Raw genomic sequence first — 70,471 nt, forward strand, 5'->3', positions numbered from 1 at the left:
GAACATGGGGGTACATATATTCTTTCTGATTGGTGTTTCAGGCTTCTTAGGGTATATTTCTAGAAGTGAGATCACTGGGTCAAATGGCAATTCAATTTTTAATTTTTTGAAGTAACACCATATTGTTTTCCACAGTGGCTGCACCAGACTGCATTCCCACCAGCAATTGTACTAGAGTCTCCTTTTCTCCACACCCTCGCCAACACTTGTTGTTTGATGATTTGTTGATGGCAGCCATTCTGACAGGTGTGAAGTGATACCTCATTGTTGTTTTAATTTGCATCTCTCTGATGATTAGTGATGTTGAGCATTTCTTTATATGTCTCTTGGCCATTTGTATGTCCTGTTTGGAAAGGTATCTATTTAGCTCCTCTGCCCATTTTTTAATTGGGTTATTTGTTTTCCTTTTATTGAGTTGTATAAACACTCTATATATTTTGGAGATTAACCCTTTATCTGATGTATCATTGGCAATTATGCTTTCCCATACAGTGGGTTGTCTTTCCATTTTGATGGTTGTTTCTTTTGCTGTGCAGAAGCTTTTGAGTTTGATGTAGTCCCACGTGTTCATTTTTTTCTTTGTTTCTGTTGCCTTAGGTGATGTAGCAGTGAAAATTCTGCTGCGTATGATGTCTGGAATTTTGTTACCTACATTTTCTTCTAGAATTGTTATGGATTCACAAGTCATATTTAAGTCTTTTATCCATTTTGAGTTTATTCTCATGTATGGTGTAAGTTGATGGTCTAGTTTCATTTTTTTGCATGTAGCTGTCCAATTTTCCCAACACCATTTAAAAAAATTTTTTTTCTTTATTGATTTTAGAGAGAGAAGAAGTGAGAGGGAAAGAGAGAGATAGAACATCGATGAGAGAGAACATCAATTGGCCGCCTCCTGCATGCTCTGCACTGGGGATTGGGCCTACTACCTGAGCATGTGTCCTGACTGGGAATCAAACCAGCAACCTCTTGGTGCACGGGTCAATACTCAACCACTTAGCTACACTGGCCAGACCAACACCATTTATTAAAGAGGCTGTCCTTACTCCATTGTATGCTCTTACCACCTTTGTCGAATATTAATTGAGCATAAAGTTTGGGGTCAATTTCTGGGTTCCCTATTCTATTCCATTGATCTACATGCCTGTCCTTGTGCCAGTACCAGGCTGTTTTGATTACAGCAGCTTTACAGTATAACCTGATATCCAGTATTGTGATCTCACCTACTTTGTCCTTCTTTTTCAAGATTGCTGTGGCTATTTGGGATCTTTTTTGGTTCCATTTGTACTTTTGAAGTATTTGTTCTAGTTCTGGGAAATATGTCATTGGTATTTTGAGGAGGATTGCATTGAATCTATAGATTGCTTTGGGTAATATAGACATTTTAATGATGTTAATGCTTCTAATTCATGAACAAAGTATGTGCTTCCACTTTTTATATCTACCTCTATTTCTTTTTTCGATGTCCTGTAGTTTTCTGCAAATAGGTTCTTTACTTCTTTGTTTAAGTTTATTCCTAGGTATCTTAATTTTTTGCTGCAATGGTAAATGGGATTGTTTTTTTAGTTTCTCTTTCTGTGAGTTCATCATTGGTGTATAAGAATACTGTCGATTTCCTGATGTTAATTTTGTATCCTGCTACTTTGCCAAATTCATTTATTAAGTCTAGTAGATTTTTGATGGAGTCTTTAGGGTTTTCTATGTGTAATATCATGTTGGCTGCGAATAATGACAGTTTCACTTTCTCCTTTCCAATTTGGATCCCTTTTATTTTTTCTTCATGTCTGATTGCTGTGGCTAAGACTTCTAGTACTATTATAAATAAGACTGGTTAAAGTAGGGATCCCTGTCTTGTTCTTGTTCTTAAGGAAAATGCTTTTAGTTTTTGCCCATTGAGTATGATGTTGGCTATAGGTCTTTCATATATGGCCTTTATTATGTCATATAATAGATATGATATGATCCCTCTATTCCCACATTGCTGAGTGTTTTATCAGAAATGGGTGCTGGATTTTGTCAAATGCTTTTTCAGTGTTTATTGATATGATCATATGTTTTTTATTTTTCATTTTGTTTATGTGGTGTATCACATTTCTCGATTTGCGAATATTGTACCAGCCTTGCATCCCTGGGATAGATCCCACTTGGTCATGGTGAATAATTTTTTTAATGTATTGCTGGATCCGGTTTGCTAGTATTTTGTTAAGGATTTTGGCATCTGTGTTCATCAGGGATATTGGCCTGTAGTTTTCTTTCTTTGTAGTGTCTTTATCTGGTTTTGACATTAGAATTATGCTGGCCTTGTAAAACGAGTTGGGAAGTCTTCCTTCTTCTTGAATTTTTTGGAATAGTTTGAGGAAAATGGGTGTTAATTCTTCTTTGAATGGTCGGTAAAACTCCCCCATGAAGCCTTCCGGGCCTGGGCTGACTTTCTTTCTTTCTTTCTTTCTTTCTTTCTTTCTTTCTTTCTTTCTTTCTTTCTTTCTTCCTTCCTTCCTTCCTTCCTTCCTTCCTTCCTTCCTTCCTTCCTTCCTTCCTTCCTTCCTTCCTTCCTTCCTTCCTCACCTGAGGACATGTTTCCATTTTTGTTCAGATAGAGTGGGAGGGAGAGCGAGGAAGTGAGAGAGAAAGAGAAACATCAACATGAAAGGGACACATCGAATGGCTGCCTCCTGCACAACAAATTGCCACCGAGGTATGTGCCCTTAGCAGGAACTGAACCTGGAACTCTCTGGACTGCGGGCTGACGCTCTAACCGCTGAACCAAACCGGCCAGGGCGGGCCTGGGCTTTTGTTTACTGGGAGAGTCTTGATTACATTTTCAATTTCCTTTGCTGTTATTGGTCTGTTCAAGTTCTCTATCTCTTCCCGGTTCAGTTTTGGGAGACTATGTATTTCTAGAAATTTGTCCCTTTTGCTTAGATTGTCTAATTTGTTGCTGTATAATTGTTCATGATATTTGTTCACAATCCTTTGTATTTCTGTGGTGTCAGTTATTATTTCTCCTCTTTCATTTCTGATTTTGTGTATTTGGGTTCTCTCTCTTTGTTTCTTGGTGAGTCTAGTCAAGGGTCCATCAATCGTGTTTATCTTTTCAAAAAACCAGCTCTTTGCCCTGGCTGGTTTTGCTCAGTGGTTAGAGCATTGGCCTGTGGTCTGGAGAGACCTGGGTTCGGTTCCCACTAAGGGCATGTACCTCGGTTGCAGTTTGTCCCCAGCCCTGGTTGGGTCGTGTGGGTGGCAGCCACGTGATGTGTCCCTTTCACGTCAATGTTTTTCTGTCTGTCTCTCTCTCTCCCTCCCACTCTATCTGAACAAAAAAAAAAAAAGGAAAAATGTCCTCGGGTGAGGATAAAAATATATATATATATTAAAAAACAAATAAACAAACAAAAAAAAACAGCTCTTTGTTTCATTGATCCTTTGCATTGTTTTTTTTGTTTTTTGTTTTTTTTGGTCTCCATGTTGTTTATTTCTGCTCTGATCTTTACTATTTCCTTCCTTCTACTTGCTCTGGGGTTTTCTTTTTGTTTGCTTTCTAGTTCTTTAAGTTGTGAGGTTAGATAGTCAATTAGAAAATTTTTTGTTTCTAGAGGTGGGCCTAGAGTGCTGTGAACTTCCCTCTCAGAACTGCTTTTGCTGCATCCCATAGATTTTGTGTTGTTGTGTGTTCATTTTCATTGGTTTCCAGGAAGTTTTAAATTTCTTCCTTGATCTCCATGATAACCCATTCATTGTTTGATAACATGCTATTTAGCCTCCATGTCTTCAAATGTCTTTGTATGTTCTTGTTGCAACTGATTTCTAGTTTCATGCCATTGTGATCTGAGAAGATGCTCGATATGATTTCAATCTTCTTGAACTTGTAGAGACAGTTTGTGCCCTAACATGTGGTCTATGAGAATGTTTCATGTGCACTTGAGAAGAATGTGAATTCTGCAGTTTTGGTGTGTAATTCTCTGTAGATATCTATTAAATCCATTTGATGAGTGCTTCATTTAGAGTCTCTGTTTCCTTGTTAATTTTTTGTCTAGATCTATTGCTACCCCAGCGCTGTCAGCGGGGTGTTGAAATCCCCTGCTGTGATTGTATTGTTGTCAATTTCTCCTTTGAAGTCCTCCAGAAGATTTTTAATATATTTTGGTGCTGCTGTATTGGGTACATATATGTTCACCAAGGTTATATCTTCCTGTTGGATAGATCCTTTCAATATTATGTGGTGGCCTTCTTTGTCTTTAGTTGTGGCCTTCGTTTTAAAATCTATTTGATCAGATATGAATATTGCTACCCCAGTTTTTTTTTTCTTTCTTTCTTTCCTTTTGCTTGGTAGATTTTATTCCATCCCTTCACTTTCAACCTATGTGAGTTTTTGTTGTGAGGTGGGTCTCTTGTAGACAACATATATATGGATCGTGGTTTCTTATCCAATCAGCTACTCTGTGTCTTTTTATCAGAGTATTCAATCCATTTACATTTAAGGTGATTATTGATATGTACTTGTTTATTGCCATTTTTGTTTAGTGTGGTTATATTTTCCTTCCTATTTCTTCTATTAATTACAGCTGTCCTAACATTTCTTGTAGTGCTGGTTTGGTGCTAATACATTCCCTTAGCCTTTTTTTTTTTTTTTTTTTTTTTTGTCTGGGAAGCTTTTTATTTCACCTTGTAATTTAAATGATAGCCTTGCTGGGTAGAGTAGTCTTGGAGTCAGATCCTTGTTTTTCATGACATTCATTACTTCATGCCATTCCCTTCTGGCCTGTAGTGTTTCTGTTGAGAAGTCAGCTGATAACCTATCCTCATAAGGTTCCTATGTAGGTACCTGTTGCTTATCTCTTGCTACCTTTAGGATTCTTTTTTTGTCTTTAATTTTTGGCATTGTAATTACTATGTGTCTTTGTGTGTGCCTGTTGGGTTCTTCTTACTTGGGGCTCTCTGTGCTTCTTGAACTTGAATGCCTTCTTTCTTCACCAAGTTAGGGAAGTTTTCTGTTACTATTTCTTCAAATATATTCTCTAACCCTTGCTCATTCTTCTTCAGGGACTGCTATGATGCGAATGTTATTATGTTTCCAGTTGTCCCACAGTTCTCTTAAGCTGTCTTCCTGTTTTTCAATTGTTTTTTTCTTTTGGTTTTCTGATTGATTGATTTTCTTCTGCCCTGTCTTCTAATTCACTGCTCCAGTCCTCAGCTTCCTCTACTCTGCTGGTTAGTCCTTCCAATGTGTTCTTTATTTCTGCTATGTCATTCTTCATTCCCACTTGTTTGGTTTTCTGCTGCAGTCCAGCTGCTGCAGGATCCATGGAGTCCCAAAGGTGGTAAGGTGTCGGTGCTGGGAGACAGATGACTACATGACTCAGAGGAAGTGTGACACTGTTCCAATTTATTGCAAATTTCTATATGCTTATATACTTTCTTTTTTGGCATACATTTAATATTTGAAGTTAAAGAAGTAGGGAGTTACATTCCAAAGTACCAGGATGTTAGTTTTATTTTATCAGAATTAATTTATACCTTTTTGTGTTTATAGATACAAAGAAGGGAGTAGAGTAACCTGTAAGGTGAGACAGAGTTTTCTATCGGCCCTTTGTCTGAGATTAATAGTTGACCTTTATTTAAAATCTAGTTCTGGGTTTTTAGTTCAGCTAGTTTTTGATTTACCTCCCTAACTAACTCAGGACAACATTTCTCATAATACCTATTCAATTGCAATGATTGAGATTTCTTCTGTTCCTATGTGAGTAAACATCAAGGGGGACCTTGGCATGCCAATCGTTCCATGAAGGCAAGCTTGCATAAGGCACATGTAGTCCATCTTTGCTAACTATTCTTATTCTATCTTCATTATATGCTCCTGTAAAGGGCAAGGGAGGGTCAGAAATCCTTTGTATACTTCTAGCCCCTCTAGGTGCGTACCATAGTTTCCCTTTTATCCAATAAGCTATATAAGAAAATCCTTGAACAGTGGGTTGATACAATTTTCTTTTATTCTCTTGAAATACTCTTTCTATCTGAGGAGGGGGCACAGGAGTATAAGGTGCCTCCATTAGTTCTACCTGTCATAATTCATCTATGAATTGTTTATTAGGGACTTTCGGGGGAAAATTTTTTACCTAATTGAAATAGTAAATTATTAAGACAGTCTGGACATGCAGTGGTGACTGTTTCAGGGGAAGCTGGAGTTTCTTCAGAATTTAATTGAAGAGGCATAATTTTAGATATCTTATTTGTTATTCCCAGGTTAGTCATACAGTAGAATAATAATTCCCAATATTATAATTCCTGTAATACCGATTAATCCCACCCCCATGCTACATCCTCTTCCTAGAAGATGCATTCCTTGAAGCTTTCTTCTCCATATCCGGACTTTGTCAGACAATATGGTTGGAAGAGGACACAGCAGTTTTCAATGTTTTGATATCATTACTCATAGTGTTGATGTCCTTACTCATGTTGCTGAGCTTCCTCAAGATCAAGGCTCTGAACTCTACCTCTGATAACTTGCTTAGCTGCATTTCATTTCTTTCATCTTTGGTAGAGTTCTCTTGTTCTTTCATTTGGGATTTGTTTCTTTGTTTCACCATTTTGGCTATCTCACTGGCTTTGAGGGCCTGTCAAATTTTCCCTGTGGGTGTTGGTGTTCTGCTATTTGTGGCTCCCTCTGCTGGGTTTGGGTCAGTGTGGGAGGACCCACGTTAAACTGTTGTGGCATGTCAGCGAGATAACCAGAGATGCACAGCTGAATTTTAAGGGAACTCTTTATTCACCGGCAGGCTGAAGAGGAGCTCTCCCCAGATCGACAGCCTCGAGCCTTCTTTGTTGCCTGCTTATATAGACACAAACTACAGAGGGAAAAAACTGAGTTTCCTAAGGCATCATTAACCCCTTATCTTTATAGTTTTCTTTAGGTTTCTCAAGGCCCTTATGTTTACAAAAAAGAAACTGCCAGGGTGTGTACGTGCAGTAACTGAAGGTTAGGATGGAGTTATTACATCCCCACTGGTTTTATGTACAAATCAAATCATTGACCTGTTGTTGTTGTTTTAATTATTATTAAGGATATTAACTCTGTCCCTGTATTATTCTCAAATTATTGGCATAGAAACAGCAAATTTCGCCTAGTGCCACACAGAGTCCTCCCTGCTTGAGGAAAAGGAAATCTAAACCTCATCTGTTTTGTATTGCTGGAGGTTATACGTAGGTGGAAGTATGCAAGTCCCTTGCCCCTAGATATCCCCCAAAGTTAACTTGGGCTAGTCCCATGTACAGTTGTCAGAATTTGGGGCCTGGGAAATTGGCTCAGAGAGTCCTAGCCCTATATAATAATGTGGCCTTGAATTTAGACATAGCTAGTAGTCAGCCCCTATGTCCTTCCTGTGGCCTAATAAAGGTCTGGCTGACTAATGACATTAATCTGAATGGGGTCATATTTTCCTATAGGGAAACCCTTGGGTTTAGTTAACCTTCTAAAACCTATATGAGGGTCCCTGCTTCTCAGATAGCCCTTAGTAGGTTTCACAACCCCAAGATGGACAAAAGTATTCATTTGTATTCAAGCAACTTGTGGTGACTGTACCACTCCCTGGGCATATATAGATTCCTACCTCTTATAGTCCCTATTCCCCCATAGATGTCCCATAACCTCAGGGTAGGGGTCCTTGTATATGACATCAATCTCTAGTAATACTATCTATGCCTATGGTACTTCTCATGAGGCCACATAGGTCAAGATTTAAAACAGGTTTTTCACCCTGGCCGGTTTGGCTCAGCAGTTGGAGTGTTGGCCTGCGGTCCGGAGAGACCCAGGTTTGGTTTCCACTAAGGGCGTGTATCTCAGTTACAGTTTGTCCCCAGCCCTGGTTGGGTTGTGCAGGTGGCAGCCACTCGATATGTCTCTTTCACGTTGATGTCTCTCTCTCTCTCTCTCTCTCTCTCTCTCTCTCTCTTCCTCTCTCTCCCTCCCACTCTATCTGAACAACAAATGAAAAGGCGTCCTTGGGTGAGGATTAAAAAAAAGAAAACAGGTTTTTCTATCCCCTTTGTGGTAACATTTCTTAAGACTTCCCCCAATATCTTATTTCTAAGTTCCCAGTTCCACTGGGGCCCAGATCTATAAAAATTCCCCTGTACAGTCATAATCAAAAAAAATTAGAGTCCTGATAAACATCAGTCTCATTTTTAAGGGATCTGGAGAGGCCTGGACTGTCCATTCTGCTTTTCCCACCTTCAGCCGGGAATGGTGCAGCCAGGTCAGAATGCCACTGACCTTGACTGCCGTTAGTGTAGGCAGGATGATAGTGTATGGTCCCTTCCAGGCTGGAGTTAGTCCCTGGGTGGTGAATTTCTTTACCCTCACTGAGTCCCCAGGCTGGAAAGGGTGCACAGGGTTCAAGGTGGGCACAGGTAGGGCATCGCAGATGTGTTTATGGACAACCTTCTGGGCGGACTGCAGGGCCTGCAAGAACTGTAAGAAGGCAAGGGGGAGCAGAGTGGTCCAGTTTTCACAGGTTTCTAAAGTAAATTTGGTTAAGGTTTCCTTTAAGGTCTTGTTCATTCACTCTACCTGCCTGGAACTCTGTGGGAGGTAAGTACAATGGAGCTTCTAATTTATATTTAACCCCTTAGAGAGATCCTATGATATCTTTGCTATAAAGGCAGGGCCGTTGTATGGTCTAAGGGTCAGGAGTAGCCTAAATCTGTTACTCCTTTTACTACATTCTAGACTGTGATTTCATTACCAAGGGCAAACTCTCCCTCTCTCATTCAGTGTCTTATTTTCTTCCTTTCTTGAGGATTTTTTTAATGTCCTGTCTTCCTGTAATATGTATGTCCCTTTAAAAAAATTTTTTATAATTACTTTTTTCCTTTACACAATTCTTCTTTAACTTGTATAGACCCTCTGCAACTTTCCTAGTCCCTTCCCTGACATGAACCTGAGAACTTGCTCAGTCTATCTGCTGTCTGCACATCTCCCAGCTTTCCTTCTCCTCCTCTCTACTCAGACCCACACATACCTGCTTCCCTCTGCCTTCTCCCTTTCCCTGCGGCCTTACTGGACATTACCTGCCTTTCAGGAGTTCAGTAAGCTTGGTGTAACCTAAGTGGGTAGTCTGGTGCAGCTGGTTGACTAAAGTCCAGCCTAGAGCCTCTGGGACTAACAACCTCCCATCAGGCAGTGTCCACTATCCATTACTTTCTTTTATGGTTTGTTATGCTTGGCTAAGTCATTTTCTGATCTAGTGTATCTGGAGAGTCCCCACTGGTTTTAGGGCTGCCTCCTAAGCTTTTTGATCTGCATCAGATTACCCTTGACCCATCAGAGAGCCTGAATTAGGGCTATGAGTTCAACCCATTGGACTGAAGTTCCCCTACTTAATGACAGTGACCAGATGACACAGTCCAGAGTTACTACTGCTGCCCCAGCATACCTGATTTCTTCCTGGACATAGCTGCTCCCGCCCGTGAACAATATCTGATTATGGCAGTGGGACATCCTTGAGATCAGGGTGAGCCATCTACACTATGTCGATTACCTCCAGGCAGTCCTGCAAAGGTTTCTCTGGGTCATTGTCTGGAAGCAGGCTGGCAGGATTGATGGCCAATGTCTTGTGGAACTTGATGTGGAGCTGGCCTGGAATGGCAGTGGCCAGCAATTGAACAATCGCTGGAGAAGATCACATGCAAGTAGGGGGTATGGGCACTCCAGCATGACCAGAAATAAATGAGTCACAGTATTTTCCCCAAGGTTTATAGTCCTCTTTGCAGTCCTAGGGTAGGTTAGGGCCCCAATGACTCGGTCAGGACTGAGCCTGCTGCACCAGTATCTACCAGGAAACTAACTAGTTTGTCCCCTATTGTCTTGTTATTCTTGGCTCCTGAGGGCTCAGTTAGAAGGAGTCCTAGCCCTGTTATTTTTCTAAGTTAAAGACAGCTTTTTACTTTGTTTCTCTATACCTGACTTTGCCCTTGTCTTTTCTATTCCTAATTGGGACCCAGGTCTGCCATCCTGGCTCTTCCTCATGTTTCCCTTTCTAGGGTGATCCTTTTCTATGGGCCCTGTTTCCTTTAAGGCTGTTATTTTTACCTTTGCTATTCTATTATCTTGTTTTTCCCTAGGGGCGTCCCTATTATTAGAGCTCTTTTGAGCTATTTCGACCAATTGGGCCTTTAGGCCTAATAGGAGAACATGATGAAAAGTGTCCAAGGAAGCCACCCCCTCCCAGCAGTATTTGGGTCCCACTGTGAGCAGAAGGATGAAAAAATTTCCTCTGACCCTAGGTTTTCAAAAGGATGCAGGAAAGGGAAGCGTCATCCTAGCAGGAGTGTTTACATGGGGCAGAGTATTTTCCAACTCTCTCCAAGAGCCTTTCACACCCGCACCTAACTCCCCAAAGTTAACAGCTCCATAGGAAACCCATGTTGTTGCACTCACTGCTGCCAAACCCGCAGTCTTCCCGGGCTGGCACCAAAGAAACATGCCCCTTCCACAACCTGACTGTCCTCCCTGGGGAACCCTGCAGGCTCCTGCAGCCTCCGGGTAAGTGCCTGTGCACCTGCCCACTATCCGCAGCTCCCATTTCCTAGAATGAGGGGCTCACCACATTGGACCTTGGTCCCGATGCGTGGCGGGGAACTCCGCATCATGTGGGACATGCACAGAGGTTCACCGGCAGGGACGGCCCCTTTCCGGCCACTCCCCTTTCTTGGTGCATCTGTTGCAGCTGTCCGCAGGGCACGTGGGGGAGTTTTCTCCTCTGAGGGGGTGGAAGGACGGGGTCCATCCCTATATATTAACAGGCAAATGATCTAAAATACAGGATTTTTAAAAAGCTAGTGTTGCCCTCAGAATCTTTCTATTTGATAAAATGTGCACTGTGTTGGGACCTAGAAACCTGTCTTATGCCTTGTAAATCGTCTTTAGAAACATCTGCTCCTATATCTAAAATACCTTTAAATTCTTCTCTATTCAAATTGAGCTCTATTCCAGGGCAACCTCGGGTAATTAACTGCACCTAATAGGCTCTGTCTGTGGAGCTGAATCCTCCCTCTCCCCGAGGTTCCTTTGATAGCACTTCAGCACTTTCCCAGCTGCCCGATGTGGTAAAATTACAATGTGCTATCCTAGTTTCAGGTAAAACTTGTATAATGGTTTAATGGTTTGGGATATAACTCTTATTTTGCTCAAATAATCAGAATGAATAACTCTAGGCAACACTTGGAACACATTCATAGTGAGACTACTCCTTCCTAAGATTAAACCTACTGTTCCATTAGGTAGTGGCCCATAGATCCCTGTTGGAATAGCTTGTGGCCCCATCTCTGGTGTTAATACCTATTGGGCAGTGGGGCAGAGGCCCAGTCCTGCCTTCCCTGGCATGGTAGAGATCCCAAATTGTAGTTCTGGATTCCACCCTGGTTGGAACACCTAAGCAGGGGTGACAGATATTTCCCCTACTGTATGACAGGGCCAGGGCTGGCTCCATTTGCCTTCTCTCTGACTGGTTGTGGGTGCTGGCATGCTGCTTAGACTCCCTAGTAAAATGACCTGGCTTTCCACAAGTATCACCCTTTACCACTTCCTCCTGCCTTACCGGTGAAGAGGACTTCTTTATGGTAAGGGCTCAGCGCCTCTCTGCAGGGCTTATTAGCATTCTTATAGGCAAGCTGTTTAACTATTGATGTGCTGGCCCCTGAATCACCTATTGCTTTGTTAACTGCCTGTAGCAACTGAGCTACAAAATCTTGATATGGCTCTTCAGGTCCTTGTCTGATGGATGTAAGATCTAGTGAATTCTCTCCTTTTGTTGGGAGCTCTTTCCAGGTCTTCAAAGCACAAATATTAATCACAGCTATAGGGAAGGCAGTGAGGGAGTCTTTAAGGACTCATAGCCTTTCTCAGCTTTTGTCAAGTCTTTTATTACATCCTATTTCCCTACCGTATTAGCCTCCTGCACTGGATCAAGGCAATCTCTAATTAGGGACTAAAGAGTAAATGTTTGTGCCAGAAACTTGTTCAGGCCTTTCGCTGTATCTCTGCCTCACAGGCACTTCTCTACCTTTTCACAGGTTTCTCTTGGGGCCCATTACCAGTATTTGTGCCCTGGTCTGGAGTGCCTGGCTCTTTAACTATGGGGGTAGATATCTCATTAAATCAAGCTATAGATCAATATAGAGGAATGGCCCAGGTGTCCTGACTCCTCTGTGACTTGATTCCAAATTGCCTGCACTAACTCAGGATTAAAGGATCCCGTGTCAGGCCAGCCCACCCCAAATGTGGGTCAATTTAATTCACAGAAAGTTCTTAACTTTCCTTTAGCTATTTTTGTGCCCTAATCAGAACCTTCCTCAAATCCTTCTCTAAGAATGTTTACTATGCAACCCAATGAGGTTTTTTGGGCACTAGGGCTACTATCCATGATTAGACTAACCGTAACAAAGTTGAGGAAGACACAGTAGGGAGGCAGATGAGGACAAAAACAAGGGAAGACACACAGGACAGAAACTTTTTGCTTCGTCCATCTGGCCATTTCTCTCACGAAGATGTAGATGACTCTAGGCATTGGCAGGCCGGTATAACCCCCGACACAGATCTGTTTCGCAGGTGGAGACCAGAATGTCCCCAAGAATCTGATACCGCCCTTAGCTTTATGAGGTCATCACGGGACCACAGGTAAGGGACTTATACAGGCTCCATAACAAGTGTCGTGGAGCACAGTCACTCACACACAATTATATTTACACAGTCACATTCACACACCAGAAGTCCCCGGGAGGTGATCAGACTCCCCTTCCGCCCCAGTGGCAGGCCAAGGAAAATTCCTTATCCAGTGGGAACAGAATGAACCCCACCTAATGTCTTAGGGGGATCCTGGAGAGGGGAGGTATACCACATCTGGCCCTCTCACTCTCACCCAGAAAGACCAGTCACCCAGAACCTACCTCTGGAGACTTTTTTATCAGGTCTCCTTAAACCTTTTGGGGATGTCTTGGCATCTGCTGGCCACTCATCAGAAACCTAAGTAGAATCTCTGGGGCCCTGGAGTGTCTCAGGAGGTACTCCCCTCTAAAGAACTAGAGGTATCCAGTGGCTGGACTGGGAGAGGCCGTTCATTTTAGGCGTCTATCCCCTGGTGTCATAAAGCACCAGGGATCTCGCTGGGGTCTCCAAATGTTGTAACGTGTCAGCAAGATAACTAGAAATGCACAGCCAAATTGTAAAGGAGCCCTTTATTCACCGGCAGGCTGAAGGGGAGCTCTCCCCAAATCGACAGCCCCAAGCCTTCTTTGTTGTTTGCTTATATAGATACAAACTACAGAGAAAAAAAACTATATTCTTGGTGCCACTTTTGGCACCATCAAGGGTGAGGGACTGACAGAAGGGGGAACAAGAGCAGCTGTTAGAGGTCAAGGCAACCATTATCTCTTTCTTCTCATAGTTCCTCTGAGTTTCCCAAGGCTATCATTACGCGCTTATCTTTAGAGTTTTTTTTTTTTGGTTTCTCAAGGCCCTTATGTTTACAGAAAAGAAACTGCCAGGGTGTGTACATTACTGTAACTGAGGGTCAGAATGGAGTTATTACAAAACACCCCGTCAAGTCTTATTTTCCTAGGTAGATTCGCAAGCCCAGGAAAGGTTCAGTTATCCTCTAGCTTTTTGCCTGGAGGCTATTAGTCGTGGTTACTCAGGGCCTTGAGTTTTAGGTCTCAGCTGCATGCAAAACTCTCTCAGGTGTACAGTGTAAGAGGATTTCCAGAGGGTGGGGCAGATGCTGGTTGTTAATAAACCTCAATTTGTATTTTTTTGGCTCACCTGGGTGGGGTTGAATCTCCAAAGGAGGGGCTGCTGCTTTTCCCCACAGCTCCGGGAAGGAGCAAGCTGGCCACCGTCCTGTGTGGCCATGACTCAGCACAAACTCTGAGTGCCCTCCAAATCTCGGTGTCCCCACAGAGTTCCAGTCCAGTCTGCCCTCCCTCTGCCGAAGCCCAAAGTGAGTGGCTGTAGCCAATTCAGTGCTCTATCCCGGCCCTCTGAGCTGTGGAGCCAGCTTGGGATTTTAACCCCGAGGGTGCTGCTCACAGCTAAGACTGCTGCTGTCCGTGGGCTCCCAGCCCCCCTCTCACACCACCGCGGATCCTACCATGCTCGTTCAGTGTCCCAGGTTATATGGTCCTCTCAAGTTGCTTTTCTGTTGCTTTTTCCTGATGATTTTTCTATTTTAGTTGTAATTCCAGTTTGATCCTGGGAGATTGTCTGTGTAGCTTCTATTCAGTCTGTCACCATTTTATCCTTCTTTGGTTTATTTCTTCCCACAGGTTTGTCAGTGTAACAACCAGTGTATACTTCTCAATCCCTTCACCATTTTTTACCCATTCCCCTAACCCCCCTTCCATCTGGCAAACAATAAAATGTTCTCTGTATCTATGGAAAAAATTTTATTGGGGTAACATTGGTTGATAACATTATGTAAGTTTTAGGTCTAGAACTTTATAATACATCATCCACATGTTCCATTGGGTGCTCACCACCTGAAGTCTAGTCTCCTTTTGTCACCATAATTTGACTGTCTTTACCCTCTTCCTCCTCCCTTCTCCTCTGGTAACCACCTTCCTGTTGTCTGTGTCTAAGAGTTTATTTGTTTGCTCATTTGTTGCTTTTTTTTTTTTTATCCTCACCCCAGGATATTTTTCCATTTTTTGTACAGATAGAGTGGGAGGGAGAGAGAGGAAGGGAGAGAGAGAGAGAAACATCGACGTGAAGGGACACATCGAGTGGCTGCCACCGCACGACCAACCAGGGCCGGGGACAAACTGCAACCGAAGTACGTGCCCTAAGCGGGAACCGAACCCGGGTCTCTCCGGACCGCAGGCCGACGCTCCAACCGCTGAGCCAAACTGGCCAGGGCTCATTTGTTGCTTTTTGTTTAATATCCCACATATGAGTAAAGTCATATGTTCCTTGTTATTTTCCATCTGACTTATTTCACTTAATATGATACTCTCAAGATCTATCCAGCCATGGCCAGTTTTTCTCAGTGGTTAGAGCGTGGGCTTGAGGACCAAAGAGTTGTGGGTTCAATTCCAGTCAACGGCATGTACCTCAGTTGTGGTTCGTCTCCAGCCCTGGTCAGGGCCATGTGGGAAGCAGCCAGTCGATGTGTCACTCTCACATTGATGTTTCTCTCTCTTCCTCTCTCTCCCTCCCCGCACTCTATCTGAGATAAATGGAAAAATATCCTCAGGTGAGGATTAAAAAAATAAATAAAATAAAATAAAGATCCATCTGTGTTGCAAATGGCAATATTTCATCACTGTTTATGGCTGTGGACTCACATTCTTTATACCACTCGCCTTCTCTTCCTTTGATTCAGTGGCAGTTATTACCTCCGAGGAGAAATATCACTACAGAAGAGCAGACAAGAGCTTTAGAGTTTCAAATGTTTAGGTTTTCAGTGGGCAACATTTTAAGTTTGGAAACTTTCATATCAGTCTGTGGCCTGTGATTTGCATTGGATACAAGGAAAATATGGAACTGAAGAGAAGGGCCCGGGGCCTCTCAGGTGTGCTACATGAGAAGAAATGAAACTCCCTAAGAACAGCATATAAAGTGAGGAAAGAGAAGGGCCTTGGGAGACTCCTTGTGTAGCAGCAGAAGATAATCTTGAGAAGTAACCAGCAGTGATAGAGGGGGAGAATTAAAAGAGTGTGGCCTCCGGAAGCCACTTCAAGAGAAAGCTCTCAGGAAGGAGCAGCTGGATGCCCAGGTTAAGTAACAGTTGGAAACTTTGGTTTTATCAACAAGGAAGATGTTAGAGACCTCAGTGAGGGCAGCTGCCAGCCAGGGTAGGTTCAAAGACAAAAAGTGCTCAACTGAAGAGTGAATGGGAGATGAGGAAGGGAAGAGCAGACTCCTCCCTCAAGATGTTTGACTGTTAATAGGAAGAACCAGAGCAAAGAAAGACCTATTTGGGAAGCAAGACTTTGAAGAGAAAAAAAACTAGACTAATAGTTTTCAAACTGTGAGTCATGAAACATTGTTATAAAATTATTGTGTCAAGAGCAACATTTTTTTAAGGGAAAAAAAATAGAAAAATATATAGTGTGGTGAAACTTATTCTCAATGCATTTTTTTTTTTTTTATCTTTACCCAAGGACATTTTTCGATATTTTGTTCAGATAGAGTGAAAGAGAGAGAGAGAGAGAGAGAGAGAGAGAGAGAAAAACATCGACGTGAAAGAGACACATCGAGTGGTTGCAACCCACACGACCCAACCAGGGCCGGGGACAAACTGCAACCAAGGTACATGCCCTTAGCAGGGACCGAACCCGGGTCTCTCTGGACCGCAGGCCGATGCTCTAACTGCTGAGCCAAACCGGCCAGGGCTCAATGCATTTTTATACATGTGTACTGGGTTGTCATATAAAAGTCATTACTTTGCCTTGGATTTTGGTAAAAAGAGAAAGAGAAAGAGAGAGACAGAGAAGGAAAAAAAATTACCAGGCTTGAAGATGTTTAAATGCTGGGGAGAATTAGAATCAAGTTGTCATGAAAGGGCCCAGCCATCTACAAAAATGACACCACCTCAGACTTGGCTGTGATTGAAGAGTTTTAGCAAAACTCAAAATCCAATTCTAATCAAGGGGATCTGATGTTAACCTCAAGAAGACAAGGCTGGGATTTTCCTGTAATTAAGAAAGCTTATACCACATTGATTTTATTGTATGCTGCTTGTTGGGAGAAGGGAGATAGTTTTCAGGACATTTATAAGAAGGTCATCTCAAAAGCAAGGATGTGGCCACATTCATTTCATATTATTCCCAGAGAGAATCAGATTGTGGCAGGCACCCATATCCTGGGCCCCAGGGAGTGCCCACTGTTGTAGCAGGGAAATTCTGCAGGGGCCACCTGTGGTGGGTGGAAGAGGGAGTTCCATTATCTGGGTTGCAAAGAACAGAGACTAATCAACTATCTCAGGCAAAGGAGAGTTCATTGTGAGGTTGCACACAGAAGTAAGGGGGACAAGAGTTGCAGCTGCTGGGATGGAGTGGGAGTTGCTTTATGGGGACCTAGAAACACCTGTGTGACCTGGCCTCCTAGGAAGAATGGGCTCTGCAGCCCGTCAGGCCTCACAGAGGCTCCGAGAGGACAGGCAGCGCCCTCAGCAGCAGGAGCACACTGCTCCCAGGCCCAGGGTCCTGCTGCTTCTACTGTCAAAATGAGCAAATGAGCTCACGCCTCTACCCTGGTTTTTTCTTACTCATAGTTTCTTCTTACTCATGGCTTCTTGTCCTTTGGCTTCCATACCTGATAGCAACTGAACACCAATTTATAGGGCTTTCTTTGGTTCTGCTTTCACTTCCTATCACAAAGATGGCCACTTTACTAGCCTTGCCAGGTTGACACTCTCCACCCCTTCTGAGACAGAACAACAGATGTCCAAACACTGAGCTTTTGTTGGGACTGATAGGCTGCTTCATCCCCTGTGTACCTCTACTACTGCCAGTTAACAAATGTTAAATGCATAACTATTATTGGCTATATTTGTTCCTAAACTTGTTTTTGACACGTTATAAAATCTCATAGTTCAAGAAAATATTTTTAAACTACTGAAGCATGTGAAAAGTACAATTTTTATTTAATGCATGGCATAGTGGTTAAAATCTGCATTTAAATCTTGGGGTCTGCTACTTACTAGATGACCTTGGGAAAGGTACTTCACCTCTCTTTGCCCCAGTCTCCTCATCTGCAAAATAAATACAACAATAGCAGCTACTTCATAGGATTGTTGTGAAGATTAAATGAGATGATTCATGCAGAGTTGAATGGATTTGGCTATTTTGTAGGCAGGAGAATGGGGTGTTATGGCCTCTACACTGCTCCCCTCAGCAGGGTAACAAGGGACCTTATAAGTTGTTAACTAAGGATCACGATTCCAGTTATTCTTTTTTTTTGGTAATTTTTTAAAAAATCATTTTTAGCCCTGGCCGGTTTGGCTCAGCGGTTAGAGCGTCGGCCTGCGGTCCAGAGAGACCCGGGTTCGGTTCCCGCTAAGGGCGCATACCTCGGTTGCAGTTTGTCTCCGGCCCTGGTTGGTTGTGCGGGTGGCAGCCACTCGATGTATTCCTTTCACATCGATGTTTCTCTCTCTCTCTCTGTTCCTCTCTCTCCCTCCCACTCTACCTGAACAAAAAATGGAAAAATGTCCTCCGGTGAGGATAAAAATAATAATAATAAAAATAAATAAAAATCATTTTTATTAATATGTTTTTGTTACAGATGTTTCTTTTTCCCTCATTGACACCCTCCTCCCCATCCCCTCTGCCCCATCCCCAGCTTTGTTGTCTATGTCCATTGGTTATGCATACATGCATATAAGTTCTGTGGTTTATCTCTTTCCCCCCAATACCCCCTCTTTTGAGGTTTGTCAGTCTGTACCCTACCTGTGTATCTCTGGGTCAATTTTGTTCATCAGTTTGTTTAGTTCATAATATTCTACAAATAACTGAGATCATGTGATATTCGTCTTTCTCTGTATGGCTTGTTTTGCTTAGCATAATACTCTCCGGGTCCCTCAATGTCATCTCAAGGATAAGATCTTTCTTCCTTAAAGCTGCATAGTATTCCATTGTGTATATGTACCACAGTTTTTTATTATCCTTTCATCTACTGATGGACACTTGGGTAGTTTCCAGATCTTAGCTATTGTAAATAGTGCTGCTATGAACATAGGGGTTCATATATTCTTTCTGATTGGTGTTTCGGGCTTCTTAGGGTATATTCCTAGAAGTGGGATCCTTGGGTCAAATGGCAGTTAAATTTTTAACTTTTTGAGGTAACACCATAGTGTTTTCCATAGTGGCTGCACCAGTCTGCATTCCCACCAGCAGTGTACTAGAGTCCCCTTTTCTCCACACCCTTGCCAACACTTGTTGTTTGATGATTTGTTGATGGCGGCCATTCTGACAGGTGTGGAGTGATACCACATAGTTGTTTTAATCCAGTTATTCTTTACCAGTGTAAACATCAAAGAATTTTTTTCTGTTTTAAGGGGAAAGCTTGAGCATGAGCTGAAGCCTTTTTTCATACTGTATAAATTTCCTATTGCTGTTGTAACAAATTATCAAAACGTAGTGGCTTAAAACAACAAACTTGTTACAGTGCTGGAGGTTAGAAGTCTAAGATGGGATGACAGCCTCCTGCTGGAGGCTCTAGAGGAGCCTTTTCCAGCTCTAGAGTCTTCCCACATCACTTGGCCTGTGGCCCTTTCCATCTTCCAAGCCAGCAATCATATCACTCTGATCTCTGCTTCAGTTATCATAGTTTCTATGACTCTGATCCTCCTGCCTTTCCTTATAAAGATCCTTGTCATCACGTTGGATACACCAGATAATCCAGGATAATCACCCCATCTCAAAATCCTTAACTTCATCACGTCAATTACAAAATGGGTAAAGGACTTAATAGATGTTTTTCCAAACAAGATATACAAATGACCAACAAGCATATGTAAAGATGCCCAACCTCATTAGTTATTAAATAAATGCAAATAAAAACCTTGAGGTATCATTTCACACCTACTAGAATGCTATTAAAAAGAAGAAAATAACAAATGTTGGAGAGAATGCAGAGAAGTTGGTACTCCCATACATTGCTGGTAGAAATGTAAAATCATTCAGTTGCTGTGGAAAATAGTTTGGCAGCTGCACTCATGGATATATACCCAAAAGAATTAAAAATAGGTACTCAAACAAATGCATGTACATGCATGGAAATAACCCAAATGTCCATCAAAGGATGAATGAAGCCTTGGCTGGTGTGGCTCAGTTGGTTGGGCATCATTCCATGCACCAACAGGTTGTGCTTTCACTCCAGGTCAGGGCACATGCCCAGGTTGCAGGCTTGATCCCCAGTGGGGGACATGCAGGAGGCAGCCAGCTGATGTTTCTCTCTCCTCTCTCCCTCTCCCTTCTCTCTCTCTCTCTCTCTCTCTCTCTCTCTCAAGTTAATAAAAACATTAAAAATTTTTTAAATTTAAAAATGGATGGTCCTGGCCAGTTTGGCTCAGAAGTTAGAGTGTTGGCCTACAGACCAAAGAGTCTTGCATTCAATTCTGGATCAAAGGGCTTGTGCCTGGGTTACAGTTCCATCCCGGTCCTGGTTGGGGTCATGTGGGAGGCAACCAATTGATGTGTCTCTCTTACATCAGTGTTTCTCTCTCTCTCTCTCTCTCTCTCTCTCTCTCTCTCTCTCCCCATCCTTCCTTTCTTTCCTTCCACTCTATCTGAAAATCAATGGGAAAATATCCTCGAGTGAGGATTAAAAATAAATAAATAAATAAATAAATAAATAAAATGAATGGATAAACAAGATATGATATATACGTACAATGAAAGACTGTTCAGCTATAAAAAGGAATATAGTACTTATACGTGTTACAACATGGATGATCCTTGAAAACGTTATGCTAGGTAGAAGATGCCAGACACTGGAGGCTATGTATATTTGATTCCATTTATACAAAATATTTGGACTAGGGAGACAAAAATCAGATTGGTGGTGGCCAGGGGTTGTGGGGAGTGGAGAATGAGGACTGATTTATGGGTATGAGGTTTCCTTCTATGGTGATGAAAATGTTTTGGAACTAGATAGAGGTGGTGATTATACAACACTGTGAGTGTAGGAAATGTCACTGATGCTCACTTTAAAAGGTGTGATTTTTTATTATGTGAATTAAAACATAAATAAAAAGAGCTTACTTATAGCTAAGACCAAGTAGAACCAACATGGCAAATGAATATAACTAACGCTGTTAGAGAGATAAAGAATAATCTAATTGTCATAAAAAATAGATAGTTACCAAAAAAAGAACAATTAGACACCTTGGAAATAAAAATTGTAATTGTTGTAATGTAAAATTCAGCTTTTGTGTTCCTTATGGTCAGTCAGGTTCAGCTCCAAGAGAAGACACAGGAAAGGCATCGGAAAGCAAAGTTTGTTATATTCACAGGTCCTAGAGAGGGGGTCACCAAATGCCACACAGGGTCATGGGGAGGGAAGCTGTGGGTTTTGGTCCAGTGGCAGAAGACAGGAGGGAGAGGAGCTTAGGTCACCAGGTTTACTGGAGTATCCAAAGGGCAAGGCAGAGCAGGGTGAACAGTTTGGGACTGGCTAGAATGAATAACTTTGGCAGGCTCTAAACTTTAGGGGTGGTTCCCAGTTGCCTGATATCTGGTCCTGGGTTAATTAAGACAGAGGAATATTGCCTCCGGGGGTGTACAGACCAAATAGAGCAGGTATGGATCTGGATTTGGTTAATTTGCATATCAAAGAAATACTCCAGGCTGAGTCCTTTGCTATCTTTAAGAATTAGTAAGCCCTGGAGAGACAGTCTCTCCAGTTTGAAAGTTTTTTTTTTTAATATGCAAAAAAATTATATATATATATATATCACTACAGAGCTAATTTGAAGAATTCCAGAATGCTCCTATTAAAAACTAAGTTAGGGCTGAATTCTTCCAGAATTTACAAAAGGATAAAGAGAAAGTATAAAAGTTTAAAACATGAATAATAGATGAAGAAAATCCTAAATCTGTACAACAGGAGAGAATAGAGTCCACTAGTACTTTCCAAACTTTAACAAGTATACGAATCATGTGAGGATCTTATTAAAATGCAGGTTCTGATCCAGAGGATCCATGAACCAGACTTTAATAAAAATACTCCAAAGCAGAAGATGGGTGTAGGTCCTGAGATTGAAAGGTTCTTCAAGCCCTGGCCGGTTTGGCTCAGTGGTTAGAGCGTCGGCCTGCGGTCCTGAGAGACCCAGGTTCGGTTCCCGCTAAGGGCACGTACCTCAGTTGCAGTTTGTCCCCGGCCCTGGTCGGTTGTACGGGTGGCAGCCACTCGATGTGTCCCTTTCACATCGATGTTTCTCTCTCTCTCTGTTCCTCTCTCTCCCTCCCACTCTACCTGAACAAAAAATGGAAAAATGTCCTCCGGTGAGGATAAAAAAGAAAGGCTCTTCAAGTGCTCCTTTGGATAAATTAGAACATACACCAGGATACAGTAAGAGGAGAGAGGGGTCTAAGATGAGGTTGGAGAGGAGGCAGGGGAGATCATATAGCACCTTATAAGCCATAATACGCTGGAAAAACATTGGTTGATTCTGACTGCAATGGCAAAGAACTCTTCAGAATAAATTATGTTACAGTATTTCCTTTTCTGGAGAAGAACTGGAATTGATAAATTATCATTATTGTTACTGGCTTAAGGTCTGTCTGGTTCAAGAGATAATTTATACATTTTACAACATACAACACAATTTTTATAACTCTTTGTCCAGACTAGTATGCTTGCTACTTTTGTTGTTGTTGTTCAGATAGAGTGGGAGGGAGAGAGAGGAAGAGAGAGAGAGAGAAACATCGACGTGAAAGGGACACATCGAGTGGCTGCCACCCACACGACCAACCAGGGCCGGGGACAAACTGCAACAGAGATACGTGCCCTTAGTGGGAACTGAACCCGGCTCTCTCTGGACCGCAAGCTGATGCTCTAACCGCTGAGCCAGACTGGCCAGGGCTTAAAGATTTCTGTTACAGAATGGAAAATGCTGGATTCTTAATACCTCTGCACTAGTAAAGATTACAAAAGGGGAATACTGACACCTTTATTTTAGGAAACAGGCAACATCCACAGAACTTGACCATGAATGAACCTCTCTTTGCCACCTCTTTTAACACAAAGGAGCCTCAAATATTTTAAATGAAAAAATAAACCTCACCAGCAGAGGGCTTAGAAACCACAGCAAGTTATGTCTGATGCTTACTTAACATTTGGGTATATTCATTTGAAAATAAAACAACTATGGAAAAAAACTTTCTTTGGCTGATCTTTGTCTCTTTTTATCTCAATTCATTAATTGGAGCAAAGAGAAGAGAATCTACCTTATTTTATCAAGTTCCTAAGTTAGGTATTTTTAAGGATAATAGAAAACCTTTGAAGTATTTTAAAACAGGTAACATGATTTTTATTCATTATCATTATTTTTAAATCATATCCTTTTATTTTTATTGATTTGAGAGAGAGAGAGAAATATTGATTTTTTGTTGTTCCATTTATTTATACATTCATTGGTTGATTCTTTTTTTTTTTTAATCCTCACCTGAGGACATTTCTGCATTTATCTTCAGACACAGCGGGAGGGAGAGGGGGGAAAGAGTGAGAGAGAAACATTGACGTGAGAGAGACACATTGACCGGTCGCCACCTACACAACCCCAACTGGGGCCGGGGACAAACTGCAACTGAAGTACGTGCCCTTAGTGGGAATCGAACCCAGGACTCTCTGGTTCGTGGACCGACACTCTAACCACTGAGCAAAACCGGACAGGGCCATTGGTTGATTCTTATATGTGTCCTGACCAGGGATCAAACCCACAACCTTGTCATATCAGGACAAACTCAGGGGAGGCAGCCTTACAAACTCAGAGACCTAAAGTAGACACATAAGATGGTCTGAAATTAAAACTTTTTAACTAAAAGCAGTTTATGGTGGGTAGTCAGGTCCTAAACTAGAATCTTCCCTGACAAAAGTCAGTCTCTAGCTTAATTGAGCCTGTGTATTGTCTTTTTGCATCTAGAATAACATATCTTTGGAATATCAAAGCAATTTCCTTTTTCGGGACCCCTTGCCTTGGCTGGTGTGGCTCAGTTGGGACCCCTCAACACATAGGCATCAAACCAGAATGGAGACCACAAATTCCCTCATTGTTATTTTATCATTGTAATTGTTGACTATTAACTATCCTGTACCCACAGTAAAATATGTCTATCATTTTACTTTTTATCCAATCCTAGAGGTTTCCCCACTTTGCATTCTTCTGCTTCCCTAATCTATCACCAATAGATTTCATGTAACCCACTTATGTCTTCTCTTTTTATTGTAATGTATAATAAAGCAGGATGCAGAACTGTTCTTTTCTGGACCATTTTCTCAATCCATTGAGATTTTGCTTCCTAGTAATTGTCATCAGTTTGGCTCAAATAAATTCACACAAATTATCTACAGGTTTGAATGTTTCTTATGTTGACAGTGCTCTAACCAACTGGGCTAACCAGCTAGGGCAAAGCAGGTAGCATGGTTTTTAAAGACCAGCCTTGAACTCATGGTTTTTAATATATTCAGCTATAGAAATAAATATAAATGTAAATGTGGTGTGTGTGCACACATGCACGCATGTACAGTGTATCCCGTACCTCTGTCCCCTGAGACAGCCTGGAGCAGCAATATCCTAATAGCAATGAACACAGCTAGTGTCCAGCTCTTGGTTTCAAATAACATTATCCATTACAAGGAGCCAGAGCTCCTTGGAGAAATGGCTGATTCTAGAGCTGATGCAGGAAAAGTATAAATTGAGCCTGAAACATGTTGCTATGCCAGAAAGAAAACTAAAAATGATGAATTCTAAAAGAATACAGTTGAAGGGAACCAAAGTTTTGCCACCCTGAAGCTGCCTTTTTGGGATATTGATTTTAAGCTGTTTATTAAGAAACAGAAGAACTTTTGACCCTCCTCCCTTTCCTGCCCAAGAGATTCAGGCAGAAAAACCTGATTTAGAAAGAAAGTCTTAGGATGTTCAATTTAGCCAAAATAGCCTAATTTGAATTAAGTGTGGCAAATAGGAGGGCTTCAAGCAGGGCCTGGTAGACTAGATACCCCATGTCCCATTGTTTCTGAGTGGCCCACCAAGAATTGCCTATGTTCTTCTGCTTTTTGTCAGAACCTGTAAATCACCCATTCTCACTTCTGAAATTTAAGATTCCTATTTCCCACACCCCGCCTTTTCTCCTTTGTCTAAAATGTCACGTACATCCAATGTTGCCTCACTGTCTGGAATTTTCATGTTTATGTTCATTCCTCATGTGCATATATTAAAAATTTGATTTTCCCCCTGTTAAATAGGTCTGCTAATATGATTATTACCCCAGCTAGAAGAACTTAGAAGGTGGGAGAAAAAGTATGAACTTTTTTTTAGCTCCCATGCAGTCATGCAGAAGGCTACAGAGAACAACTTGAAAGGGCTCCAACTGACCAAATCAGACAACTTGAGTATCAAAATAAACAATATTAGTCATTGGATAATAATCCACTGAATATAATAGAAATTTATTAGTCCATACTGATATAATTAAGTAAATAAAGTGAAAGTGTGATGAGGAATGAAATATTTACATAATCTCAAAGTTTTTCCCCGCCCCCCAAATACTTATTAATTGCCAAAGGGAAAGAATAATTCATAGTAGAGAAACCTGGCAGATACCACTTTAATCAAGTAATCAAAGTAAAGGGACAGATAGAAACAGGACCACCTGATAGGACCGCAGTAGGAAGAAAATGGCATCATTTCTGTGACAGTCCTGCCTAAGATGCATACCCTGAATCTAATTATAAAAAAATTTCAGACAAAGCCAAATTGAGGGACTTCCTACAAAAAACTGGACTATAATCCTATAAAGTTTCAAGGTCATGAAAGTCAAGAATGAAAAACTGTTGCAGATTGAAAGAGACTAAAGAGACAAGACAACTGCCCAGCCAGTGTGGTTAAGTGGTTAAGTGTCAACCCATGCACTAAGAGGTCGCCGGTTTGATTGCCGGTCAAGGCACATGCCCAGGTTGTGGGCAGTGGGGGGCATGCAGGAGGTAGCCAATCAATGTTCTCCCTCATCGATGTTTCTATCTTTCCCTCTCCCTTCCTCTCTCTCTAAAAATCAATAAAGAAGAGAAAAAAAATGTTTGAAAAGAGATTCGCTGGATGAATTTTTTAAAAAGAGACATGACAACTAAATACAGCATATTACTGGGACTGGATCCTTTTGCTGCAAAAGGCATCCCTTGGAAAACTGGTGAAACTTGAATGGGATCTGAGGTTTAGGAATGGTAGGAATGCACCATTGTTCTTTTCCTGTTTTTGTTTTTGTTTTTATCCTCACCTGAGGACATTTTTCCATTTTTTGTTCAGATAGAGTAGGAGGGAGAGAGAGAGAGAAATATCGACGTGAGAGAGACACATTGAGTGGCTGCCACCCACACAACCCAACCAGGGCCGGGGACAAACTGCAACCGTGGCACATGCCCTTAGCGGGAACTGAACCCAGGTCTCTCTGGACCACAGGCCGATGCTCTAACCGCTGAGCAAAACCAGCCAGGGCCTTTTCCTGGTTTTGATGGTTGTATTGTGGTTATGTAAAAAATGTCCTTGTTAGCAGGAAATAGACACTAAAGTATTGGGGTGGGGGGCAATAGGGCAACATATTCACAACTTATTCTCAAACAGTTGAAATAAAAAGTTCTTTGTACTATTCATCTAAATTTTCTGCTTGAGTGGGAGGGGTCGCCGCCTCTCCCCAGAGCCCTGGGAAGGAGTAAGATGGCCACAGTCCTGTGTGGCCGCAACTCAGCAAAATCTCGGAGCGCCCTCCAAATTCCAAGTGTCCCCACACAGTTCCAGTCCAGTCCACCCTCCCTCTGCCGGAGCCCAAGTGGGCATCAAACCTGGGACTCTCTGGTCCGCAGGCCAACGCTCCAACCACTGAGCCAAACTGGCCAGGGTCATTTCACAAATCCACCTGGAGAGCAATGAAAGCTGGATCTCTTCAGAGTAATATTCTCCCCTATACACACTACACACACACACACACACACACACACACACACACACACACTCTGTTCCAAGCAGATTTCTGAAAATTAACTATCTCCTAAATTTTATCCATACACCCTCATATTAGAATCTTTAGTAATAAATAAAAGTTAGAAAACTAAAATAAATAAATAATCTTTCTGCTTGCTATAGTTTCACTAGTTTTTAAAAGGGGGGGGGAGGTTATTCTCTGAAAAAACTTTAGATCATTTCCCACAAATCAAGTTGCCCTAGTACTGCTAGTTTAATTAAACATTGGAAGTTCTGTATCAGGATGTAAGGAATAAATCCAACAAAATCAAACAAAGCAAAACAAGAATAAGAAACCCAAAAAGGTGTAAAGACTGAAATGGAATACATAAAAGTGTTTTTATTTGCAGAAGACATAATTATCTCTATAGAAAACCCAGCAGGATCAATAGACAAACTAGGAAAAACAAGAGTTCATTAAGGTTGCAAGCTAGAAAATTAATTATCTTCCTCTACAGACCTAAAGGAAATATTTGCAGTGTCTAAAGTGGACATGAGGTTAAAAAATGAATATACAGTGAAATCTTATAAATCCACAAGAATAAAGACAGGAAAGCCAATTGGAAAAAATATAAAAAGCATGTGAGTAGGCATTTCAAAGAGGATGAAGCTCTACTACCTAACAAGAATATGAAGTAACACTCAAACGTAACTAATAATCAGAGAAATGCAACTCAAAATAACTAAGAGTCTACTTAATACCCATTAGAACCGTAGAAGTTAGAAAGTTGTATAATATCAAGTGTTGGAGATGATAGAAGTGATATGAAACTTTCAATTAATATTAAGAGTGCCAACAGATACATTCTGAAAAATGATCTAGCAGTACTTACTGAAGTGTGCATAAGCCTTACGACCCTGGGAATTCCACTCTATATATGGTAAATATCCCAGGGAAATTTTTGGATGGGTTCAAAGGAGACCAGGTAAGAAGATGATAATTCTTTAGAATTGCTTGTAGAAGTGTGAAATGGATAAGTAAAATATGATGGATGCCTACTATGAAATCCTATGCAGGACCAGTAGAAAGCTGTCATAAGCAATGAACTAGATTATAAATAGCAATAAGGATGGATCCTAGACACGGAGTTGACTGGAAAAAAAAAAAGTAAAAAGAGAATCAAGTGGCAATGCCATTTATGCAAATTTAAAACACACACACTAAACAACTTGTAGTAGGCTGAATAATGCCCCCTACCAAAGATGTCCGCATCTTAATCCCTGAATCTGTGAATCCCTTGAATATGGCAAAAGAGATTTTGTGGGTGCAATTAAGTTCAGTAACTTGAGATGGGAATATTATTCTGGATTATATGGTTGACCTGATATAATTACAGGGTCTTTATAAAAGGGAGGTAGAAATGGCATACTTCACAGAATTAGAACAAGTACTTCAAAAGTTCATATGGAACCAAAAAAGACCTCGAATAGCCACAGCAATCTTGAAAAGGAAGAACAAAGTTGGAGGGATCACATTACCAGATTTCAGGTTATACTACAAAGCCACCGTAATCAAAACAGCCTGGTACTGGCACAAGAACAGGCATATAGACCAGTGGAACGAACAGAGAACCCAGAAATGGACCCAAGGAAATATGCTCAATTAATATTTGACAAAGGTGGCAAGAGCATACAGTGTAGTAAGGACAGCCTCTTTAATAAATGGTGCTGGGAAAATTGGACAGCTACATGCAGAAAAATGAAACTAGACCATCAACTTACACCCTACACAAGAATAAACTCAAAATGGATAAAAGACTGAAATGTGACTCATGAATCCATAAAAATTCTAGAAGAAACTGTAGGCAACAACATTTCAGACATCATATGCAGCAGAATTTTCACTGATACATCACCTAAGGCAATAGAAACAAAGGAGAAAATGAACACATGGGACTACATCAAACTCAAAAGCTTCTGCACAGCGAAAGATACAATCATCAAAACAAAAAGGCTACCCACTGTATGGGAGAGCATAATTGCCAATGGTATATCAGATAAGGGGTTAATTTCCAATATATAGAGAGTGTTCATACAACTCCACAAAAGGAAGACAAAGAACCCAATTAAAAAATGGGCAGAGGGCAGGCCAGCTTTGCTCAGCGGTTAGAGCATCGGCCTGCGGTCCGGAAAGACCCGGGTTCAGTTCCCACTAAGGGCACGTACCTCGGTTGCAGTTTGTCCCCGGCCCTGGTTGGTTGCGCGGGTGGCAACCACTCGATGTGTCCCTGTCACATTGATGTTTCTCTCTCTCTCTGTTCCTCTCTCTCACTCCCACTCTACCTGAACAAAAAATGGAAAAATGTCCTCGGGTGAGGAGGATGATAAAAAAAAAAAAATGGGCAGAGGAACTAAATAGACACCTCTCCAAACAGGACATACAAATGGCTAAGAGACATATGAAGAAATGCTCATCATCACTAATCATCAGAGAGATGCAAATTAAAACAACAAGAGGTATCACCTCACACCTGTCAGAATGGCCGCCATCCGCCATCAACAAATCATCAAACAACAAGTGTTGGTGAGAGTGTGGAGAAAAGGAGACTCTGGTACACTGCTTGTGGGAATGCAAACTGGTGCAGCCACTATGGAAAACAATATGGTGTTATCTCAAAAAATTAAAAATTGAACTTCCATTTGATCCAGTGATCCCACTTCTAGGAATATACCCTAAGAAGCATGAAACACCAATCAGAAAGAATATATGTACCCCCATGTTTGTAGCAGCACTATTTACAATAGCTAAGATCTGGAAACAGCCCAAGTGTCCATCAGTAGACGAATGGATAAAAAAGCAGTGGTACGTATACACAATGGAGTACTACGCAGCTGTAAGAAAGATCTCTTATCCTTTGAGACTACATGGAGGGACCTGGAAAGTATCATCCTAAGTGAAACAAGCCAAACAGAGAAAGACAAGTATCATATGATCTCACTTATTTGTGGAATATAATGAACATAACAGTCTGAGGAATGGGGTAGTCCCAGAGATGTGGAAGTGGGGTACAGACTGACAATCCCCAGAAGAGGGGGTGGTGGGGGAGAGATAAACTACAGAACTTATATGCATGTACGCATGAACAGTGGACATGAACAACAAACTGGGGACAGGGCAGAGAGGGAGGGGGAGGGGGGCATCAGTGGGGGAAAAAGGAGAATAATCTGTAACAAAAATTAATTAATAAAAATAAATAAATTAAAATAAAATAAAATAAAAGGGAGGTAGAAGTGACTAAGTAGTAAATGTGATTGTTATTGGAGAAATGCGTGGACGGTCTTTCTCCATTGCTAGTGGGAGTGGGGTCCTTACGATATCTTGAGAAAAAGAATTTTCTGACATTCACCTGAGTAATATTTACTTGCATGGAATTACATCTCTGTTTTTCCAAATTCCTATTTCCCTTAATCCAGTTCCAGACGTGCAACTCGAGATTCAGTAGAGTTAGAAGCAAAGCTAGCGTCCAAAGTTTCTGTTCCATGGTGGAGTTCGGTCTGGTTTAGTATCAGCTAGTTGCAATCCATTAGTCCATTGTGTGTGGGGTCCACATGGCTGTGGGTCATGTGGGCAAATGCAGGAGACTGAGAGCCTGGCAAGCCAGGAGTTGAGTGTAAGCAAGTAAAACAGCAAGAGAGAGAGAGCTCCTTTGTTTAGGAGATTAAATATCTTAAATCTTTCAGTACTTGCAGTGGCCAGCCTATTCTAGCCAATGACCTGTTTCCAGGTGTGACTGACAGGCAAGTACCTTCCCTATTTTTCCTAGACTTTACTGGGCATGCCTACTTTTGGCCTTCCCTTTGCTCCTTTTCTGTTATTCATTACTAGGTTAAATTAATTACAGTGGTATCATGATGACAGAGTTATAAAGAGGGAAGAAGGGGCCACAAACTGAGGAGTGCTGGCAGCCTCTAGAAGCTAGAAAAGGCAAGCAAACAGACTCTCCCTTGAATCCTCTAGAAGGAATGGAGCCCTGCCAATACTTGATTCTAGATTTCTGAACTCTAGATCTAATAGAGAATATATCTGTATTGTTTTTAAAAGCCACTAAATTCGTGGAAATTTTTTATAACAGTAATAGGAAACTCAAGCATACATGCATAGTTAGGAACATATATCAATTACATTTGACTGGTGTCTATGGGAGAGAAGAATAGGAGAGCAGACAGAGAATTAAAGGGGGTGATAGAATAAAATAAGAGAGGTGGCTTGTACATTGATGAAAACACTATGTTATAACCTGATGAAGAAGATTAACTCAAATTTCTGTAGGAAAGGTCCAGCAAAGGCAAACAGAAACAAGTCACTCTGACTACTGTGTAGTGAACAGGTTTGATTCTCTGATAGGCATGGCAGATATTCTTAGCATTGGCTGTTTTAAAGACTTTTCTGATATAAAATCATTCTCCCTTGTACCTTGATTCTGTGAAGCTGGTACCCTGAGAAACAGGCATACATATTTTAGTTATTAAAAAGGTATACCACTCATGCTAAATCACTCAATTTCTCTTACAAATTTGATAAGTGGGAATTAGTCCAAAGATCTACCTTATGTATATTGACAAATTCAAGTTTCCAAGTTTGTAAAGATAACTTGCACTGTGGTTCTCAGCCTTCCTAATGCCGCAACCCTTTAATACAGTCCCTCATGTTGTTTGTGGGCGTATCTGTATGTGGGCGGACCGCCTGAAGACGGATGGAGGAGCGGTGTGTCGGTTCCTGAGACCCTGGGAAATATGTTTTCCCACCGTCGTAGGCGACCCCTGTGAAAGGGTCCTTCACCCCCAAAGGGATCACGACCCACAGGTTGAGAGCCGCTGCAAGGAAACAAACACTGTTCTTTGAGAGCATATAACCTAATCTAAACTATTTAGATTAGGGTGAGTTATGAGTAAAGGAGTTCAAGGCAGGCCTCTCTGAGGACATGTTTTCTTTAAGTGTCCGGAATGACGTCCCCAAAGCTTGACACCGCACTCGGATTAGCGTCCGGTCGGGGACCCTCCAACCAGCGGCCTACAGAGGTAACCCCAACCATGACTACCAACCCTTCCCACAAAACAGCCAGAATGGTCCTTCCCTCGCCAGTGCCGAAACCTCGCGAGAGTACGACGGCACCCGTTATTGCCCAGACTTGGGGCGCCACGCCTTTCCAGCCTCAGAACGGCCTCCTCCTTCCTCTTTCCTCGCCTTCCACCCCGCGCTCCGCTCTAGGATTGGCTGATTGAGCCGCGTCAGTTTTTTCCTGGCTATAAAGTGGTTCATCAACTAGTCCTATTTTTGGCCCCGCCCACGAAGCCCGCGGATTGGAAGGCTGAGTTAGGCGTCACGCGCCGCGGATGAGCCAATCAGGAGCTTGGCGTATTTTACAAACTGGAGAAGTAGCTGCCTCAGGAGAAGAGTCAGGGAAAAAGCGAAGTGCGGGGGTGGACCTTGAGGGGTTCGGGGGGAAGGTGCGGCACGGGGATATTGGAGGGAATGAGGGATGTGAAGATTCTTAGGGAGGAGAGGCAGCTCGGGGTCATGGAGCAAAAGAGTAGGCTCTGGGTGTCTGAAAGTGGCACCCAGAAGAGCCGGCCTTGCAGGCGCCGGGTCTTCTGGGCGCATGGTTTTGAGCTTAGGTGGAAGTACCAGGGATGTGAGGACCGCACCAGTGCCCCAAACTGGTGGACCTTTGATCTTTGATCTTGCCTTCCCCGTCTCAATTGTAGCCGCCATGACCACCTTCCAAACCAAGAAGGATCCTCTCCTTCGGGGTGTATCACCCACCCCTAGCAAGATTCCGGTAAGCTCTAAGAGACGCCCGCCTGTCCCCACAGTCAAGCCTTGCACCCTGGACCAGGAGAACCAAGACCCAAAGGTAAGAGGGGCTTGGTGGTGAAAATATAGCTATAAAAAGGCAGCACACACCAGCAATGCACCCCAACACTGAATTTTTTTTATCCTCCTCTCCCCCAGAGATTGGAGCAGAAGTTCAGTATTCAACATCCCCTTGTTGACTCAGCAGGCCCCAGGCCAAAAGCCACACATCAAACAGAGAAACCAGAGAGATTGGTGGGAAGCACTCTGCTTCGGAACCCCTTGGAAGAGCTCAGGCCTAGCCCTAGGGGACAAAATGTGGGGCCTGGGCCCCCTCCCCAGACAGGTACTTGTTGGAGGCCTAAAACACAGTCTCCTTGGCTGATAGGGAGAATGAGATAGGGATAGTGGAGTTTGGGGGCTTTGCACTCCTCCAGTTTCTTGCTGACTATAAGAGTCCTTCCTGGTCTGCTCCTGGAAAGCTTTCTTAGAAGCCCTCTCCTTCCTTCAACAAAATGTTCTCTTCTAAAGCTTTTTCCAGCTCTCCAGTCACAATCAGTTGCTTTGTGTTCTAGTACTTTGCTATACTCTTTTTAAAAAATGTTTTTAAAATTTTTTTGCTTTATTTACTTTAGAGAGAAAGGAAGGGAAAGGAAGAGAGATAGAAACATCGATGAGAGAGAACATCGATTGGCCGCCTCCTTCATGCCCTCCACTGGGGATTGGACCCACAACCTGAGCATGTGCCCTGACTGGGAATTGAACCTATGACCTCTTGGTGCATGGGTCAGTGCTCAACCAGTAAGCCACACTGGCTGGCCTATATACTCTTTTATAACATGCCCATACTTTGTTTTGTTTTTTTGTTTTTGTTTTTACAGTGTTTTCATTGATTTTTTAGAGAGAGTGAGGAAGGGAGGGAGAGATAGAAACATCAATGTGAAAGAGAAATATCTATCAGCTGCCTCCTGCATGGCCCCTACTGGGGATCAAGCCCGAAACCCTGGCGTGTGCCCTGACCGGGTAATGGAATCAGTACCTCTCAGTCCATGGGACAAAGCTCTATCCACTGAGCCACACCAGCCGGGCTGTTTTATTTATTTTTAGAGAGAGAGAAGGGGAAGAGAGAGAGAGAGAGAAGCATTGATTTGTTGTTCCACTTATTTATGTATTCATTGGTTGATTCTTGTCTGTGCCCTGACTGGAGATAGAACTTGCAACCTTGGTGTATCTGGATGACTTTCTAACCAACTGAGCTACTCAGCCAGGGTGCATGTCCATACTTTGGCTTGAGTCTGTTACCTCTCTATAGTTTGATGATAGCTTTTTAAGGATGGAGCTTTGTCTTACTTATCCCTGGGTCCTAGGGCCTAGAATAGTGTCTTACATAAAGTTCTGTGAACATTTGGTGAGTTGAGTCCTGTTATATGAGTCTCTGGCTCATGTTGCACCTTAAGGTAACTATGCTAGGATACCTGTCTCCTCAGCTTTCTCTCTCACCTTTCCTTTTCTTCCTTTGCAGAGATTCCAGGGGCTACAGAGTTTGTGGCTGACCCTGAGGCCCTAGCTACCATCCTGTCAGGTGAGGGGGTGAAGAGCTGTCGCCTGGGGCGCCAGCCCAGTCTGGCTCAGAGAGTACTGATTCGAGGGAGCCAGGGAGGCACCATTCGGAGGGGCCAGGTAATGAGACAGGATATGATGAGATCAATCTGGGGTGGACTGAGGAGGGAATCCTAAGCTGACAGCCTCTTTTTGGGGTCCCAGGGTGCTCGGGCCTCTACTTATTTGGCTCCCAGAACCCCTCAAAACCGACTGGACCCTGCCAGGGCTTCTTGCTTTTCAAGGCTGGAGGGACCAGGACCCCGCAGCCAGACCCTGTGCAAACAGAGAGCTGTGGTGAGTGACCTTGGGGGAGCTGATACTCAGTGCTTCTGGAAACTTCTTCCAGGGACAGAGGTGGGCCTTGGGAGAGAAGGTACCTCGTGATGAGCCAAAGGGGTTCTGTGGAGGTAGATGAGGTTGGTGGTGAGGCCTGAAGGTTTTGGGCCCGCCTCTGACTCTACTTTTTTCTTTTGCTTTTATGGTTCAGATTCCACCTTTAAGACCTTCCTTTTGCCCCTCCACTCGCCCCAGCTTCCAGGAGCTAAAAAGAGAGACAGGTGGCAGCAGCAGCCGGTGAGAAGGAGGGGATCATTTGGTAAAGAATGATCCAATGTCCCATACAGGGGTCCCTCAAAGCTGGGGTCTTCTACCAAAGGGGGGAAATCTGTGAGCCATGTGAGCCCTTGAAATAGGATTCAGGCCTTGCTAGCCAGGTTTCAATAGGATATCAGTTTCTTCAGGTTGTGGGGGCGGAAGAGCACAAAAATGAGAGGTGCTATCTCTTTAGTGGCTAGAGCACAGACTGTGGCAATAAATGGAATCTGGATTTGATTCCTGACTCTTAGCAAACTTACTAGTTGTGCAAGCTTGCCTTAATCTCCATGCTTCAATTTATTCAATCTGTCAAATGAGGATAATGTTTGTGTCATCATTAGAGGGTGTGAGATTTAAATGAGGTGATGTTTGTAAAGCAGTTAGCACAGTGCCAAGCTCATACCTGATACTCTAGCTGCTGTATCAACTAGACTGCTAGCTGCTGCCCTTATTGTCATCAGGACTTCAGTGATCCAGACCTCAGGATTGCTCCTGGAGACCCCAGTCCAGCCTGGTGAGTCTGTCTGGCCATGGGGCCAGAACAGGGACAGGTAGGCTGTTTGCAGTGGGGATCAAGAGGAAAAAACTCAACAGGCTGGGAGGAAGGGGGAAAGGACAGATCAGAAGGAGATGAAGAGGAAGAGGCCTTCTTGATAGGCCAGAGCTTAGCCCAGTTGCACTTTCATCAAAGGATATGGTCCCCATTCCTACCCTCTCCTTGCCATTTCCTACAAGAATTGCCTTCCACTCACTATTTTTTCCTCAGTCCCTAGGAACCTTCAGCACACCCTGAGCCCACTCAGTGTGTTCAGATTAATAAGTGACTATTGAGATAATTCTGGGCTCCAAGGGGATACTGGATGGATCCCCACCCCTGTTGGGGCAAGTGGGGGCTATCAAACTGACATATTCTCTTAAGAGGTTGTAAAACCCTGTGCCAAACTTTGGTGAGTGTTCCAGATACTATAGCAAATGTCCTATCTCCTCCTAGCTTCCTCTCTCCTGAAAGGAGAACGTAAAGTTGTCACTCACTCAGATGAAGGAGGAAGGGGCCCCGTCAGTCTGGCCCAGTGGGTTCCGTTAGGACAAACCCGGGAGCTAACCCACATGAAGGTGAGATGGGACCCTCCTGGGTAGGGAATGTGGTGGGGTGGGGAGATGCTTGGGGAAATTCCCCAGCGGCAGCCAGCACTGAGGATGGTGGGTGGAGCCCTGAAACCGAGGTAGTCCTGGGTTTCAGATGTTCATTAGATCTGGATTTGCTCCTGATGGGCCCATGCCCTCTCCAGAGTGGAACTGGCCTCTGTTTACAAGTGTCTGGAGCCTGGAGGCAAGAGGTCACAGTCTGGTATATTTTTGTATCACCATCAGATCAGTGCTGAGAGATCTGACACTTGTTAGCCAAAGCATTCATTCATTCACTCCACAGAATTTATTGAACAGCTACTGTATTTATTGAGCAGCTACTGTGTTAAGCACTGTTCTAGGTTCTAGATATACAGTTGCAAATAAGGTCATATTCTAGAGAGAGAGCCAAAAAAGTAAACACACTGTAAAATATATAGTATGTCAGATGGTGATAAGTTCTTTGTAAAAAAAAAAATAATAATAAGGCACTGAAGGGGAAGTGGAAGTGGGGAGGTGGTATTCAGTTTCAAATAGATTGGTCAGGGGATCTTACTGAGGAGATGACATTTAAGTGAAGACCAGAAGCGGCTGAGGGAGTAAGCCATCCAGATAGCTGGGAGAAGAACATGCCAGGAGAACTTCAGATGCAAAGACCCTGAGGAGGGAATATGCCTGAGTTGTTTAAGTATCAGCAAAAAGGAGATGCCAGCAGGACTGAAGTGAGTAAGGAGAAAGACAGGAAGTAAGTTTAGAGCAATGACAGGATGAGGCTGAGTAAAGATTTACAAACCAGTGTAAGACCTAGGATTTTACTTGGTATGGGTGGAAAGCCATGGGGAAAGGGAATGAACAGGGGAGTGACATGATTTGATTAGGTATCAAAAAAATCACACTGGCTACTGTAGTGAAAACAAGACCTAGGAAGGCAAGGAAGGAGGGATCACTCTTATGCCTTGTTCCTCTCTATAGGACAACCGTGACTGCCACCTAATGCCCTCCTCTGGCCATTTGCTACTACCATCCAACCCCCATCCATCCCCCTTTGGATTGGCTCAGCGTGTTCCCTCCCCTGCCTCCTCAGCTTTGGTTTGTATTCACAGCTTCTAGAGGCTCATTAAGGGCAGAACAGTCTAAGTGGGATCCCTGGTAGGCCTAGGTTTTTTCACTCCTCAGCCAGCACCATTTCTTCCCAGACCTCATATTCAGTGTTGCGGCGTCTTGCCATTCGCCCCAAAACCCAGTTCACACCCATCCCATCGGCCCCCAGAACTCAGCAGGTAAGAGAGGGCAGGGGAGGTAGCTGGCATAGGAAGGGCATGGATGGGTATACGAAGAGTTATGACATCTCATTTCTGTCCCAGGCCCGATGTTTGAGTGGCCTGTCTCCTCAGTCTTGCTCTGAAGAGCCTGCCCTGCCCTGGGTAAGTGCCCAAAGCCTTCCCATGCTGAAATCCCTCAATCTGTCCTGTTGGCCTGAGGTCCAGGAGTTTGAGGCAGGTGGGTTTTCTGGAAAAGTTACCTAACTCTCCAACTCTCCCTGTTTCTCTGCTGTCCCTCCTAATCTCAGTCTAGGGCGTTTCAGTTAGGGACCTGTTCCCTTTTTCATGAGATTGGGACTCAGACTGGTCTTCCTGTCCCAGATAGACTTCCTCACATTGAGGTCCCTCTCTTCCCATGTGGCAGGAGCAGATTGCAGTTCGGTTATTTGATCAGGAAAGTTGTAAAAGGTTGCAGGAGGGGCCTGGGAAACCACCTGTGGCAACTCTTCACAGACCCCACCCTAGCAGAACCCCCAACCTCCAGGAGCTGAAGATGCAGGTGGGTCTGTATGGACAACAGCTTTGATGCCTGGTGGGCAGAGACAGGCTGGGGAAGGGAGAAATGGGAGGAGAAGGGAGTATGGGAATAGGACAGCGTACATAGACACTTGAACCCACATCTTGACATCACACTGGGGTATTCTGTCCCACCCACAGCGCATCAGTATCCTGCAGCAGCTTTTGCAACAGGAAGTAGAGGGGCTGGCAGAGAGCAAATGTGCCCCCATTAATGGAGGAACTCTGAATGCCCCAGAGCATAATTCTGGGGCTTTCCACCTTCCTGAACTGTCACAGCACTCTGGACTGCCAAAGCCCTGCTTTCCAGAGGAGTGTGGGGAACCACAACTCTGCCCTGGAGCAGAGCCTGAGGTAGCTCAGCCCTGCCCTACAGCAGAGCAAGTGCCTCCAGAGTCCTGCTGTAGGAGGGAGCCTGAGATACCAGAGCCTACCACCCAGAATCAGCCTGAGGTATCTGAGGCCTGCCCTCCAGTAGAGCCTGGACCCTTTCAGGCCTGCTCCCAGGGACAGACTGGACTCCCAGAGCCCTCCGCTCGGGTAGAGCCTGGGGCATCAAAGGCCTGCTCCCTAGAACCTAGGAGTACAGAGTCCAGTCCACAGCCCTTCTGCTGTCAGAGGGCTCCAGCAACCACCAGCGTGATCTTTTCCTCCCAACGCCCACTTTGTGCCAGTCCCCCTATCCACTCACTCCAATCTCTGAGGCCCCCAACAGGCCAGGCAGGTAAGTAGTTGGTTGGAAGGGGTTGTGAACAACGGAGGTCCTCGTCTTGCTGGGAATGGGACCCCTGCCCTGTACCAGGTGATCCCAGGCTTTCTCCTACCTACCTTGCCCAGCCTGGCTTCCCTTCAGCAAGATGGGAGGAGCTGGGTCTCCAGTCCTATGCTCCTAATTGGCTTGCCTCTTGGTGGGGGATTGAGAAGGGGCAGTATAGGTGAGAGTAAAGGACTCCAGAGCCCACCCTGAACTCTGGCCCTTGGACCCTCAGGCCCCAGCAGTCTGGCTCCTCGAACCCTGGCCCTGAGGCAGCGCCTCAAAGCCTGTCTGACTGCCATTCACTGCTTTCACGAGGCATGCCTGGATGATGAGTGTGCCTTCTACACCAGCCGAGCCCCTCCCTCAGGCCCCTCTCGGGTCTGCACCAATCCTGTGGCCATGTTTTTGGAATGGCAGGATGCCCTGGTGAGCCTCCCCATCCACAGTCAGGCTCTGCCCACACAGCAAGCCTGTGGGAAGTTGGAAGCAGGGCAGGGGGTCAGTCTTGGCTCTTTTATAAAGGTTAGTAGGTTGGCTCAGTTCAAGGTCTTTCTGTCTCTCCAGTGTTTTATTCCAATTGGTTCTGCGGCTGCTCCGGACTCTCCGACATGAGGCACCCACCTCCACCTGCTCCTGCCCTGTCTTGCTTCTTCCTTTTAGCACTTATTTATTATCAGTTAATCCCATGGGATTGGGAGTCGGCACTCTTTTGTCCTTTAATAAAATGTCTGAAGTGTCTCAATGTCTTGTTTCCCTCTGGTCTGACCTAGGCCAGCTACTGCTGTTGCTCTCCAGTTGCCCACTTGGTGGCAGTGTCCTCCAGCTTAGAGCCAGCCCTGGGCTCTCAGGATCCTCCAGGCTCCCTCACCTTGGCTCTGTCCTGAAGCTAGGAAGTCATCCTACTTTTGTTTACCCCACCTGCTCAGCAAGCTCTGAGTGTGTTGGGGGACAGCATTCATAGTTCCCTTTGGGGACCTGCTCTTTATTTCTTGAGAACAGTGTTATTTCCAGGAGCCATCAGCAACTCCTTCATCCCCTAGAGCTCCTTTTAGAACTTTCCTTCATCACGCCCTGGCCAGTTTGGCTCAGCGGTTGAGCATCGACCTGCGGACCAGAGAGTCCCGGGTTTGGTTCCCACTAGGAGCACGTACCACAAAAAAAAAACATACAAAAAAAAACAAAAAACTTTCCTGCATAAGGCAGGAAGCTGAACATCGGACCCATATCCTTGGAACCCTCTTGTTAGTGTAAATCTGATTCATGTCTCCCCATAGTGTAAGGCTGGAAACTCTCCTGAAGCTGAAGCTGATACCACCCCCTTGCCCTTCCCATATTACAGCAGAAGCCCTGGGCTACTCCCCTCCACCTCCAGAGGCAGGCTTGCTGGAAAGAACTAAACTTTTGCCTCGGGCAGAGTGGGTGGGAGTCCTTGAAAGGAGTATGTATAAAGGTCAGCCCCCGTCCCCACTCTGTGCACCAGTTAAGAGGCACGCATATTTGCTAACGTCACTTTATTGGAAGAGGCAACAGCAGCTGTAGCCCCAGGGCTCAGTCCCGATGGGGGTGAAATGGATACTGTACAGAATGAGTTTTAAATGCTAGGAAAGAATTCACTGGTTCTTCCAGTTCACAGGAAGGCTGCCAAGGCGGGGCCTGGAGCCTGAAAAATGAGGATGGCAAGCATTTTTATGACAGAGAACCAGCGCCTACTCCTGTCCTAACCTCTCCTCCCACCTAAATGGGCTCCTATCTCTGTTCTCTCCCTCCCAAAATGCCAGGTCTGGCTAGTGAGACTGTTCCCCAGCTCCCAACAAAAGAAGAGGACCATGATCACTCTTCTCAGACCGCCTTTCACAGGCCCCATACAAACAAATGTGTGTGGTCATTCCCAAGCAGCTTTACTTCTCTGGCCTGGCCTCCTCCACTCCCATCCCCTTATACCCCAGAGCACCAAGAATCTGCCAATTAAGGCCACCTCCAGAAGCAGGCGGGTCTGTCCCCACTGCCAGGCTTTCAAAGGGTGGGTTGATGCCTTGGATGGGGCTGACTGAAAGTGGGTGAGGAGGGAAGCTAAGATGAAGGGCAAGGGAGGGGTGTGGAGGGTGGGGCCTGGCTCAGTCTGGGTAGATAATGAAGCCAGAGAAAGTGCTGTACTTGTTGGTGTTCCCGCCATGCACCTTCCCCCCATCCAGCTTGATAAAGACTTCATCACCCACATCCAGGTGCAGGATGACACTGTTGCTGGCGTAGTCATAGTTCTGGTCTGCGTCCTGGGCAATGGCACTGGCCCGGACCTACCAAGGAAGAACAGAATAATCCCTTCACTCCCTATGCAGAGCTGTGGTGATGAGAGGGTTTGGGTTGGGTCGAGTAAGTGCAGCTGGGCCTGTGAAGCTGGCTGCAGAGGCTGGGAAGGACAAGGAGAAACCAGGAGATCACTTAGCTCAAGCACCACCATTCACTAGCTGTGTGACTCTGGCATGTTTCATGCCTTCTCTGGTCCTCAATTTGAACTATAAGGTGGGAGGTAATAATCTAATATTTGGATTAAATAAGTTACTACACGTGAAGTGTGTTAGAATAGTACTTGGCACAGAAAATGCAATAAGGCGCCCACGCTGGTGTGGCTTGGTGTATTGAGCATTGTCCCATGCACCAAGAGGTTACTGGTTCAATTCCCTGTCAGGGCACATGAATGGGTTTCAGGCTCCATCCCTGGTGGGGGGCGTGCAGGAGGCAACAGATGGATGTTTCTCTCTCGCATAGATGGTTCTCTCTCTCTCTAAAATCAATAAAACCATTTTTTAAAAACGCTACAAGGCTATTATTATCATTAAAAAAAATAAAACTAGCCTGTAGGATAATTTCTAAGATTCTGAACTCCCTCTGGCCTCCTCAACTTGCATTCTTATCCCCAAGTGATAGGGCACAGGTGTGTCATAAATGTGCAAGGGTGCTGGCCTTAAATGGGAAGGTGTAATGATACATTCTTGCCTCGGGGTGCCCATTTCCCTCCTAGTTCTCTGCAGTGCACCCACGTGGGGGTCGCCTTCTGGTCGCCTTCTGCTCCAAAAGGTAGCCCTCCTCCCCTCTAGTCTTGCTATCGCTGGTCCCCTCTCGCCACCAGCTCCACCCGAAATCCCCCTCTTCCTGTCCTGTGGGGGCTGGTTATTAACTCATTAATTATTTATCATTATTCTAATCACTATTTACCATGCTCAAGGCCCGCAGCGCCCATTCCGTGCTGTGCAATACTGAGTGGGAGCCACGCAGGCCCAGCCCCCTCGGAAACCGGCACACTCTAGATACACACTGCCCCCTCCATTGCTCGCAGATTTCCCGCATAGACCACACACACCTACTCAGTGCCACCTGCAGATAGGCACGGTTTTTGTTCACACCTTTGCACCACCCCGGCACCCACAGACACACTCACATCTCACACTCCCTTGCACACATACACTCTCACTCCCTTTCCCTGGATTCCTCGGGCAGCCTTGCTGGGAGAAGACCCCAATGCAGTGTCTGCTGGTGTTGGAACAGGAGAGTGCTGTGACCTAGCAGGACCCAGGTTTTACACAGCCAGGATGAACAGGCCTGATTTAGCAGGGCATAGTCAGCACCACCCAATCGCATGGGGCATTCAGAGGTCACCACTAAATCCTAACCTCACCCCCTGATGCTTGTGTGGCCCAGGCACCTAACCCAGCCCCAACACTTGGGGTGTCTCACTCCCTCTATGTGTGTCCAGGTCTTCCAGCTAAGTCCTTGGGGCTACTCTCCCTGGCCAAGGCAGCAGTGACTCTGGTTCTGACTACAGAGACGGAGCAGCAGAACCTGGAGGCCAGATGTTGCCAGGGAGGATGTGCAGTCTACTGGACTAGGCCCCACATCCTCTGCTTTGCCTTTCCTCCTCCAAACCTGTCCTTTGCCTTTTTCCTTCTCCAAATCTGCTCCTTCAAGCTGCCTGGCTGTCCCTTGAGCTACCATATCATTTCTCACCTCTGCCTACTGACTCAGTATTAGCTGAGTGTAAGGACACTCTAAAATTGGTCCCAGACCCTGGGACTAGCAATAGAGCTGATGGTAAATGATCCAGTGTTTTCTTTTTTTTTTTTTTTTTTTTACCTTTTCCTAAAAAATCCAAGCTGAATACCTGCCTGCCCACTACTCACTACCTGGGACCTGGCAGCCTGGCATTTCTGGATTCAGTGATACTGTTTGGGGAAGGAGGTCGGTTGTGTAATCAGTAAGTGCAGAGAGACTTAAGAAAGCTCCCCGGTGAATCTGGGGCTGGGTGGGGCAGGGACATCTCACCTGTCCATTCTTCATCAAGTCAGCCCACATACTGGTGCCGTCGCCGCCGCGCATGAGAACATGGTAAGCAAAGAAGTAGACACCAGGCATGGGGCAGGTGAATTTGCCGCTGGCTGCCTCGTAAGCGTTGCCCACATTAGTCACCACGTCGTCGAAGCGCAGCACCTCGTAACCCTCATGCGGCCGCCGCAGGCCCGCGTAGAAGGCAATTCGAGACACGTAGCCGGCAGGGGGCGCCACCCCACCAGGGCCTGGACCAGGAGGGCCCGGGGGACCTGGTCTGCCTGGCTCTCCTGGTGGCCCTCTGGGACCTGGCGGTCCCGGGGGCCCTCGAAGACCGGCCTTCCCGCGACGGCCCACCTCTCCCTTGGAGCCTGGTGGAAATGGGGGCACGGAAACAGGTGTGCCGTCAGGTCCCGGGCCTCGAGGCCCATGCGGATCGCACACCATGCGACAACGACCCAGCATCTCGTAGTGTGCCGGCCCGCGGGAGCTGTGCACCAGCAGTGGAATAGCCACCAGCAGCAGCAGCACCATGGCCACCCCGACGGCCGCGCCTGCCACCCGCTTGCGGCGGCTCAGACGCGACGCAGCCAGGGCCAGCAGATCCTCCTCACTCTTGGGCGCAATGGTGGCGGAGGCTCGGGGCTTTCCGCGGGCCCTGGAGGCGGTGGCCGGGCTTTTGCCTGGATCGGGACCCCCCCGACGGCTGTACCCGGTCCCCCCCGCCCCTACGGGCTCCCGCCTCAGCGGTGCGGTACCCCAAACCTTCCGTCAAGGCGAAGGTCCCGCGTGGGTTGGGCCAGGGCAGCTCTCGACGGTTCAGAGCCCGTGGTCCTCTATTACCCTCCTGTTCAGTCTAACGTTCCCGGGCGCCTGACATCTGCGGCTTCTCGGACGGCTGGTTTCTTACAGATCTAGGATGCTTGCTCTCTGGACAGCTTCTTTCTCAAGGATGGCGGAGCCTAGGTCCCCGGCTACCCAGACAGATCTCTCTTGGCCGGAGAGGAACTACTCTCCGCACCCTGGACGTCCCGGGCTCTGCGCTTAGGGTGGCACCCACCGGACGCGACCTCCTCATAGGTTAGCTGTCTGGCTCTTGGAGAGCACTGACCCGTCTTTCTACCCCAGCCGCGGCCCCAGCCCCTGCTAGAGCCTTGGCCCCGCGAGTCTCTCCTCGTAGCGCACTCACTCTCTGCGTCCCTAACCTTCCTCTCCTCCCTCTCAGGGCGGCGGTGCAGGTGGTGTGAGCAGCCGCGCGCCGGGAGCAGCTATAAGCGGCCCGGGGAGGAGCGACCCCTGGCGCCCAGAGCAGGAAGCGCGGGGGCGGGGCAGGCAGCGGCCCCCACCAGCGGACCCTCCGCCTCCCGGTTGATGCTCGGCTCTGAGCTGATTCTGCAAGGGTTCACTGCTCCCATCTATCCTTACTTTCACCCTCTACTCGGAGTTGGGTATTCCCAGAGCCCAGAGGAAGCTAGAAATAGCGATGGGATAAATGATGGGACAAGATACACACACAGAAAAGACAAAGGTGAATTTCTGAGCTAAAAAGAGCCCCCCAAATAAAGAAAAAAGAAAGAAAAAGGAAAATAAAATCCAACAAACAAACGAACAAGAAAGGCAAGAAAAAAGAAATCCACCAACTCATACCCTTCAGTGCCCATGACGGAATATCATATGGTAAAGGGTTCAATAGTACATGTTGCCTTGAACTAGAAAAGGCAAATCTCCAGCCACCCCTATCCTCGATCCCTAGTACTGGGGAGCGAAGAGCCGCTGAGAGGTGAAGGAGCAAGAGAGAGTGAGAAAACAGCCTGTGGAAGCCAGCAGGAAACCGACAAGAAAGCAGGAGGAGCGACAGAAATCAAAGAGATGGAAAGCCAGATAGAGACGCAGAGACAGAGACAAAGCTTGGAAAAGAGACTGACAGCCCCAGAGGGGGAGAGGGAGAGACAGAGACGGAAAGAGAGAAACGGGAGCTGAGACAGGTTGACAGATCGAGAGAGAAATGTAAATGGCGCGCTGCAGAGAGACACCCAGGTCCGTGTTCGGACTCCAATGTGACATATCAACTGTGGGGAAGACGCGGGGGGGGGGGGGGGGGGCGGGGCGGTTCTTCAGCCGAATGGTAGGCTCTGGGCCTGTGCATTGTGACAGTGTGTTGGCAGGTGTGGACATGGCCTTGGGACCCTGCCCTGTGTGTCCCTGGGTGAGTGGGATTGTGGTTTGTTTTGTCTTGGTGTGAGTATGTATGAGGGCTATTTGAAGGGAGGTTTTGTATTGTCTTCCTCTTAGTCCTTAAATGTGGGACCCTATGAATGCCATCTCTCCTATCTCAGCACTGAAGAGTAGAGAGTCTACTGGGGAAAAGAGTCAGAAGGCAGCTCTTGTCCTTTACCCTGCCTAGCCCTAGATCCAGATTTTGTCCAGCCTAGGATCCCTGCCACTTTCCTTCCTCCTTTCTCATAGTTCTATGATTAGATAGAAACTCAGAGAAGTTGGACCCTGTATAGTAAATGTTTAGAGGAGGGGTTTGAAGTTGGTTATACAAATTATCCTAACCAAAATGCAGATTAAGTGCTAGGCAGCCTCCTGTGAGAGGTGACTGTCTGCCATTCCAGGTGGCTAAGAAGGAACACAATAGATCCCTCTCTGTGAGGTGTGAGGGTCCAGAGAAAAAGCTAGTGACTGCATTCCTCCTTAGGGTCTGGCCCTTCTGGGAGAAATTGCTTGCTTACAGGGACCCCAGGGCCAGAGGCTTGGAGAAGGAGCTCCAGGACTGGCAGAGTGGGGATGTTTGAAGACCCTGGAGGCAAACAGCTGGAAAGAATCTCTTAGAGACTAGGATATGCCAGAACTGTAATGTATAGGAATACCATGTGTAAAATGAAGGGCACAAGGCACACCAGAGCATGATTATTGGGTGAAGGTAATTTCCTCATTTCTTGTTTACTGTACTCCTTTCTTGCCTCTCCCAGCCTGTAATGGTGCAGAGAGAAGGAGACTGCTGAGGCTGGGCCTGTGTAAGGGGAGGTCCCTACATGCTTGAAAGAAAGAATTGGCAGCCAGTGGGGGAGGGGCCTCCTCCTCCAACCATAAATACAAATTTTATTCAAGGTCTTTGTCGCCATTTGTCTTCCTCGGGGGGCTGAGGGCCATGTCGGCCCGTGCATGTCTAATTCCAGATCTGCTCCCCCAGGCTGGATGATGGATGGATCAGAGAGAGCAGGCCAGGGCTCACATCAGCCTCTCCTGCCCGATCAACAAGCCCCATTGACCCCAGGTCCTGCCACCCCTCTCCTTCCCCACTCCCTCCACTCACCAGAGGCAATCTTTGTTCTGCTCCCCACCCCAATCTCTTACTCATCATGGCCCTCTTTTGAGCCCTTCACCTCAGCCCTCATCTCTCTGGAGCTTCCCTTCTCCTCCCATCCCCAGCCAGTCTATGAGCTGTGGTGACCAGCAGGCTGCAGGCGGCAGCGGGTATGTGTGGTGGGGGGAGCAGGCTTGGCTCACAGGGAGCTGAGGGGCCAGCTCCATGAATTTATTCATGTTCTGTTGCTCTTTCCCCATGATCAGGAATGAAGCTGCCAGCTCACCAGGTCCTTATTGCTTCCCCTGCAGCTGTCACAAGGAGGGGTCTGGGTAGGGTTAAGGCCAGTCAGTGCTCCTGAAGCCAAAAGCCAAGTGTCTGGCCTCAAGAGGAAATTCTGGGGCCCAGGCTGGGATCTGGGATGATTTACCCTGAGCTCCTCAGGCAGCCAAACTGGGAAGTGGTTGGGAAGAGGATGTAGGCAGAGAAGGTTGTGCTACAAGACATAGAAGGAGCAGTGGAGGTGGGGACAAGCAGCTGATGGGGGAGAAGAGGGGAGTGCAAATATTTATTTTACTGTAAAATTTTTTTTTGTTTATTGATTTTAGAGAGAGAGAGAAATATCAATCAGAGAGAACATCAATTGGTGGCCTCCTGGAGGCCCCCCACTGGGGATTTGGCCCACCACCTGGGCATATGCCCTGACTGGGAATCAAACCAGTGACCTCTTGATGCATGGGTCGATGTTCATCCACTGAACCACACTGGCCAGGCAGGAGTGAAAATATTTAAGAGTTCCCTAGGCTCCCCTATATAAAAGCACAACCTAGTCTGAATCCTGCTTTAACTTCCACCCTTGACTGACTCTGCACTAACCCTGACCCTAACCCCAAATTATACACTTGATTCCTCTCCAATCCTAATATGAATCCTAACTCCATAACCTCACCCTAAATGAACCCCACCCCCACCAGCCCTATCCTGGAACCCAGGGGTCTTTCAAAAATTTCCCTCAGGGCTTACAGCCAGGTGTGCCTCAGAGTTCTGAGGACCAGACTTTTGATTAGCATGTGATTAGCATATTATTTGCATGTAATATGTGTCTTCTAGTCTGTGAAAGTTTTCATGTTAAATTTTTATGAAGTCTAGCAGAAAGGTCTTGGCTTCTTGAAGGTTCTCTCTTTTTGTTCCTTCTCCCACACTCTTTATCACTGATCCTAATGCCCCCAAGGAGAAAAAAGGGGGGTGAGGAGATAAGCAATATAGGGCTCATGGTCAGGAAGATTCTGGCAGTGTGATCTGCTCTTGTCGCTTGCAGTGTAACCTCCACAAGCCTCAGTTTCCTCATCTGTAACAAGAAAGGAACCAGCCCTGGCCGGTTTGGCTCAGCAGTTAGAGCGTCGGCCTGCGGTCCTGAGAGACCTGGGTTCGGTTCCCGCTAAGGGCGCGTACCTCGGTTGCAGTTTGTCCCGGCCCTGGTGGGTTGTGCGGGTGGCAGCCACTCGATGTGAAAGGAACACATCGATGTTTCTCTCTCTCTCTCTGTTCCTCTCTCTCCCTCCCACTCTACCTGAACAAAAAATGGAAAAATGTCCTCTGGTGAGGATAAAAAAAAAAGAGAAAGAAAGAAAGGAACCAGCTGTCTGATGTTACATTAACATCTTAAGGAAGCACTTCTCTTATTTTCATGCACTCTTTTCTTCCTTTTAGAGTCATTCATGATGTGGTTCTCCTTCCTCCCCACTCTATACACACATTCTCACTTTCAGCTTCCACATCTAAGGTGACACAGGATTGGAAGTAACCTGGGTTGCCTGGTATCAGACCCTTTATATGAAGAGAAAGGAACTTCACTCACCTGACAGCATGGAAAGAGGAAATACCGTATGTTAGGGCTTTTACATGCAAGTTCTGATTGCATCCTTACAGCACCCTGAGAGGTAGCTATTTGTCTCCACTTTACAGATGAAGAAAGTGGGGCTCAGAAAGGAAAAATGGCTTGTCCTAGACCACCCTGTAAGTGGCAGCTGTGAAACTAGAGTTCTAATCTCCTGGCTTCCTTCTCAATGCCCTGGAGGAGAGAAAAGGCACCCAAGGCAGTGGAAGGGTGAGAGAAGCAGGACAGGAGTGGGGAGCGAGATTTGAACATCTGTCACGGGGAGACCTGTGCGTGAAGCCAACAGGGTAGGTACTTGGCTCAGCGTGGCCCCCATTTCCAACTACAAGTTCTATACTGACTGACGTCCAATAGGTGTTCAAGTTCTAGCTAACAGATGTCGGTGGACGTTAGTGGCAAAGAAGAGCTGTTCAGAGGGAAGGGAAAAGTCTAGGGAGAAGGAAATGAAGTCAACGGGAGAAAAATGTGCTCAGGAGGTGAAAGGGAGGAGAAATGGTCAAGAGGGCTGAAGACTGCTCTCTTCCTACAACCAGTGGGAAAAAAGTCATGGCCCTAGAGCCTGCACACACTTTGCCCCGTTCCCCAGAAGGTCGATAGGCCTCAGCCACCGGGGAGAGGGCAAGTGCACCGCCCGGCCTAGGGGCTTTCACTCATCTGCCCAAGAGCCCCTGGAACCGCAGCTCCATGCAGCTTTAGGTTCAAAGGACCATGTCAGCGCCCACAGTGCCTAGGACAGGCTCCTGGCTCCACACGGAGCAAGTAGAGATGGTGTCCAAGGTGTCTGTCAGGACACAGCGCGCTGCTGACTTGTTTCCGCAGCCCTTGACCCCTGGTTAGGTGCAGCTCCTCGCCCCAACCTTCCTCTCCACCTCTTTTTGCGACCCAGTCGTCCCTACCGTGCTCCCACTGCAGCCTTGTTAATGAAATGTGGAGAGCGGCTGCTCAGACAGCTGTCAGACCCCTCATTTCTCCGCCAAGATTCTGGATCCCGCGCAGGGAGACCGACAGGTGAGCAGAAGAGGGGTTGTGCAGGGAGCCGAGGGAGGAGTGCTGGCTGGTGAGGGCCCGGAGCCCAGGAGGCAGAGCCGTGCCCAAAGCCCCGAGGGCTCGCCTAAGCGACACCGGCCCTTGGTTGCTCTTTCTGCCCAGGGCCCCTAGTTTTTTTCTCTTCTCCAACAAGCAGGAGACTTAACGAGCCCCACATTCACCGCGCCCGGATCCGGGTCGACCCGGGACTTCTGGTCTTGCACCCCAGGCCAGACTGTCTCGTGTGTGTGCGGTGCGTAGCGGCTCTGTTTCGGCGGGCGCGGCCGGGTGCTTCCTCCCACCTCTTCCCTTCCCTTCCTCCTTGCTCCCCCTCCTTCTCGCGCTCCCTCCCCGGCGGCCGCGGCCTTTATTAGGGATTCCGCGGCTGTCGGTCCCACCATCCATCCTGTCCGCCGGCAATTAGGCGGCCAGACAAAGAGCAGCTTCGGATGGATGAGGGTCCCGGCGGATCGGAAATGTGAAGGGTCAGCGCTGCCGCCCGCGGCGCACCCCGCTCCCCGCTCTGCATAATCGCCTGCCGCCCGTCACTCAGCTGGCCGCCGGGGGAGCTCCAGGACCCGGGCTGGGGAAAGGGCGGGGCTGGGACTGCAGCCTAGGCGCTTAGGGCAGAGCTGCGACACGGCGCCTCCTGCGGGAGAACGAAGGGCTGAGAGAGACCCAAGGCACCTGGAAGAGAGAGGGCAGGATATGGCCCCGGGGGTTCCCTGAAGGTGGGCTGGGGAATGGCTGCCTGGAGGCTTCCAGTGAGGAAGCAGAGACTGTAGTTGCAGGAGACGAGAGGCTGGTGGCCCAGATGCCCACTGCTGGGAGTCTAGGGGACCAAAGACCCAGGGTTTCCAGTTTGTACAAGTGGTACTGCGCCCAGGACGAGCCCCCTTAGGTAAAAAGGGTCTGTAGCCTGGTGCGCCTCTATCGGAATAGAATGATACTACGATTCTATCCCCCATCACTTAAGTGAAATCCAACCCATTCACATCAAATCCGGAAAAGCTCCAAGGCTGAGCGAGCCCGAATGGAACCGAGAGGAAGTTCAAGGAGTACGGGTTTTTACTGCGGATTCTTTGGCTCTAGCTTCCAGCTGACAAATCAACATCTCAATCTGACAATTAGTGGTCGAGGTGGGGGGAGAGGGGCTCTCGCCGCCAAGACCGCTTAACCCTCGCAGCTAGAGGCAGAGAGGTGGGCGGCGCTGGCAGTGATGAACGACTCCGGGGGGGCTCGGGGCCCAGAGCGCGCATTCATTACTCGACTGACAGGCGGACGGCGGGCCAGGCGGGCCGCGAGTGGACGTGCCAGGAAGAGGCCTGTGGCAGGCGAGAGAGAGAGTAAGGGAGGTATTTAACAGCCCCACCTCCTGGTCAGTTCCCGGTTCTTCATCTCGACCCTGGTACTTGACTTCTTTGAGCTTGGCCTCTTAGCTATTGGGGCTGGCCCTGGTTGCAGAATTTGGGGAGCGGGGACAGGTACTTAAGCCCTCTCTTCAGATTAGGCGATTTAAGGTCTGAGATGCCAAGAAAGCGTGTAGACAGAGGAATAGGAGCTTTTGCCTGACCTGGAAGGAATTGTGCGTGTCTGCGCACATAGAGGTAGTGTGTGACAGGGATTGATGGGTGTGGATGGCGTGTGTGGGGGCAGTGACTGTGTGTGTCAGTGGAGGTGTAAGCTGCCACTGTCAGAGGATGAGCTGCTGCGTCTCCCTGCTTCTCTGCCCCCCCCCCCCACCACCACTTGCTGTCAGCTCTCTTCAGTTCTGTAGGAAATAGTGTGCACCCTGACAGCTGAGGTGTGCTACTAGGGATGGGGGGATAGATGTTACCTGTGAGAATGCTGGTCTGGACAACTGCTCCCTTCCATCACCTCCACCCCAAACACATCATTCTTTTCCCAAGCTTCCTGAAAGTAGTGGATATCCCCGCCCCCCTCCAAAGTCTGGAGACCCAGTTGCTGAGTCCTGGGAAGGAAGTGGTTACTACCAGTTTTCCATAGTCCACACACAATCTCCATCACATATACAGTCTCTAATATGATGTATAATCTCAACCATATCTGGCTTCCCCAGGCCAGCAGTGATCAAAGAGGAGGAAGTGGATCTCAGGAAGGGAAGAGGCAGACCATCAGACCTCCAAGAAAGCCCACCTCTTTGGGCCTGGGCTAGTGGCCCCTGGGATTCTTACCTTTGGATCTCAGATCCAGTTACCAGTTGACACCTTGGGAAGATAATACTAATCATATTCTACTTCTTCTCCCTAACAACTTTCATCACCTGACTTTGTCTCCATTTTCCCTCCACTCCCAAACACACTGAAAGGTTGATTCCTCTACCCGACTCTGAATCTCCTGGGTTTACAGGGCAGAGATTTGGGGTGATTCTAAATCTTTGGTCCCCTGTTTTGTTCAGTGTGTCTTTCAGCCACCTTCCCTTTGCCCTGCTCTTCCTTACAGCAGGGACCCTTTATATATTTGTTCCTACAGCCCTCCTCCTTGTGTCTACATGTCTCCACATTTAGGGATCTTTTCCAAATTTGTCTCCTTTCATTTGGAGAGTCTCTCGATATTCTTCTGGGGCTTCTTCCTCTAGGAATACCCCAGGGCAACAGTGAGGCCCACTGGGATAAAGAGAGGGAGTAGGGCTTCCTTTCTGCTTCCATCCAGAGGCTACTGCAACCCAAGGATGGGCAGGCAGTGCCAGGGCCACGGCTAGGTCGCTTCTCATTCAGGGCACAGGCGCCTGGTCGATGCCCCGCTGTCCGCCCCCCTCCAAGCCGCCCTTCTTCAGGCCCTCGCCCCCTCCGCCCTCCTGGAAAAGGCAAATTTGACATTTTTAAATCCCGAGCCTTAGAGGGATCGATGCGGCCCGGGGGCCCCGCCCGGGGTCGATATTCCTGATTGGGAAGCGGCCGCTGAGCGGAGCCGGGTGTAAATCACGCGGACTGACGGGGGGAGGGGGCTCCGGGAGCCAACCGCGTCCCAGGCACGTGGAGTCAGGAGGCAGGGTCCGGCCCCGGCGAACCCCAGGGCAGTCAAAGGACAGGCCTTAGAGACCGGAACACAAGCCCACCCAGGGCTCCCCTCCTCCCTTGCCCAGCTCTGCCAACTCTGCGGGCCGGCTCCGGTCTCGCTTCAGCGGCCGCTACCCTCCGTTGCCCCTGGAGCCGCCAGGGAGGCCGGTGCCGGAGCCAGCCATGCGGCGGCTCTTCTGTGGCCGCTCCCGCGGGGCCTGGGTTTCGGCGGTGGCTGTCACGAAGCCGACATGCTGGCCGGACCGAGAAGGGGCGGGTGGCGGGGGAGAGTTGGAGGTGGCGGGGTAGGCGGGGAGGATGGAGTGGGACTGGCGCGGCTCTGGCTCACTGTGGGCGCGCAACAGATGTTTGTGGAATTGAGAGACAGCAAAGTGACATGGGGCACCGAGCGGCGGGGTACCCCGGGCTGGAGGGCGGGGCCGGGCAGGGGGTGGGAATCCAGCCATTTAGAGGGGCTGAACTGAGATAGACGCCTCCCTCCCCATGACCCGGATAGTGAAGAACAAAAAAGAACGGGGTGAGCAGAGAGGTTTAGGCCCCAACCTACAATTGCCTCCACTGCCCCTGCCCCGCAATCCTCGCAGTTCTGTTGGGAAAACCGAGGCAGTGCGGCTAAGAATGACCAGGAAGGTTAAAAGCGGGATCAGCGACGAGGCTGGGCAGCAGCCAGAATTCCTGCGTGGGCCTCTGAATTCACCTGCCTGCCCCGGGTCCGCTTGTGGGTAAATACACCACCACACCCGCGGCGCAGCTCAGACCCTTGCTCCCACTTCAGCTTGTCGGATCCCCCGACTCCCCACCCCGCGCCAGTTTATAGAACAACAATTTGGGGAAAACAATCCGGGCCGAGTGACGGCCCTGTAATTGTGACAAAGTGAGTGCGGGCGACTGGAGAGAGCGCTAGGGCGGGAGCGCGGCGGGCCGAGGTAGAGGCAGCGGCGCCTCCCGCCCGCCCCGCCGCCCTCTCGTTCTCATTCCGGTCACCTCCCATCCCTCTCCTTGACTCTTCTCCAATTCTTCTCCTGCCGGTCCCTGGCGCCTCCCTTGGCTTGTTCCTACATCGCTCTTCCCTTTCCTCTCAGTAACAGCTCTTCTCCCACCCCCATCCCCGCCCCCGCCCCCGCCCTGCCGCAGCCCCTTCCCCGGTTCTCCTTTCCTCTCTCACTTCTCCCTTTCTCCTCCACCCTCCACTCGTTTCTCCACCTTTCCTCGCGCTCAGGTCGCCCTGGGGCCCCTGGCTCCCACTGCACAATCCGCTTCATTCCCTCTCCAGTCCCAGCTTCCTGAGCTCGAGTCCTGGGTCTCCTCTCAGGGAGGACAGAGCAGCTCTGCACTTCTGGTTTCCTCCGCGCCTAGGGGCCGGAGCAGCCTGCCCCTTTCCTCCCCCTCCCGCCACTGCCTTCTCCGCCCCTTTCTCTGCGCCCGGAGCTAGTTTGTTTGTGCAGCGGCGGTCGCCGCCAACTGAGCTGTTTGCTGAGCTTAGCGCTTCGACGCGCAGTGCCGGCCCAATTAAGTCTCATTCATTATTCAGCGCCCAGGTCCGTCCCTAACTCCAGCAGGCAGCTTCCGCGCCGCCTTGGGGCCCCTCTCAACCGTGGCCCCTCAATGCGTTCTAAAGCTGTATGGAGCGCCGCCTTCCCTCCCCCGGCGGGGATAAGGACTGAGGGAGCTGGGAGTGAGGAGGGAACAGAAACACTCTGCCAACTGCAGGGAGGTGAGGCTCACAAGCCCCAGCCCTTGCCCAACTCAAGGCTGGGAGACCTTGGGGTGCCAAGCCTTTCCGGTACAGAGAAGGAAACAACCCCCCGAAGCAGTGTGACTTGGCCAAGGTCACATAGCAGAACCAAGATTGGAGCCCATGCTACTAAAATGAAGGCATCTTTGATCCCAGCTCCATCACAGAATCGAGGTGGGAGGAAGGCAGCCTACTCTCTAGTTGCGACCTTGTTCTCCTGGTGGGACGCCCCTCACCCTCTACTTCTTTTTGCTACTGGTTCTCCCTATTGCAATAGCTGGTAGGATACGCCAACTTGGGGCTCCTGCTGGATCGAGAGGCTACTCATGTCTCAGGCACAGGTCTAGATATAGTGCCCCCTTGACTGGCACGCCTGGAACGGAGCAGTAAGGCAAACTCCTGTGTGTGTGTGTGTGTGTGGGGGTCCCTCTCGGCAGACAGCCTGTCCGTGGGTGTCGCTGCTGTAGAAGAATTGGAAGTGGAGTCATCCAAGGTAGTCTTGAAGGACAAGTAGGGAGAGGGGAGAGTGCAGCCTGAGGTGAGAGAAAAGTCACCCTCCCATGTATAGGGGTGGAAAGGGGCGATTTAGGGCCTATTTTAGGCTGCCTTCCTCCCTATTTTTGCGTTGAAGGGAACTGCCTTGGGCTTTTTGCCGGGGCTACTGGACAAGGTGAGTCGGGGGACCCGCCCGGCCCTTTTGTAAGCGGCAGCGCCACCTGGCGGCCGCGGTGCCTCGGTGCCGCGGTGCTGGAGCGCTAGACCTGGAGTGGGGCACTTTTCCCGCCCCTTTGAGCCTGGTGAGGCAGGATACGCCCAGAAAACCTTAAACTGACTTGATCCGAGAGGGCGGGTCAGGGGTGCTCGAGGCTGACTGGTGATCCAGAGGGGGCCGGAAGGGCCTCGGGGAGGGGCCTGGCCCCAACGACACGACTTCCGTGACACAGCAAACAGAAAAAGGCAAAGTCCATTTGGATGGAAGTGGGAGCGGAGTGAGAGGGGCCATTTTGACTCTGTGGTCCAAGGAAATGACTGGTCTGATGCACCTGGGAGCCGGGGTACCCAGGTATGGCCGCTCATCTTCAGACTAGCAGGAACTGTCGGTCACGTGGCCCATTCTAGTAGAGGGGAGACCTGGCACACTTTGGCATCTGGCTTGATATTCTGGGGACTCATGGCTACTTTGGAGAGACTTTCCAAGTCGGCCCTGGCAGGAGGTGGTTGAATTGTGGGGTGCCAGGGTCTAGGTCAAAATGTAGTTTTCCAGAGCTGTTTAAGTGAAGGGAATTCAGGACCTTTTTCAAATTTGACCTGTGGGAAGATTTCATGGCCTGGAGAGCTGGGAAGGCTGGAGAATTGCTAAAACCTTGGCCAAATGTCTGAGGGCAGCCATAGTCGTCGGAGTTGAATTGGGGGATAGGAACCTTCAAAATGTGTAGGAACTTTAGAAGGGCATGCTATTCACTCCACTCCATTGAGTCATTTCCAGGTCAATGGTCTGAGGGGAGGTCTAAAATTCAAGCTTGTGATTTTTTTGTACCTGTGCTGAGTTCTCAGTTGCTCAACTCAAAGCATTTAAAAGCTCTATTCTCTCCTAAGTTTGGAATCGTTGTAAAAAATAGACATGAAGTGCTAGACCAAAGGATATAGAATGAACCAGCATTTCAGGGACACTCAGGAAGATCTGGACTCTATCAGTGGAAAGAGAAATGGTTACTGTGTTGGGATCTGGATATAGTCTTAAGGCTGCTTTTTTTCCCATCTCCTAGGGTCTAAGGATAACTCTGTGGCTATGATGGCCATGATTCTCAGAGGACCTCAAGTTTCTGCACTCTGAGAAATGTCAGGTGCCACTGGACTTGTTCTGAGACCCTTTCCCTAAAGGATGGCCAAGGGGCTCCTGGTGACCTATGTCCTCTGGGCTATAGGGGGCCCTGCTGGGCTCCACCACCTGTACCTGGGCAGGGACAGCCATGCACTGCTCTGGATGCTTACCCTAGGGGGTGGTGGGCTGGGCTGGCTCTGGGAGTTCTGGAAGCTCCCAAGCTTTGTAGCTCAGGCCAATAGAGCCCAAGGACAAAGACAGAGTTCACGAGTGGGGACACCCCCTTTGAGTCCCATTCGCTTTGCCACCCAGATAATAGTGGGCATCTATTTTGGCCTTGTGGCTCTCATTAGCCTTTCTTTCATGGCCAGTTTCTATATTGTGGGACTCCCACTGGCAGTTGGCTTAGGAGTCTTGCTAGTGGCTGCTGTTGGCAACCAAACCTCAGACTTTAAGAACACTCTAGGGGTGGCATTTCTTACTTCCCCTATCTTCTATGGCCGCCCCATAGCTATTCTGCCCATCAGCTTGGCAGCCAGCATCTCAGCCCAGAAGCATCGCCGCTACAAATCTTCAGTTGGGTCAGAGACACTCAGTGTGCGGCTCTACCGCCTAGGCTTAGCTTACCTTGCTTTCACGGGCCCGCTAGCATACAGCGCCCTCTGCAACACAGCTGCCACCCTCAGCTTTGTGGCAGAGACCCTTGGCTCCTTCTTGAACTGGTTCAACTTCTTCCCCCTCCTTGGCCGCCTCATGGAGTCTGTCCTCCTTCTGCCTTATCGTGTCTGGAGGCTGCTGGTGGGGGATCCTGGCTTCGGCAGTGGCTACTTCCAGGAGTGGGAGAAGCTCTATGAGTTTGTTAGCAGTTTTCAGGATGAGAAGCGTCAGCTGGCTTACCAGGTAAGGCATTCTTTCCTTTCATTCCTGTCTGGGAGTTAGCCTAAGCCTTATTGGAGCTAGTGCCCTTTATGTGGAAGCCCTGATTTCATGCCTGCTAGGTCAGGCCCCAGAAGGGTGTCCTGGCTTCTTTTGGTGTCTGTGCAATGGGTGAAGGTGCAGAGGCTCTAACAGTGAGTGGGGAAAAATTTGTATTTTATTTCTTTTTATTGAGGTATAACATATAAAGTATACTAATTTTATATATACACCTATGTAACCACCGTTCAAGTCAAGGTATGGAATATTTCCATCCCTAAGGATATCCCCTTGTGCCCCTTCCCAAACTATACTCTTTTCCTTGGAGTTAACCTCTATTCTGACTTCTGTTACCATAGATTAGTATTGTCTGTTCTTGAACTTCATATAAGTGGAATCATTCAGCATGTACCCTTTTGAGTCTGCTTTCATTCAACATTGTGTCTGTGAGATTTACTCATATTGTTGTACACAATTGTAAATTGCTTGTTTTCTTGTTGAATATAGTATCCCATTATGTGCATATACCTGAATTTATGTAGCCACTCCATTTGGGTTCCGGTATGGGACTATTCTGAATAAAGCTGCGATGGACATTCTTGTTTGGTGGACAACATGTTTATTCTCTTGCAAGGAGGAGATCTTGTGAGGGACGTGAAGTTCCAGGTTGGAAAATGGGCAGCTGTGATTAAAGGCAAATTCTGGTTTTTGCCATAAGATGCAGAGCTTGTCCATGTTTCTAATTCTAATGTGAGGCTGTAATCTAGGCCTTTTTCATGGTCAAGTAGGAGCCAGTCTCAGAGATATTACAGCCCGATGTCAGAAGGGAACAGAGAAAGACCCAGGTACCCTGACAACTTATGGGATTCTAATTTGTCAGCTTCTGTTTCCCTAAGGTTTTGGGTCTCTTAGAGGGGGCAACAAATGAAGAAATACATCAGAGATACCGGGAGCTAGTGAAGATCTGGCACCCTGACCACAACCGGCACCAGACAGAAGAGGCTCAGAGGCACTTCCTGGAGATCCAGGCTGCATATGAACTCCTGAGTCAGCCCAGGAAGCCCAGGGGATTCTAGAGGTGAGAAGAAAACTTCCATTTGTGGATAGACTCTTCCTGGCATAGCTGGGCAGCTTGTCCCAGCCCAGCTTTGCCCACAGAGGGTACCCAACAGCATTAAAGAAACTGCTTATAGTGGAGATGAGAAAACCTTAAAGGGGTGAGAAAGCTTTTGTGGTGGAAGAATGTATTTATGTATTGAATTTCTGAGTTCTTGGCTCTTGTATTCCTGACTATTTTTTTCTTAAAACTATATAGTGAAATGAAAGACATCATAAAACCAATAAAATATCTTTTAGCGAATATACTGCCTTATCCCACCCCTGGTACATTGATGAGTGAGGCAGGAAGGTTATTTAACTTTTTTTTTTTCCAAACGTGTGAAGCACTGGATTAGAAGATTGAAGGAAAAATATGAAGGTTCTAGCCCTGGCCAGTTTGGCTCAGGACCAATGAGTCGTGGGTTCGATTCCGATTAAGGGCATGTGCCTCGGTTGCAGTTCGTCCCCGGCCCTGATCGGGTCATGTGGGAGGCAACCAGTTGATGTGGCTCTATCACGTTGATGTTTTTCTCCCTCTCCCTCCGTCCCACTCTATCTGATGATAACTGAAAAAGTATCCTCGGGTGAGAAATTAAAGGTTCTAATATTTTACAAGTTATCCTGTGACAAAAGGTATTTGATATATTCTGTGGATTACTAAAAGGTAAGACTGATGTTAAATTTCAAAATTTCAGAAAAGTATTTGAGTTTCCCTTATAGAACTTTATAGGAGCTACACTTTCCCCAAGAAGGAACAAGTTGCTGTGGACTAGGGGGTAGTCCCAATCACAGACTCTTCTGCTTGGATGACTATTGTGGAGAGCCCTCAAACTTTACATGGGTGGTTGGACTGGCTGAATTCTTAGGTTGTCCCCCAATTTAGTATCTGATTGTGAACTACAGCATCTTGTTCCCTGGGAGCTTAGGTCTGGTGGGGGATAATAACACAGGTACACAGATATCAAAGTCCACCTCCTTCAGTGTTTTGAACTGTCGTTAGAGGCGTAAATAGAGTGCATTGGGATATTAGAGAAGGGACTGATGGCATTGTTTTATAAGAAGTCATAAAAAAAATTCATGATTTAAAAAAAATGTATGTTTTTATTTACTTTTTTAGAGAGAGATGAAGGGAGAGAGAGATAGAAACATCAATTGGCTGCCTCCTGGGCGCCCTCTAATGTGCCCTGACCGGCAATTGAACATGGACTTCTCAGTCCATGGGATGATGCTCAATCCCCTGAGCCACATGAACTGGGCCATGATTTTTTTGTTCGTTTAATCCTTACTCAGAGATAATTTTCCATTGATTTTTAGAGAGAGTGAAAGGGAGGAAGGAAGGAGGAGAGAGAGAGAGAAACATCTGGTTGTCTCCCACAGGTGCCCCCAGCATGCCTGCCATCCAAGGATCAAACCCACAACCCAGGTACGTGCCCATGCCCTTGACCAGAATGGATCCCCCACCCCAACCCTTTGTTGCTCAGGCCATCCCTCTAACCACTGGCCAGGATGAAAAATTCATGATTTTATGTCTCATATGCCTTTTTCAAAAAACTGATTTACTATTTTATTTATTTGTTTGTTTATTTATTTATTTATTTATTTATTTATTTATTTTTATTGTTGGAAGTATTACAGATGTCCCCCTTTTTCATATGCCTTTATGGGAACTTTGGGGAAACCCTAGGGAACCAGCAGCTTGAGAATCTCAAAGGAGCCTTACTTAATCCCCAAGTTACTAACCAAGTGTGGAAGAAACAGTTCATGATACAGAGGAAGGCTGGACACCAGGCACTGGATTTCTGTTTAAAAAAAATTTTTTTTTTCTTTATTGATTTTAGAGAGAGAAGAAGGGAGAGGGAGATAGAAACATCAATGAGAGAGAATATTGATTGACTGCCTCTTGCATGCCCTCCACTGGTGATTTGGCCCACAACCTGGGCATGTGCCCTGACCAGAAATTGAACCGACGATCTCTTGGTGCATGGGTCAAAGCTCAATCACTGAGCCACACCAGCCAGGCAAAGGGCTTTACTTAATTTAGAAAATTATTTTTCTGTCCTCAAATTTTATTTTGTTACAAAAATATAGGTATATTTTAATTTATCAAATGGGAACTATTGATGAGCTATTTCTATTTTCCAACATGAGCAAGGCTACAATATCTTTAAATATGTGTACTGGTGCTTTTTGTTTTTTTGAGGTTAGATTCCAATAAGCACTGAAGTAGGGTCAAACAGAATACATATTTTATTTTTTTAAATATGTTTTTATTGATTTTTTAGAGAGAGAGGAAGGGAGAGGGAAACATCGATCAGCTGTCTCCTGCACGCCCCTACTGGGGATCCAGCCTAAAACCCAGGCATGTGCCCTGACCAGGTAATGGAACCAGGACCTCTCAGTCCATGTAACTATGTTCAATTCGCTGGGCCACATCTGTAGGGCCAGAATACATATATAAAATTTTTATTGAAAATTCAGGAAAATATAACAATTTATATGCTCACTAGCAGTGTAAGAAAGTGGCTTTTTCTTTATAACTGGCATGGACTGTTAATCACTCTTCAATTTTTGCCAAGGTGATGGGTGAGCAATAGTATTTGCTTACTTTGATTTGCCTTTCCCTGACTCCTAGGGAAGTTTGTTTTCAGTGAATTGCCTGATCTTATCATCTACTTTCTTTTTTTTTTTTTTTTTTAAGAAATGTGTTCTGTCCAGCCAGTGTGGCTCAGTGGTTGAGGATCGACCCATGCACCAAGAGGTCGCCAGTTCGATTCCCGGTCAGGGCACATGCCCAGGTTGTGGGCCCAATCCCCAGTTGGGGACATGCAGGAAGCGACCAATCAATGTTCTCTCTCATCGATGTTTCTATCTCTCTCTCCCTCTCCCTTCCTTTCTCTCTAACATCAATAAAGAAAAACAAAACAAGAAATGTGTTCCTATTTGTCTTCATGAAACCTATTTTGTTGTTATCCTTGCTTGGTAGAAACCTTAACACTTTGTCTTATGTACTGTCGATATTTCCTCTAGTCTATGACTTGTCTTTTGTTTGAACATGGGTTTTATTTTATTTTTTAAAAATCTTTATTGTTGAATGTATTACAGATGTTCCTCATTTTCCCCCCATTGATCCCCTCATCCCCACTCCCGCCCCCCTCCTGCCTTTTCCCACACTGTTGTCTCTGTCCATTGGTTATGTATATAAGTACTTTGGTTTATTTCTTCCCACACCCCCAACCCCTTTCCCTTTGAGGTTTGTCAGTCTAGCAATGAATTTGTACTTCTTAATCCCTTCACCTTTTCCACTCATTCCCCCAACCCTCCTTCCATCTGGCAACCAACAAAATGTTCTCTGTATCTATGAGAATGTTTCTGTTCTGCTTGTTCATTTTGTTTGTAGATTCCATTGTCAATACATATGTATTCATTGCCATTTTGTTTGTTCATATATTTTATCTTTTTCTTCAAAAAGACCCTTCATCATTTCATATAATAACAGTTTGGTGGTGATAAACTCCTTTAACTTTTTCTTGTCTGGGAAACTTTATATGGCCATCAATTCTAAATGCCAGCTTTGCAGGATAGAGTAATCTTGGTTGTAGGTTCTTGCTTTTCATCACTCTGAATATTTCTTGCCACTCCCTTCTGGTCTGCAAAGTTGCTTTTGAGAAATCAGCTGACAGCCTTATGGGAACTCCCTTGTAGGTAACTAACTGCTTTTCTCTTGCTGCTTTTAAGATTCTCTCTTTGCCTTGAACCTTTTGCATTTTGATGATGATGTGTCTTGGTGTGGGCCTCTTGGGGTTCATCTTGTTTGGGACTCTCTGTGCTTCTTCGACTTGTATGTCTGTTTCCTTCACCAAGTTAGGAAAGTTTTCTGCCATTATTGTTTCAAACAGGTTTTCAATTTCTTGTTCTCTCTCTTCTTCTTCTGGCACCCCCAAGATGCGAATGTTGGCACGCTTGAAGTTGTCCCAGAGGCTCCTTACACTATCCTCATTTTTTTGGATTCTTTTTTCTTTTTGCTGTTCTGATTGGGCGTTTTTTGCTTCCTTATATTCCAAATCAAGGCTTGCTTCTTGGATTTCTGTACTCTACTATTGAATCTGTGTGAATTATTCTTTATTCCAGTTAATGCCTCCTTCGTTTCTGACTGTGCATCCATCATTTCTGACTGGTCCTTTTTTTTATGCTCTTGAGGCCCTCATTAAGTTCATTGAGCATCCTTATAAGCAGTATTTTGAACTCAGCATCTGTTAGGTTGCTTATCTCCATTTTGCTTAGTTCTTTTCTTGGGGTTTTGTTCTGTTCTTTCATTTGGGACCTGTTTCTTTGTCTCCTCATTTTGGCTGCCTCTCTATGTTTGTTTCTGTGTATTACTTAACGAGAGGTATAGGGCTAGCGGAGACCAGATGCTGCTTGTTTGAAAGAATTTAGGAAAACCTGAAGCAGGATCCAAGACAGGCCAATCCTATGGTAAAGCAACTGGCAACAGCTTGGGTGGGCCTGAAAGCTGGGTGGGGCAGGGCCTCAGGGAATCACCAGGACGGGGCTACCAGTGTGAGCCAGGTTGCTGGAGTCCCAGATATGGTGACTGTCTGCCGCCCCAGGGAAGGGCTCACCAAAGGAACAAAGGCCTCTGACAGCACGTCTGTCCAGGAGAAAGCCCCCTCTCCAGCCCTCACTCCAGTGCCAAACCGCTCAGTTCTTCCCTGTATCTCTCTGGTGCCCCTCGAGCTGCCTCCCCTTCAAGCTTAGAGGGAGTGAGTCCGATAAGTCTGTGCGCGGGCCCTTTAAGGAGCTGCCTGGGGCTCCAGCCGCCTCAGCCTCCCTGAGCCTCAGTTCCCGCTGGTTTTTCCAGACAGAAGTTATGGGGACTTCTCTTCCTGGCACTGGAACCCTGAGCGGGGTGTCTGGTGTGGGATGGAGACCCCTCAGTCCTCAGAGAGGACCTTCTCAGCTGAGGTGTCCTCCTGACTTTTATCTGCCACACGTGGGTGTGGGACCAGCCCAACCGCCTGCGCCACTCCTATCAGTGACTGCTGCTTTAATTCCGTAGTTGTAGGACTTCCATTCAGCTCGATTTAAGGCGGTTTTGAATGACGGTTGTTCTGTAGTTTAGTTGTAACTTTGATGTGGTTGTGGGAGGACGCGATACCACGTTTACCTACGCCGCCATCTTGACCGGAAGTCTGGAACTGAATCTGAACATGGGTTTTAGAGTCAGAGTATTTGAATCTGGATTTGAATCTCATTCCATGATTTATAGCAATGTGATCTTGGCTTTCTTTAGCCTTAGTTTCCTCTAAAATTTAGATAATATTATGTACATTTATTTTATTTTATTTTATTTTATTAAGTTAATTAACTAATTAATTAATTTTGTTAATTTTCACCCAAGGATATCTTTTCATTGATTTTTTTGATAGAGTGGAAGGGAGGGAGAGAGAAAGAGAGAGAAGCACCGATGTGACAGAGACACATCAATTGGTTGCCTCTCACATGACCCCGACCAGGGGACATAAATTCTGATTGTTATGACATAAATGCTATCAGTCATGACATTTTGTTTCTATTGCTATTTTTTAAAATTTAAGTACACCCCTGGCCAGTTTTCTCAGTGGTTAGAGCATTGACCTGCTAGACCCAAGAGTCATGGGTTCGATTCCCGGTCAAGGGCAAGTACCTCGGTTCCAGGTTTGATCCCTGGCATCAGTGGGGGTCGTGTGGGAGGCAGCTGATCGATGCGTCTCTCTCACATTGATGTTTTTTTCTCTCTCTCTCCCTCCCACTCTGTCTGAAAAAATCAGTGGAAAAATGTCCTCAAGTGAGGATTAAAAAAATATTGAGGTATAATTATTATACATTATATTACTTTTAGGTGTACAACCTAATGATTCAATATGTGTATATATTGTGAAATGATCACAATAGGTCTAGTTAACATCCATCACCATAGTTACAATTTTTTTCTTGTAATGAGAACTTTTAAGATTTACTCTCCTAGCAACTTTCAAATATGCAGTACAGTATAATTAAATATAGTCACCATGCTGTATATTACATCCCAGCACTTATTGATTTTATAACTGGAAGTTTGCACCTTTGACCACCTTTACCCATTTCGCCCATCCCCACTCGTTGCCTCTGTCAACCACCAATCTGTTCTTGTATCTATGAGCTTGTTTTTTATTTTTGTTTTAGATTCCACACATGAGATCATATGGTATTTGTATTTCTGTCTGACTTATTTCACTTAGCATGATGCCCTCAAGGTCCATTCATGTTGTTGCAAATAGCCTTTTTTTCCCCCTTTATTGATTTTTAGAGAGAGAGGAAGGGAGAGGGAGAGAGAGATAGAAACATCCATGAGAGAGAACATCGATTGGCCGCCTCCTCCATGCCCCCCACTGGGGGTTTGGCCCACAACCTGGGCATGTGCTCTGACTGGGAATTGAACCAGCAACTTCTTAGTGCATGGGTCGATGCTCGACCACTAAGCCACACCAGCTGGGCTCATTTCTCCCTTTTAAAAAATGAGAGAAATGTTTGCCTGACTGGTGTGGCTCAGTGGTTGAGTGTCGACCCATGCACTAAGAGGCCGCTGATTCTATTCCTGGTCAGGGCACATGCCCAGGTTGTGGGCCAAATCTCCATTGGGGGTCATGCAGGAGGCGGCCAATGAATGTTCTCTCTCATGGACGTTTCTATCTCTCTCTTCCTCTCTCTCTAAAATCAATAAAGAAAAAAATTAAAAAAGAGAAAAATGATATAAAATCATATGATTTAGAACTTCTTGGAGGTAATTCTACTTTGCTGCCAACTCTGGGACATAATCACTAATTTTTCTGGGGATGTGCTTCCCAAAGGATCTGACATAATGAAAATCAGCTGAAAGCAGAAATTCACAAAAAATAAAATAAAATAAAAACTAAGACTAAGTAGCAAGTAAGAAGTCTTCCTTAGTCTCTACCTGACTTGGCTTAACAAAATCCAGTGAATTTGTATTCTCCCATTACCACGAATAAAAAAATTTATAGACCCATTAAAAAGAGTTGGAAGGGAACTGAGAAAGCCTCTGCCCCAAGAACCTATCCAGTGCAGAATCTTGAGAATAGCTTGCTTTAGAGATGACTATTTTGGCTTTTCTTAAACAAGAAATTTCCTACCTTTCCCACCTTTTGAATATCCATGGTAATTGAGAAGTTCTTTTATTGGACTGAAATTAGCTTCAAAGAATAAAAAGCCCTCTCTTGATGAGCACCTACCCTTCTAAATCTTCCCCTTTCCAGATTAAACATCACCTTGTTTAGGAAAGGACTGTAGTTTGTTAGAAAGAGTACAGATGGAGAAGTGAGGAGATGAGATTCTACTTCTGCCTGTTTTATGACCAGTCGCCTGACTTTGATGAGTCACTTCACCACCCTGGGCCTGTTTTTCATGTATAGTGTAAGGAAGTTTGACTTAGATGACTTCTAAGATGCTTTCAACACTGGATTCTGGGTTCTTTTCAAAGTCCAAGCCTATGTTAAATGGTTTGGTTTGTCATCTTCTGTGTGCCCTCTTGTGGACACTGTCTTGGAAAGAAAATAAAATACTTGCTTGAAGAACAATATAATGGTCACCATTCTCCCTTCAACAAAATATCTACCTCTAACCTTGGCCGGTTTGGCTCAGCAGTTACAGCATTAGCCCACGGACTAGAGAGACCTCGGTTCGGTTCCCGCTAAGGGTACGCACCTCAATGCAAAAAATAAATTAAAAAATAAAAACCAAAAACATTTAAAAAAATCTACCTCTATTTATTTTGTTTATTCATGATCTGGTTCATCCTCATCTATAAATTTACATACTTAAAATTCCATGATTGAATCATATCAGGGATATAATTCTTTTTTTTTTTTTTTATCCTCACAGGATAACATTTTTGCATTTATCTTCAGATAGAATGGGAGGGAGAGAGGGAGGAAGAGTGAGAGAAACATCGATGTGAGAGAGACACATCGGTGGCTGCCACCCACATGACCCAAAATGAGGCTGGGGATAAACTGCAGCCAAGGTATGTGTCCTTAGTGGGAACTGAACCCGGGAGTCGCCGGTCTGTGGGCCGTCGCTCTAACCGCTGAGCAAAACCAGCCAGGGCAGGGATATAATTTTTTGTTGTTCTTAATCCTCACCCGAGGATACTTTTCCATTGATTTTAAGAGCGAGTGGAAGGGAAAGAGGGTGAGAGAGAGAGAAACATCAATGTGATAGAGACACAATGATTGGTTGCCTCCCACATGACTCTCACATGGCCCCCACCTGGGACGAGGGATTGAACCTGCAAAGTATGGCTCTTGACCTGAATCTAACACATGGGCCGATGCTCTAACCGCTGAGCCAAACCGGTCAGGACCAGGGATATAATTTTATACTGGTTTTTTTCCCCTCATGTAATCACAATCCCTTACATATATATTACTATAAAGACTTCATACATATATTTTATTGAGATGTAATTCACATGCCATAAAATTCAGCCTTTCAAATTAAACAATTTAGTGGGTTTTAGTATATTCATAAGGTTATGCAAACATCAACACTAATTCCAGAATGTTTTTACCATCCCAAAAAGAAAGCTCATACCTATTAACAATCAGTCTCTATTCTATCCTCCCCCAATCTCCCAGCAACTAGTAATCTACTTTGTCTCTATAGATTTGTCTATATTGGACATTTTATATCAATGAAATAATACAATGTCTCCTTTTGTGCCTTGCTTCTTTCTCTTACAATGTTTTCAAGATGCACCTATATTGTAGCATGCATTATCACAGTTTTTTCAAATAACATATCCTTATATTTTAATGCTGTATAATATTCCCTGTTTTGGGAGACATTTAGGCTATTAATATATCTTTTTGTTATAAATAATGCTGCATCAATATCTTCATGCTTCTAATTCATCTATTCTCTTGAATTATTTCACAATAAATTCCCATGGGTGGGATTATTGGGTCAAAAGGTATGAACATTTTTATGGCTCTTGTCAATATTGCTCTTAAATTGTGGGGCCCAGAACCAAATGCAATTCTCAGATGTGTACAGACAGAACAGGGTACTATGGGGTTATTAAGTTCTCAAGGTCTGGACGATATATCATTCTTTAAATCAAGCAGCCTAAGAATTTATTAGCTTTTTTTCATTGTTCATTGAGCTTATAGCAAATAAGACCCTTAGCTCTTCTTTGGCACTGTGTCTTAAAGCTATGTTTGCTTCTACTGTATGACCCATTGGTTTCTGAGGACTCTCTGACTTGAATTTAGTATTTCTTTGTTTTCTGTTTTCTTTAACAGTGGTTTATCCTAACAAGCTAGCAGGTGTAGGTTTGTTGCAGTCTTAACTGAGAACTGCAGATGGCGCCTTAAGGCTGTCACAACGGTAAAATATATGCTTTCACTTTTTGGGGGATCTGACAGTGGCACTTCCACAGCAGATTCATTACCAGAGTTCATTCCTCCCCATTTGTGGGGAAGGAGAGAGCAACTGTGAAGTTGAGCTTCCCTGTCATTCGGGGAGAACGCCAAATGAAGCATGTTTTCTAGTTGTCATTTGATCTAGGGGACTCTGGGGCAGTGTATTTCATGTTAGAGGTTTTTTTGCTTGAACACACATTTCATGCCACGCTTTGACTTGAAATTGACACCCTGAGAAGCTGAGATTTTTTGTTTCTCTTCATGTTCCTTGCCATCTCTTTCTTAGTTGCTGCAAGGGATTAAAATTTGTTCAACTGACTGGTTTTGTTTGTTTTGCTAAGATGAGTTTTGAACACCAAAAGCACGTTTCATTTACATGGGGTTTCAGCTCAATGAGATTTCATTTCAATGGTTTGTTGCTCTTTTCATTTTCCTTTTTCTTTTCTTCACAATTCTTTTCTTTCTCCCCACTTCTCACCCATCCTTTCCATAGTCTGTCTGCTTATTTGCAAATTACTATAAATTTAAGCAAGACCTTAAATTTTCTGAATTTAAACCTGACAAGTTTCAATAGAACAAAGCAGTGCCTTGTGTGAGAAATTTGGAAGGGACTCATTTTAACTCATTCTGTGCCAGACCTTAGTCTCATTTTTGGACTGAGAAAGGTTGTAGAGAACATCCCCTGCCAGGTAGTGACTGAGTCTGGCTTTGCAAGCACCACCTAAAAGGACACCTTTTCTTAGTACCAATAGGTCTGGCACCTTTCAGATGAATTCGTATCAAGAAAGGAATAGGAGGGTTATGGGGGCATATAAATGTGTTCTATTCATGTTTTTCAGTCACAGATCTGAGGGCCAGTGAGGCTCATGTTACTACCCCACCTTTTCTTCCATACCCATTACTCCAGTTCAGGCTTGGCTTCTCTTGTTTCTTTCTCCTTTTCATTCCTGGAGTCCACAGCAGAGAGTGTACATTTACTGTTTTTCTGTATAATTTGGGTTGGAAAGCAAATAACTGCTCATTCGGGGCAAGTGGTACCAAATCATTTTATATTAATCACCTGGGAACTCATTGTCTCTTAGCAGTTGACTTTTCTTGCACAGCTAATAGACTGATCCTTTCAGACTCATCTCCCTTCAAATTCTAATTCTTTTTCTTTTTCATCAGTGTTTCTTGTTCTCATGTTAATGCCTTTGCTGATGCCACTCTTCTTTCCTCTTTCCTATACTTATTTTTCCTTTCTGCTAATTGAAAGCTTTATGTTTCTTTTATGATCCAGCTTAAGGTTTATCCCTAAATGATGCTTTCACTGATTAACTCGATCTCCAGTAATCTTTCCCCCTTGAATTCCTTCAGCATTCTTATCAAGTATGTACCATTCTATCTAGCATTTTCTTACATGTTGCCATGTAATCATTCTGCCTCATGTTTGTAAGTCTTGTCTCCTTTACTATGCCAAAGCTTCTTGAAGGAAGGGAACGTCTTCTCCCAATTCCACTAACAGGACATTTACTAAACATATTAACTTATTATTTAACAATTTAAAGCCTCAGTTTCCATATTTGTTACATAGGGATAATGATGCCTGTGTCATAGGGATTTTGAGACAATAAAATGAGACAATGTGTTGAGAGCAGTTTATAAGCCAAAAAACATCCAGAGGGTAGGAATTATCAATTTTTATTTATTTTTATTTCTTAAACCCTCACCCGAGGATATTTTTCCATTGATTTTCAGATAGAGTGGAAGGGTTGGAGAGAGAGAGAGAAACATTGATGTGAGAGAGACACATTGACCGGTTGCCTCCTGCCCGGCCCCAACCAGGGCTGGGTATCGAACTGCAACTGAGGTATGTGCCCTTGAGCAGAATCGAACCCACGACTCTTTGGTCCGGGGGCCGACGCTTCAACCACTGAGCCAAACCAGCCAGGGCTCAATTTTTATTTTTATTTATTTATTTATTTTAAAGAGTTACCATTATCAATTTTTTTTTTTTAATTTTTTTTTTAATCCTCATCCGAGGACATTTTTCCATTTTTTGTACAGACAGAGTGGGAGGGAGAGAGAGGAAGAGAGAGAGAGAGAAACATCGATGTGAAAGGGACACATCGAGTGGCTGCCACCCGCACGACCAACCAGGGCCGGGGACAAACTGCAACCGAGGTACATGCCCTTAGCGGGAACCGAACCCGGGTCTCTCCGGACCGCAGGCGGACGCTCTAACCGCTGAGCCAAACCGGCCAGGGCCATTATCAATTTTTTAAAAACTGGTGACGAACTGTATAAATGAAAGAGTATACTGAAATTCCTTGAACTTACAGAAAAGTAGTATTATTTATACATCTTACACATAGAAACAAATTCACTAGAGATCAAATTCAAGTTTTTAAGGAACCTGTAAGGCACTCTCACTGAATTGAGTGTTTAAAATCTGAATTTCGGTTCTGACATTGCCACTAATTTTTTTTTTTTTTTTTTTATCCTCACCCGAGGACATTTTTCCATTTTTTACTCAGATAGAGCGGGAAGGAGAGAGAGGAAGAGAGAGAAACATCGATGTGAAAGGGACACATCGAGTGGCCGCCACCCACACGACCCAACCAGGGCCGGGGACAAACTGCAGCCAAGGTACATGCCCTTAGCGGTAACCGAACCCGGGTCTCTGTGGACCGCAGGCTGACACTCTAACTGCTGAGCCAAACCGGCCAGGGCTTGCCACTAATTTTGTGATATAACAAGTTAACTTTGATAATTTAAAGCCTTTCCAGCTCTAAACAGCTGATACACAACTGAATTTGGTTACCTTACCAATGTCTTTAGACCTCAGTTGTGTTATCTGTAAAATGGGAAATGCTGACCTAATAAAAACCCTTTAATAGAAGTTTATAGATGGCTATTCAAAGAAACATTAGCCCTGTACAGCAGTCTCTTGGGAGAAAATAGTGTCCTTAGTATGCAGGGGAAGGCTGCATACTATATAGTACATTCCCTTCAATATTAGCAAAGCACATTACTGTATCAAATGCTTTGAGAAGTAAAGTAACCAGTTTAACTTGATTTTATCCAGTATTTCCTAAACTTATTTGGACCTGGAAAAGTTTTCTCAGAAAACATCTATTTAGTATCTTATGAAATTAATTTTCTAAGACACACAGTCTGGACTGCCAACATAAATATTCTTAGGTATAAGAAGTAGTCCAAGCAAAGGGAGAAGTATACCCTTATGAGATGTTCTCTGCTAGTCTTTGTGCCTGCTGTAGCTTGTAGCTTTATCTTTAGTCAAAGAGACTTTGAAAAATCTTGTTGCTCAGTTAGTCATTGATTATCAAGTCTCCAAGATAATGAGTAAAATTTTTAAGTTTCTCAGATTATTGTTTAACTTTAGCTTCTTCTTCTTTCTCATGGAATCTGGTGATTGA

General features: G+C 45.7%; 3 protein-coding genes across 13 annotated transcripts; 2 read left to right on the forward strand and 1 right to left on the reverse strand.

The window, feature by feature from the left end:
• Positions 1–32,191: 32,191 nt before the first annotated feature.
• On the forward strand, positions 32,192–39,118 carry LOC118624555 (trophinin associated protein). Of its 11 annotated transcripts, none has more exons than XM_036252929.1 (14): positions 32,195–32,578; positions 32,677–32,863; positions 34,040–34,197; positions 34,282–34,413; positions 34,607–34,692; positions 35,145–35,227; positions 35,705–35,826; positions 36,811–36,927; positions 37,035–37,118; positions 37,203–37,262; positions 37,525–37,659; positions 37,818–38,400; positions 38,666–38,859; positions 38,998–39,114. In XM_036252929.1, the coding sequence occupies exons 1-14, from the start codon at positions 32,324–32,326 to the stop codon at positions 39,043–39,045; spliced, it is 2,244 nt and encodes a 747-aa protein (XP_036108822.1). In that variant the 5' UTR covers positions 32,195–32,323; the 3' UTR covers positions 39,046–39,114. The 11 variants fall into 11 exon arrangements, with proteins under 11 accessions (XP_036108830.1, XP_036108831.1, XP_036108822.1 ...); XM_036252930.1 differs by having other exon boundaries at positions 32,196–32,578; positions 35,175–35,227; positions 38,998–39,113; XM_036252928.1 differs by having other exon boundaries at positions 35,175–35,227; positions 37,035–37,262; positions 38,998–39,115.
• A 1,429-nt stretch (positions 39,119–40,547) lies between these two features.
• Positions 40,548–43,299, reverse strand: C1QL4 (complement C1q like 4). The gene is made up of 2 exons (XM_036253016.1): positions 42,751–43,299; positions 40,548–40,727 (listed from the first exon to the last, which is right to left on the reverse strand). Exons 1-2 carry the CDS (start codon positions 43,285–43,287, stop codon positions 40,548–40,550), a joined length of 717 nt encoding a protein of 238 aa, XP_036108909.1. The 5' UTR covers positions 43,288–43,299.
• A 12,229-nt stretch (positions 43,300–55,528) lies between these two features.
• DNAJC22 (DnaJ heat shock protein family (Hsp40) member C22) lies at positions 55,529–57,695 on the forward strand. The gene is made up of 2 exons (XM_036253189.1): positions 55,529–56,484; positions 57,396–57,695. Exons 1-2 carry the CDS (start codon positions 55,645–55,647, stop codon positions 57,573–57,575), a joined length of 1,020 nt encoding a protein of 339 aa, XP_036109082.1. The 5' UTR covers positions 55,529–55,644; the 3' UTR covers positions 57,576–57,695.
• The last annotated feature ends 12,776 nt before the right edge of the window (positions 57,696–70,471 follow it).

The sequence above is a fragment of the Molossus molossus genome, unplaced genomic scaffold (assembly GCF_014108415.1).
Source record: "Molossus molossus isolate mMolMol1 unplaced genomic scaffold, mMolMol1.p scaffold_m16_p_10, whole genome shotgun sequence".
Lineage (NCBI taxonomy): Eukaryota > Metazoa > Chordata > Mammalia > Chiroptera > Molossidae > Molossus > Molossus molossus.

Excerpts from the sequence above, each read along its gene's own strand:
- LOC118624555 (XM_036252928.1), top strand. The coding sequence starts at position 32,324 with ATGGTTTTGAGCTTAGGTGGAAGTACCAGGGATGTGAGGACCGCACCA. Across the intron at positions 34,693-35,174 it reads ACAGGTGGCAGCAGCAGCCG|GACTTCAGTGATCCAGACCT; the intron begins GTGAGAAGGAGG and ends TATTGTCATCAG. Across the intron at positions 38,401-38,665 it reads GCCCCCAACAGGCCAGGCAG|GCCCCAGCAGTCTGGCTCCT; the intron begins GTAAGTAGTTGG and ends TTGGACCCTCAG.
- C1QL4 (XM_036253016.1), bottom strand. The coding sequence starts at position 43,287 with ATGGTGCTGCTGCTGCTGGTGGCTATTCCACTGCTGGTGCACAGCTCC. Across the intron at positions 40,728-42,750 it reads ACTTGATGAAGAATGGACAG|GTCCGGGCCAGTGCCATTGC; the intron begins GTGAGATGTCCC and ends CTTCCTTGGTAG.
- DNAJC22 (XM_036253189.1), top strand. The coding sequence starts at position 55,645 with ATGGCCAAGGGGCTCCTGGTGACCTATGTCCTCTGGGCTATAGGGGGC. Across the intron at positions 56,485-57,395 it reads AGCGTCAGCTGGCTTACCAG|GTTTTGGGTCTCTTAGAGGG; the intron begins GTAAGGCATTCT and ends TGTTTCCCTAAG.